General features: G+C 43.7%; 1 long non-coding RNA gene across 1 annotated transcript; it reads right to left on the bottom strand.

Moving 5' to 3' along the window:
* Positions 1-980: 980 nt before the first annotated feature.
* Positions 981-31,085, bottom strand: LOC135361857 (uncharacterized). Its single transcript, XR_010405994.1, has 3 exons — positions 31,025-31,085; positions 25,904-25,978; positions 981-4,345 (listed from the first exon to the last, which is right to left on the bottom strand). It is a non-coding gene; the product is annotated as an uncharacterized LOC135361857 (long non-coding RNA).
* Between the last annotated feature and the right edge of the window lie 28,508 nt (positions 31,086-59,593).

Raw genomic sequence — 59,593 nt, 5'->3', positions numbered from 1 at the left:
CAAAAATCAGAGAATGCAAGAGCATTTTTGAGGAAAAATAGTAAAAGCATGGCAAGACTAGTCGTGAAGAGTGAAGAGGAAAAAATGTACAGTGTTGGGAATGAGAAGTGGGATAGAACATATGCAGAAAAGATTTCTTAACTATAAGAATAGAGTATAACTCAATGAATTTGAAAAATCTCATTAAAATGATTCACTTTTCTAGGAAGTTATAAATGCCAAATTGGCTTAAGAAGTAGAAACTTGAAAAGACTAATAATCAGGGAAAAAAGGGAAAAGTTGTTAAATAATTACTCCATGAAAGTATATTTCGGGGCGCCTGGGTGGCTTAGTTGTTACGCGTCTGCCTTTGGCTCAGGTCATGGTCCCAGGGTCCTGGGATCGAGCCCTGCATCGGGCTCCCTGCTCCGCGGGAAGCCTGCTTCTCCCTCTCCCGCTCCCCCTGCTTGTGTTCCCTCTCTCGCTGTGTCCCTCTGTCATATAAATAAATAAAATCTTTAAAAAAAAAAAAAAAGAAAGAAAGTATATTTCTTTCAGCCCTCGAGGAATTTAATGCCCTTGCTTTTTAAAATGGTCTTCCTTCCTCCCTCCCTTCCTTCCAAGATTTTATTTATTTATTTGAGAGAGAGAGAGCAAGAGAGCACAAGCAGGGGGAGCAGCAGAGAGGGAGAAGCAGGCTCCTGGCTGAGCAGGGAGCCTGTTTCAGGGCTCAATCCCAGGACCTGGGATCATGACCTGAGCCAAAGGCAGACACTTAACCGATTGAGCCACCCAGGTGCCTCTTTCTTTCTTTCCTTCCTTCCCTTCCTCTTTCTTCCTTCCTTCCTTCCTCTCTTTCTTTCTTTTTCTTTTCTTTCTCTTTCTTTTCTTTCTTTCTTTCTCCTTCCTTCCTTCCTTCCTTCCTTCCATCCTTCCATCTTCCTTCCTTCCTTCCTTCCTTCCTTCCTTCCTTCCTTCCTTCCTTCCTTCCTTCCTTTCTTTCTTTCTTTCTTCTTTCTTTCTTTCGTCTTTCTTTTTCTTTCTTTCAGAAAGGGGGCCTGGAGCTGAGGGAGAGACAGTCTTATTAACCTGACTCCATGCTGAGCACAGAGCCTGAAGTGGGGCTTGATTTAAAGACCCTGATATCAGGACCTGAGCTGGAACTAAGAGTCGGGTGCTTAACCGACTGCAGCACCCAGGCAACCCCTTCAATCAGTCTTTCAAACTAAAGTAACCCTGGTATCTCAGACTAACAAAAGTAGTAAAAAAATAAACAAAAAGGTGGGGGGGACAAACTAAAGACCGATCTGACTTAAGAGCACAGATGAAAAAAGGTAAATACAATGCTAGCAAGTCAAATCCAAAACATTATTTAAAACAATTTGCTATGACCGGAGTGCCTGGGTGCCTCAGTCAGTTAAGCATCCTCCGACTCTTGATTTCAGCTCAGGTCTTGATCTCAGGGTTGTGAGCTCAAGCCCTGTGTTGGGCTCCAGGCTGGGCTTGGAGCCTACTTAAAAACAAAAACAATATACTATGACCAGGTAGCGTTTGTTCTGGTAATTCAGGTAATATTTTATCAATATAAATAACTACATTTTAAATTGAGATATAATGGACATATTAATTTTAGTTGTAATGATGCAATCATTGTAAATAGCACAAAATGATCACCACAATAAGTCTAGTTAACATACATCCCACTTATAATTACACATTTTTCCACATTTTAATCAAAGATAAAACGTAATTATAGTTGTGGGAAAAGGTCTTAGTTAACTAGAAATAGGCTACTTCATTAACATAAGGAATACCTGTATCAGATGGGCATGGATGAAATCCTTCATTTGAAAACATCAGAAGCATTCCTGTTAGCAGGCAGGAAGCAAACAAGGATGCTAATTAACATTCTCCATACAATCTGATTTGCACCATCCCACAGATCTGTTATATTCTTGGTCCCATCCACCCCAGGCTTCATATTCTGTATTGTCTATCTCTGTCCCCCAATTTACACCATTTTGCATTATTTTAGCTTCATAATATGTTCTTATGTGTATTTTCAACTGTGCGCGCATGTGCCCTACAGAAAAGTTTAACACATTAACGCTCCTATCCATTGTGTTGTAGGCAGTTTCCTATATTAGGTATTTTTCTTCAAGCCAAGTTAATATAAATCGTTGGTTTTGGGGTCACACATACACTGGAGAATCTGATGAAAACTATGAAGTATCTTCCCCATGCTCCCCATACAGCTCTCTCTATAACTATATCCATACCTGCATTTATCTACATTCATATACCAAATTGTGCATATTATTACATGCATTTACAGACTCTGAAGTTTGTGCATGGACGCTGGGTTAACAACAGCTGAAATAAATATTCATCTATATTTATTCCAGCACCTATTACATTTAATTCTTTTATCCAATTGACATGCTTTGGGGGATTCTTTACAATACATCCCTAACAAATGTCCGGTATGATCCAAATGTCGTCCCTTCCCCGTAAGTATGTTAATATACGTGCATAGAGAAACAGGTAGAGGCTATAGAGATACCAACATGTTTAACCCTTATGGCTGGGTGGTTAAATGGAGTGATTCTTTGTCTACTCTTCTCTGTATGGATTTAAACATTCCACAATGAACAGATTTCTTTCAGAGACAAAGGCAGTGAGGGCATTTTGGTGGGATTCAGGGTGGCTAAGAAAGAGCCACGAGAGGGTTTCTCTTTTCCTGTCGCGGTAGAGATGATCATGGGGTCGGGAGAGATGAGGTTTGAACACCAACTGTTTGCACCATTGCACCAGCAGCCGAAGGAATTGGGCCCCGTCCCTCCCTTGGGACACAGGGCTTCAGTGTGTGCTGGGTCTGTGATGGGCCCATACCATGCTCCCTGAACAAGGGCCCTGTGTCTGCCACCATCCGACACAAAGGACAGAGGTCCCCTGTTTACTTTAGATTAGAAACGTTCAAATGCAGGACAGCAAAAACATTTGAGTTTTCCCTCTTTTCAGTTTCTTACAAAAAAACAAATTGTAGTGAATCGGGGACTTTTTGGCATCTTCCCTGAATAAAAATCAATCAGACTAGATTGCTGAGGGAGTCTTAAAGAGCTTCCCTTGTTTGTTTGTTTGTTTTAGATTTATGGCTTAAAAGCTAAGAAGTAGCAGTGACTGACTAGGCCCCTGAATCGTCCATTCATTTCCCAGGAAATGGGGCATTCCCAGTACCTTGGTCAGCTGGAACAAGTGCCCTTTGACCTTTTGCAACAAGCCCATTCTAGGCTGGAAGCACCCACAGATTCATGGCCACGCCTTGTCTTCCCTCCCTTCCGCCTAACCTCCCACACATTGCAACACTATTTTCCTTTCAGATACTCATTCAAATCCCCATCTCTTAGAAAATGAGACCCACAAAAGGATAGAAGTTTTATCAGGCAAAAGAGTCTTTCGATCATAAAAGTTAAGGTGGTCCTACCTCAAAAGACTGTCTGAGACTCCAGGGAATTCTTGAAGGCCACGGTGACATGGTCCGAATTTCATGGACTTTCGAAGGTTCTGGGTTCAGATCCCCGCTCCGGCACTAATGAGCCAGAGACAGCTTTCTGAACTTCTCTACTTGTCAATTTTCTTGCCTGGAGGATGGGGGTAATCATAACACTCAGCACAGAGAGCCCTCGGTGGAGATGACATGAGTGGTGTGTGTGATGGGTGTACTCAGAGCGTGAGGCCTGGAACCGCTCTGTGCACGGTGGGTGACTGAGGTGACCTGCAACTGTGGTCACCTCGTAGGGGATGGGCACTTGCCGCGTTCGCCTAGGTTGGGAAGATGGGGCTCAACCAGTGCACGCGGAGCCCCGGCAAAGCACAGCGTGAAGGGACAGTGGCGTTCTGCCTGATGCCGCCTTGTTCTGGGGTAGCTACCATCATATCCGGAACAGTCCGAGGGGCTGGACGGACAACCCTGGCGGAGGCGCTTTTGCACACACCACACCGGACCCTGCCCTCAGAGTCTGACGTCCTCTTCCAGCAGCGTGAGATGGAGAAGGGCCGCCTGCGATGAGAGGCGGCCCCACCAGGGGTGTGTGGTGTGCAAATGAATGGGATGGGAAGGGGGAAGGTGAGACACGAACTGATATCCTGATATCCGTGTGATCCTCCTCTGCCCGGTCACCAACATCAGAGGCAAATATCTGAAGTGATGTTTGCTTGTCACATTCCAGATCCAGAGAAATCCTCAATCAGCTCTTCTAGGGATGCTCTTCGGAGATCAGCCCCTGAGGATCTGACACAGAGCAAGGGAACAGCTAGCTGTCCAGGCAGGCGCACATTCCCACTTTCTTTAGCCACTGAGTTGTTACTGGCCCCCAGCAGGAACATCAAAAAAAAAAAAAAAAGTAAGCCAATTTTAAGATACAACTAAGATTTTAAGATATAACATAAGGATTTTAAGATATAACTAAGATCACACAAAGAAAACTCCTAAAACTTAAGCCATTCCATTACACTTGCAGAGTTCCAGTGGAAACAAACATTTCTTCTTAAAACAGGTAAATGAGCTATTTCTAGAACAGAAGTGACTGCTCTGAGAAATAACCAGAAAGCCAAGGTCAGTAATAAGTTATTTGGAGGTCCACGTGACAAGTGACAAGTTCAGTTTCTCTGGCTCCAGACTAACTCCAGAACCTTCTGCTGGTTCTCCTTCCCCTCCCCTCTGCTTCATTTCAGCTTGCTCTCCTGCTGCCCTGGCCTGCGCCTTACCCTGCCCGGCTCTCCACCCTCCTGCTGGTCTCTCCTTTCCCTCTTTCCCCTCACTCTGCCCCCTCGCCTTCTCCCTCTGTTCACCAACAACATGAGAAACTAAGCATTCCAATGATTTTTTATTTAATTCTAACAAGTAAGGTTTTAGATTTTGTCCTTAGTTTTAGGACAGTATGTTACATTTTATTTATTTGTTTAATCTACATTTAGTTGGCCTTTGTCCAGATGGGATTCACTTCATTTTTCCCTCTTTTAGTGTGTATGTCATTCTCCATTTACCACAATGACAACAACAATCATTTGACCTCTTTCCTGGTCTAAAAGATACTCTATGCTGTCATTTTATTTCTAACTCATATAACAGGATCTCTGGTTTTTAATATTTTTTTTCTTGTGAGCATTCATATAAACTTGATGGCACATGTTTGCAAATATAATAGTAAACAGCTCAGTGGAAGCGGGTTCCTGCCCATTACCCAGCCTTTACCTGTGTCTGAAAACCGCATCCCAGATCTAAGAGCAAGCATGCCTGCCTATGGTGTTTCTTGCCCGATCCTTGACTTAAGTATCACTAAGATCTGGCCTGCTGGCTATCACAGGCTTCTTGATGCCAGACAGGGATCTGCCAAGTGGCCTGCTTCTCCAGTTAGGTGAGACCTTGGAATTCCCCTGGACGGGACCTCCTAGGAGGGACAGGTTCTCTGGTATTGCTGTTGGATCACACTGAGGAAGATAATCAACACTTCTCTCTCATGGTGCTGCTTAAAAGAACTTCCGAATAATTATCTTATTTGATCCTTACCTCAAATATGTGTGGTGAAGCTACTGATGTAGCCCTGTTTTATAGATGTAAAAACTGAGACCCAGAGAGACTGAGTGATTTGTGTAGGGTCACACAGCCAGGAAGGGTCAAGGCAAGCATCTGAATTCTGGCCCCTGAACTCCAAGTCCAGGGCGTGGCACAGAGTGGGCTCAGTGAACATTTGCTCTCCTCTGACACCTCCCATCAGCTGAACGGAAGCCATTGCTTCTCTCTTAGAAAGCCATCTCTCCAGGAGAGGGCATTACCACCACCAGGACCCTCAGCAAAGAGGAATTAAAGACCCGGTCCTCTTGTGACATTTATTATTTAGATCTCAGAACTTTCTTGACCTCTTTGGGTTTTCCCTGCCAGCTCAGCTGATGAGACTGCCATTTTATGTAATACCTGCATGAAAAAGAAAGGAATTCCCCCATTTTTCGCAGAAATAACAGTCGGGCATCATTGTCAAAAATAATAGAAATGTTAGCAACCAGATTCACATGAGGACTATGTGGCCCTCCTGAACTGCATTTCACTCTCATATTCCACTTCATCCTCTCTATGGTTTTCTGGGTAACAGAAAGCTTTTTCTTTTTAAATAACAGCGGGATTGGCAAAATTGGGAATGAGGAGAAAACATGGAACCCAGTTAGAGAAGATGTGGAGTGTATGTAGAAGGGCTAATGGAACTGTAAAACTAGGAAAAAAAAAAAAAAAGAAAGAAAATGTGAGACTTGGCTGCATTATTTGTGGGGGTTCAAACTGGGAAAGGTTAAATACCACAATTTTTCCATTTGTTTTGCATTTTGACTCTGAAAAGAAAGCTGGCTTTGCCCATTTTTTATTTTTAAAAACTTGTAAAAAAAAAAGAGAGAGAGAGAGAAAGGAACAATTAAAAAAACAACAACTTTAAAACGTGACAGCCAAAAGAAGCTAGCTAGAGAAGTAAGTGACTAAGGGCGTGAGGAATGAGGAGCATGCCTCCCTTTGGGAGGGGTTCTACCTGTGTGAATCTTCACACACGGGAATCTTACTGCCAAACATGTTCTCACATGTATGGTGGTGGTGAATGATTTGAAAGAAATCGAAGTCAGAACAAAGAAGAGTCTGGAACATGTTTAATGATTTACCTCTGTAGAGCATTCTGAACAACCTAAAATCTGGGAGACATCTCTGAATTCCTTGCCTCTTGCACAATTCAGCCGGGCAGTAAGAACCAACACCTGTTTCCTTGGGAATGTCTCCAAAAGTCCCAGTAAGGTAAGAAATATCTAAACATGAAATTTAGTTAAAGTAGCCCTACTCACCAGGCTATGATCACAATGAAAAGGTCATCCTTCGAATTCATTAATAAACTTCTTACCCTTAACTACATTCTCAGAAAACACACACACACACACACACACACACTCTCTCTCTCTCTCTCTCTCCCTCACACCCACACACCCACACATACACGCTTCCATGCTACTGAGTCTAAAACTTTCCTAGTTCACTCCTACTCCCTTTCCTGGCTCAGCCTAAATGTCACTTCCTCCAGGCAACCTCCTCTGATTCCTCAGACACGGTCAGGGCCCCCCATGAACTCTGATAGTACCCTGCAGCCTTCTCAAGGGCACTCCTGGCATTTCCTTTTTCCCACCTCAGGGTGTTTTATCTGACTCCGCAGTGCAGTTATGGATGCTCTTCCATGCTACCCCACCCCTCACTAGGTTCTCTTGGGCTTATAAGTATCCTAGGGTGTGAAGTAGAAGGATCCCCAGAAGGATGTGGAGGCCATGGCCCTCTTGGATGTGAGTGGGAGCCAAAGTGGGCATTGGAACCATGAGGGATTGGGGCTGGAGGCACTAAGTCTGCCAACTTGGTCCCTTCAGTGGGCTTTCATGGTGAAGCTTAGGTAGAGAGAGTGGAACTTCCAGAAGAATGGGCTCCCACTGCAGGGACACGTGGATCAGGATAAGGGGCAGCTAAAGTGGGAGCCATCCAGCCCGAGCAACAGGGCCCTACCCCGTTTTCCTGGGTGGCATCCACTCCGGCGTAGCAGGACTTACCAGGGTGAACTTCATAAACCTGGGCAAGTGGATTCTTAAGCAATATATAATTTGACTTAGGAAAAGTAAAGGGGTCTTTTATCTAAATTCATAACTCTTATACTCATACCACAATTATAATTACATAAGGACTTCCCAAATTGTCAGTTTTATGTCTCCCTTCCCCTGTTAGAAGCTTACATACCTAGCACAGTCTGCAATGTGGTTGACTCTCAACAAATATTCACTCCACGAATAAGTGAATTAATCTTTGAAAAATTCCTCGATCTTCCAATAATAACAAACCCTCTCGCTGGAAACTTCTACCAAAGCAAAATCATAAAACTCCCACCACCCAACATGTTTTTAAGAAGTCTACATCAGCCCTGCAAGTCTAAAATCACAAATATTGAAAAAAGTTTTTTTGGTGTTTGTTTTTTTGTTTTTTTTTTTAAGTAGGAAGAATAAAGACATTTTTACCAAGAATGGGCCTCAGCCTTTCTGCACTAGGTATGTTTATCAAGGGCTCACCCTCTACTTCTGATGGGTCCTGCCAGACCACCCCTTTCTCTTGTGTTCTTCCAGCTTTCACCACCTGATCAAATGTCTCTAAAAGAATAAACCCAGGAAGGAGACTTGAGAAGCAAGCAGTGGACACTGGAGTTTTCACTTCTCAGAGAATGTACTGTGTGGAGGTCTCCATTCTACGAGGTTTCAACTGATGGGAAAGGCCGTGGTCCAATGGTTAGAAAAGTGTCTCCCGGGGGAGGGGAGGTGGGAAAGGGGGTCTCTTCATGCTGAGACCAGTGCAGCGACATCTGATGTGTAGAGACAAAATCAAGTCCTGTATACACAGCTCATGAAACGTGACAAGATAATAGCATTCTCTGAGGTTTGGACTCTATTTCTTCATGCCATTCATGCCCAACCCAAACCAAACAGTCCTATTTCACAGATTTCTGGCAACTTGCCTCTCTTTCTCCCTAATGACACATATATAAAAATAGGTATCCACAAAGAAATGACTTCTAGCTTTAAATGCTATTTAGCTAGCAGTGTATGAGACAGTCTCTCCCAACTTTTTTTTTAGTGATATTTATGAAAACAAAGAGGAAGACAAGAACTCAAAAAATACTAGAAACTTTGACCCAGTCAATGGCTTAACTAGATTTAGGAAGCATTTTCATTAACTCTAAAGTGGAACACATTAGATTGGTATAAACCTACCCAGGTAAAATCTCATGCAAGAGAGGTCAGTAGGAAGCCAGTTGCCCTACTTTTGATTAGAGACACAAAGATCCAAGGTCTATACCAAGTAGAACATGAGGAAGATCCTCACATGCCATGGAAGTGCTGCTTTTCGAGGGTGCTGATACTACATCTATTTGGAGGCAGCTCCTCCCAGGAAATAACTGGTCAGGAAGTGTGTGGGGAGGGATGGGAGGAAGGAGAACCAGCAATTTGCTATTCTATCCTGGGAGGTGCAATATTTACAAGTTAAGCGCTACGGGCAGGGGTGGGGACAGGAAGATCACTAATAGCAGTATATACTATCAGCGTCGGGTTTGCAGGTGACTCCTTGGGTCAGAGGAATAGAGAATTGGGTAGGTGAATGTGCTGGCTCAGGAGAATGGAACCATGGTAGGTGCTTGCCTGCTAGAAGCTGAAATTCGGTCTGGACACTGTGCAGATCAGCTTGTACTTCAGGTCTGAAAAGGAGAGGCTCATCCCAGAGTGGACTGAGAGTGTGGCCAAGACAATACGTGTATGCTCACTGATGACCAACATCAAGTCTGGAGATACCATCTTAGTTCAAGATGAGAAAAAAAACCCCAAATCCTACTGTTTATACCTGAAAACGGGGCATGTGTAAAGAGTCCTACAGATCAAGGGAAAGGAGATAGAGTTCTGAAGATTCTTGGAAACAATCTATGTGGTATAACCAGAAGAAAATTTCAGGAAGATTACAACTTCAGTAAAATGCAAGAAGATGTAGTATTTATTAGGGTGATTATTTAATTTTATCCTATTTAGACTGGAAGTGGGGGACTATTCATAATTACACCAGTTACAGGGCAGTAACTCTCATAAAAAGATAAAAACTTCTAAATAAAATTTTAGCACATAGAACCCAGAAAATGCATTTTTAAAAGATGCTACATTGTGACAAACTGGGATTTATTCCAGGAATGTTAAGTTTGATTTCGCATTGCAAAAATCAATGTAATTCATGTATTAACAGAAAAGAGAAAAAAAAAAGATTCTTTTGATAGATGAAGAAAAACAACTTGATAAAATTGAACATGGATTAATGATAAAATTCTCAGCAAACTAGGAATAGAACGGAACGTCTTTAATCTGGTTAAAGGGCATCTCAGAAAATGTATAGCTTCTGTTATAATTAATGGTGAAATAATAAATGTTTTCCCTGTGAAATTGAAAACATGGCAGGGATGTCCACTGTCACCATTTCTATTCAACATAGTACCTGAAGTCTGGAGGGCAGGGGCGGAGTGTACAGCTTGGAAAGAAGCAAAACTTTATTTGTAGATGGCATGATTGCATATGTATAACATTCAATGTAATGTACAATTAGAATTAATAAGTGACTTTTAGCAAGGATGCAGAATAAAAGATCAATATAAAAATCAGTTAATTTCTAGGTATTAGCAATACATAATTTAAAATGAAATAAACTTGGATGCCTGGGTGGCTTAGTTGGTTAAGTGTCAGACTCTTGATTTTGGCTCAGGTCATGATCTCATTGTCCTGAGATCAAGCCCTGCGTTGGGCTCCAGCCTGAGTGTGGAGCCTGCTTAGATTCTCTCTCTCCCTCTCCCTCTGCCCCTTCCCACACCCCACCACACCACCCCTCACTTGCACTCTTTCTCTCTCTAAAAAAAAAAAAAAAATGAAGTAAAATTACTATGTACAATAGCATCATAATTATCAAACACTTAGATTGAAATAAATGTAACAGAAGATGTTCAAGATCTGTCCACTGAAAACTACAAAATACTGAAAAGTAAAAAAAAAATTAAAGATCAAAATTTATGGAGAAATATATGACGTTCATGGGTCAAAACACACAATACTGTTTAGATATCAATTCTCTTCAAATAGGATTGCAATCCCAATGCAAATCCTACACGCTCTTCTTCAATGTGACTTTGCTAATGCCCTATCAGTACATGGAATCTAATTTCCCTTTCTTTGACTCTAGATGCGCTTGTATGCTGCATGACTTTTTAGGCAGATCGTAAGTGGCAATGCAGCGTCGACCTGGATTATTGGAATACTCACTCTTTTAGACTTCAGTTGCCATGTAAGCATTCCAGCTGCATGGAGGTGCCAATCTGTGAGGACCGAACTAGCCTATGTCAAAAGATCACACAGAGAGGCCCTTAGATTATGTGAAGCGAAGACTCCATGAATACCTGGTCACTGACCCCATGGTTCTGGTTCCCTGGTGTCTGAGCTCTAGCCATCATCCAACTACAACTGCATGAGACCCCAGAAGCATAGAGCTAAGTCCTTACTGCATTCCTGACCCCCAGGAGCCAAAGGAGATAATAAAATAATTGTTGTTTTATATCACTACATTGTTTTTCCTAAAACATTTTATTGAGGTATGATTGACATGTAAAAAGCTGTGCATATTTAATGTATACAACTTGAGTTTGGTCATAAGTATACACCACCAAACCATCATCATCATCAGGGCCATAGACATGTCTACCATCTCCCAAGGTTTTCTCCCACATCTATTATTATTATTATCATTATTATTATTATTATGTGTGTATGTGGTAAGAACACTTAACAGAAGATCTACTTTCTTAGCAAATTTTAGGTATAAAATATGATATTGTTATTATAGGTACAATGCTGTGTAGTAAATCTCTTATTTATCTTGTATAACTGAAGATTTGGGCTCTTTGACCATCACCTCCCCATTGCATCCTCCCCCGGTCCTTGGAAATCACCATTCTACTCCCCATTTTTATGAGTTTGACTATTCCGCATGTAAGTGAAGTCATACCATATTTGTCTTTCTGTATCTGGCTCATTTCACTTAGTGTCTTCCAGGTCTATCCATGTTGTCACAAAAGGCAGACTTTCCTTCTTTTTTTTTTTTAAAGATTTTATTTATTTATTCATGAGAGACAGAGAGAGAGAGAGAGAGAAACAGAGGGAGAAGCAGGGCTCCCAAGGAGCAGGGAGCCCGATGCGGGACTCGATCCCAGGACTCTGGGATCATGACCTGAGCCGAAGGCAGACGCTTAACCGTCTGAGCCACCCAGGCGCCCAACTTTCCTTCTTTTTTAAGGTGGAATAGTATTCCACTGCATGTGTCTTGTCTGCTTAGGCTGCTATAACAAAATACCAGAGACTGGGTAGCTTAAATGACAGAAATTTATTTTCCACATTGTGGAGGCTGGGAAGTCTATGAGCAAGGTCCTGACAGATCCAGAGTCTGTTTAGGATCCATTTCCTGATTCATAGTTGGTATATTTTCACTGTGTCCTCACATGGCGGAAGGGAAAAGGGAGCTTTCTTGGGCCTCTTTACAAAGGGTACTAATCATCTATGAGAGCTCTACCTTCATGACCTAATCACGTCCGGAAGGCTCCACCTCCTGATGCCATCATCTTGTGGTGGGGTGGGCACAAACAGTCCATAGCAGTAAGTATCTACCATATTTTCTTTCCAGTTTACTATCACTAGACTTTAGGTTGTTTCCACACCCTAGCTATTTTGAATGCTGCTTCAGTGAACACGGGAGTGCAGATGTCTCTTCAAGATCCTGATTTCTTTTCCTGTGGATGAATACCTAGAAGTGAGATTGCTGGATCATATGGCAGCTCTATTTTTAATTCTTTGAGGGACCTCTATGTTGTATTCCAGAATGGCTGTGTACCAATTTACATTTCCACCTCTGTGTACCCTTGTTCCCTTTTCTCTACAACCTCACAAACACTTAGCTTTTTTTTTTTTTAAAGATTTTATTTATTTATTTATTTGACAGAGAGAGAGAGACACAGAGAGAGGGAATACAAGCAGGAGGAGTGGGAGAGGGAGAAGCAGGCTTCCCGCCGAGCAGGGAGCCCAATGCAGGGCTCGATCCCAGGACACTGGGATCATGACCTGAGCCGAAGGCAGACGCTTAACGACTGAGCCACCCAGGTGCCACCCCCCCTTTTTTTAATTAATAAAAGGCATCCTGGCAGGAGCAAGGTGATATGTCATTACAGTTTTGATTGGCATTTCTCTGATGATCAGTGATGCTAAGCGCTTTTTATATGCCTGTTGGCCATTTGTATGTCTTCTTCGGAAAAATGTCCATTCAGATCCATTGTCCATTTTTAAATCTGATTATTTGTTCTCTTTGTTATTGAGTTGAGGAGTTCATTATATGTTTTGGATATTAACCCCTTATCAGATATACAGTTGCAAATATTTTCTCCCATTCTTTAGGTTGCCTTTTCATTTTACTGATGATTTCCTTTGCTGTGCAGATTTCTTTTTTCATATTGTCCCACTTCTTTATTTTGCTTTTGTTGCCTATGATTTTGGTGTCATATCGAAAAAATCATTGCTAAGACACATGTCAAAGAGCTTTTTCCTGGAAGTTCCAGTCCAAGAGGGCAACTTAGGAGGCTCCTGAACTCACCTCCTTCCATGGACACAACAAATCTCTAGCATTCATTCATTTATTCATCAGTGTTGAGTACTTATATACCAGGCACTGTTCTAGTTGCTCACTACACAGCGGTAGAAAAAAACCTCCACAAAAGTTCTGGCCTCATGTAGCTCACATTCTAGTGGGCAAATAGATGATAAACTAATAAAATAGAAAATATGTGATGGTGATAAGTACTATGGAGTATAATACAGGGAAGAAGGAGAGAGAACAAGGGGGGTGAGTAGCTCTTTTAAAACATGTAGTCAGGGAAGATTTCACTAAGAGATGACTTCTGAGCAAAGGTCCAAAGGAGGTGAGGGAGTAAGCATTGCAGACATTTGGGATAGAGTGGTCTGGGGTAAGGGAAAATAAGTGCAAAGGCCCTGATGCAAGAGGTTGCTGCCCCTTATGGGAAACACAGGAGGGCAAAGGGAAGAGGTGGGAGTAGTAGAGATGTAATTGATTGTGGGGCAGGCTGTATAGGGCCCTGTGGGCCATTTTAAGGACTTGGCTCATTGTTTGAGTGAGTTGATGGGCCACTAGGGGTGTTAGGCAGAGGGGTGACATGACCTGATTGATATTTGAAAAAGATCACTTTATTATTATGATGATGATGATGATGATGATGATGATGTTCAGTTAGCCAGCATATAGTACATCATAAGTTTTTGGTGTAGTGTTCAACGATTCATCAGTTGCGTGTAACATCCAGTGCTCCTCCCAACACGTGCCCTCCTTAATGCCCATCACCTGGTTACTTTGGCTGTGATGTTGAGAACAGAAGGAAGGTGCAGGAGTACACACAGGAAGATCAGGCAGAAAGCTCTTGCAATAATGCAGGTGGAAGAAAAGGTTACTTGGAACAGGGTGATACCTGTGGAATTGGTGAGAAGGGCTTGAATTTTGGAAAAATATTGATGATAGGGAGGAATGACAAGATTAGCTGATGAATGTGTGAGAGAAAGATTTTTGGCCTGGGCAACTGGAAGCTTGGAAAAGCCATTTACTGACATGCGGAAGACAATGACAATTATGTACCAAGCATTGTTCTAGCTGCTCAGGAACTAGAACATGTTTTTTGGGGGGGAATGTCAATTTTGGACAAGCTAAGTTTAAGAGTCGCTATCTAAGAAAAGATGTCAAGTAAATGGCTGAATATACCAGTCTGGCCGAAAGTATGAATTTTAAACCTTCATGAAACAAGAGGTCTGCTTATTAGCTGAGATTTTGTCCTACTCACACTGAAAACAAGCAGGAAAAGGCAAATTATCATTTCCGTAATTAAAGCTTTTAGGATTAGGTGGTTTCATTTCAATCACACAGCTGTAAATAGCAGATTGCTTCCATCTGGGGCTCCACCCATGCTTCAGACCACAGTTGTGTTAACCTCAACATCCACAGGAATTGGTCTATTGCTCTGTAGCACATTGAAATGTGATCTAGAAAAACAACAGTATCCAGTTTTTAACTAACGTGATGTCAGTGAATTAAGTCAGAGCAATAGATCTGAAGTTGAAAAATATCCTCAAGATCAATGCATTCTGGGAAGTCACCTGTAGATGCTATAGGCCCTTGTTATAGGACCTGGGCTCATCAAATAAACAAATTGGGGAAAAAATAGTATTATTAGTCAATTTAAAAATTGTTTCTTTCCCTTTCTCAGACTTCTTCCCTTTTAAGAAAAAACATGATGGTCAAGGTCAAGGTCAGAGGACCTCCAGCAGCCTGTGGTGGTTATAATGGGTATGCCTGCGGGTGTCCTCCAGCCTCAGCCTTGCTGTCTCTGGCTTTGGAAGCCTGGTTTGGGCACCAAGGGCAATGCTAGGATTTCTTGAGTATGACTGTGGCTTGTAATTAAGGGTGACCTAAATATGATTTGGCCACCAGGGAGGTTGTGTTTCCACCTGAAACTAATGAATAATCACTTTCCATATCGTCATCAGCACTCTGCAAACAACTTTTTCACTATTTTTTTCACCTTTGCCAACATTTAATTTGGCATATTTCTTCATATACTAGTGAGGTTGATCACTTCTTAATATATTCATTGGCAGTTCCCTTTTTTTTTTTTTTGAGAGAGAAAGCGAGCAGAAGTGGGGCGGAGGTAGAGGGAGAGAATCCCAAGCAGACTCCCCTCTGAGTGCAGAACCTGATCCAGGTAGATCTCACAACCCTGAGATTATAACCCAAGCTGAAATCAAGAGTCGGAAGCCTAACCGACTAAGCCACCCAGATGCCCTCACTGGTGGTTCTTGTTTCTCGTTTATGTCCTGTCACTTTCCACCACAATTCTTGATATGCATAGCCCATTGGTTTTGTTGCTAGTAGACCATGGATTAAATTTGTCTACTCTGTAAGAGCTTCAATGTGTTCTTTCCTGTTATAAATGATCTCTGAATACACCGTTAGTACTTTATTTTGAATATTTTATTTCATTTCTGGTAGTAGCAGTCTTTAAGTGTGTCCTGATGTTTCAAACAAGCTCATTTGTCAACCCTATGAATGACCATCTGGAGGAGTTAAGAAGGCTTCATTTGTGGGGTTTGTATAACCCAAGCAAGATATCCACGGTCGTATCCTTCTCTGAATGGCCTCAAGACAAGATATACCTGTATAACACTGGTTAGCCTTCCCAGCTTTTGCATTTTGGATTCTGCACAGTCTTCAGAAGCGAATGCCTGAAACCAAAACACCTGACTCACTCTCTGCACACCTTCTTACACCTTCTACGTATACATTTGGACATGGTGGGTGCACGCAGGGCTGGATGACCAGGAAATAACTAGTAGAGCCCCTAGAGGTTATAAATGCTACCAAACTCAGGATTTCTGGGGGAAATAAAAAGCTATTTTAAGCAAACCAATGACACCTTTGCCGTCACCCAGTGTAGGTATTTCCCAAATAGCTAATAGCAAGCTATCAAAACCCTACACGCGCATTTGGAGTTGTGGCTGTCTTTGTCCAATTGGGATAGCTGTAAAAATAATCCAGCCTTCACCACACACAGGGTCCACTCAGCACGGCACTGCTTCCTAGTAGCCCCACCGTCTTGCTGAGGTTGGAGATACTGTCAACCTGGTGGTCGCTAAAACAAAACTGTTCCCCTTGCAGGCCCCTTGATGCTACAATTTAGGCAATGCCATAAAAGAATTAATAGATAAATCCAGCATTCTCTGTAAGCTCTCTAAGATGTTGTCAACGGTTTGCTGATAGCTTAAAAGGGGGCAACTGAACATCAACAAGATCCGCTTTTGATCCACAGGAGAAAGGATGTAGTGTTGGAATCTCTAATAGAATAGTTCTGCATTAAACTGTTAATTTGACCACCTGGTGCTAAGAGAGAGAAAAAAAATGGTTGACACTTTTGAATCATGAAGTCACTTTTCGGTTTGGGAGCTGATGCTTAGAGACGCCCTGATAGGAAATCAGCAGGGCCCAGGGAACACCCATCCAGTGAGTCCCATGATGAGGTCTCTCCCAAGGTCCCCCCATTCTGCTGCTTAAAGCATCTACTTCAACTGCATAAAGTTGATCTTTATCCTAATGTCACACTTGAAAAGAATTCTCCCGCTATCCATCTCTGTTTCTATGCCAACAAAAGAAAGTATATGTATAGTATACATATATTTGTAAATATATATATAATATATATATGCATGCTGTATAGATGCTTGTATTTACATATATTTCATATATATATATATATTTCCCCTTCTCAACCAGCCTAATAATATGTTTTCTGCCAAACTTTAAGCAAACGTTTAAAACCTGGGGAGAGTTTTATCTCTAAACCCAAGCATAACAGTCCAAGGGGAAGCCTAAACCTCACAATTTCTCTTCCTGTGATCAAAGTTGATTCGGCAATGCTGCATGTAGAGTTCTTGGTGAAGAGAAGAATCTGAAAACTCCAAATCAGAAGAAAGAGCTGGAGCTTCTTAAAAACTTCCTGAGTTTATGTGCATCTTTAGATTTGTCTTTGGAAAGCATAGCCACAAGCGAGGCATTGGAAACCCTGGGAAGTCATAAATAGTTTGATTTTTTTGGTAAAGATTTATTTATTTACTTGAGAGAGAGAGAGAGAGAGAGAGAACACAAGTGGGAGGGGCAGAGAGAATCTCAAGCAGATTCTGTGCTGAGACTGACATGGGGCTTGATCTCATGACATTGAGATCAGGACCTTGAGATCACGACCCGAGCCGAAACCAATAAACCGACTGCACCACACAGGCTCCCCAGTAGTTTGATTTTTTAAAAGTGGGCTATACTCAAGATGTCCATCGACAGACGAATGGATAAAGAAGATGTGGTATATATACACAATGGAATATTATGCAGCCATCAAAAGGAATGAGATCTTGCCATTTGCAACAACGTGGATGGAACTGGAGGGTATTATGTTGAGTGAAATAAGTCAAACAGAGAAAGACATGTATCATATAATCTCACTGATATGAGGAATTCTTAATTGCAGGAAACAAACTGAGTGTTGTTGGAGTGGGGGGTGGGGCGGGAGGGATGGGGTGACTGGGTGATAGACACTGGGGAGGGTATGTGCTCTGGTAAGCGCTGTGAATTGTGCAAGACTGTTGAATCTCAGATCTGTACCTCTGAAACAAATAATGCAATATATGTTAAGAAAAAAAAAGAAGAAGAAGGTAGCAGGAGGGGAAGAATGAAGCGGGGGAAATCGGAGGGGTAGACGAACCATGAGAGACGATGGACTCTGAAAAACAAACAGGGTTCTAGAGGGGAGGGGGGTGAGAGGATGGGTTAGCCTGGTGGTGGGTATTGAGGAGGGCACATTCTGCATGGAGCACTGGGTTTTATGCACAAACAATGAATCATGGAACACTTCATCTAAAACTAATGATGTAATGTATGGGGATTAACATAAGAATAAAAAAAATACAAAAAAACCCCCAAAAAACAGAGTGCTGGATCTTATCTCCAGAAATTCTAATTCAGTAGGACTAAGTGGAGCCCCCCAAAATCAGCATATCTAACAAGTTCCCAGGTAATGTTGACGCTACAGGGTAGAATGGAAATTTGAAGGACTCTCACTTTTGACTCTGTAATTTCAGCATTGTTTGCAGCTTTTATAAAAAGCACATGTTTCCATGTAACCAAAAAACAATTTCAAAGAATTGAAAAAATAAATCTTTATGGTCTTCTTAAGAACAAACAACAACAACAACAACAAAAAAGTGGGCTATACTGTCCTGTAGAGAATGTGGCAAGACTATAAATTATAATAAGTGGTTACATGGGGCACCTAAGGGGCTTTTCTAACTGCTTTTATCAAGCAGGGATCCTTGATTTCCTCTGTCTCTTCTTTTCCCCTTTCCCTGCTCCTCCTGCTCACTGTTCACATTTTCTAAACACCATACTCTGCAGCTAATTGCTTTCCCACCAGTTGACTTCTCTTAGAAAGCAGAAACACACTCGATGTATCTTCTGCAAATCATAGATGGCAGACCAACCTACTTGTCTTCCTCAAACCCTTTTTTATGTTTTATTCTTTTTACCTTCACTTAATTCTTCTTTGAAGCTCTTCCTTTCTTTATGGAGGTCTGAGATTCTGACTTAGTCTTTTCCTTCTCTCTAAAGAACTTCTTTTAATATTTATTGCCAAAGCAGGTCTACTGACAACAAATTCCCTCAAATTTTGTTTGTCTGAGAAAGTCTTTATTTCTCCTTCATGTTTGAGGGATAATTTCATGGGGTACAGAATTCTGCAACACTTTAAATATTTCACTCCGCTCTTTTCGCTTGCATGGTTTCTGAAGAGAAGTCAGCTGCAACTCTCTGTCCCTCTATCGAGAAGGAGGTTCTGGTTTTTGTTTACCTCTAGCTTCTTTCATGATTTTTTCTTTATCTTCAATTTTTCTGTAATTTGAAAATGATATGCCCAAGTATATTCTTTTTGGCATTTATTTTACTTGGTGTTCTCTAAGCTTTCTGAATCTGTTATTAATTTGGGGGAAAATCTGTCATTATTGTTATAAATATTTCTTCTCTTCCTTTCTCTCTGTCTTCTCCTTCTGGTATTCTCATTACATGTATGTTACACCTTCTGTGGTTGAGCCACGACCTCGGATATTTTGTTCTGTTTCTTCAGCCTTTCTTCCCTTTGCTTTTCAGTTTTGAAGGATTCTATTAAGATATCCCCAAGCTCAGAGGTTCTCTCCTTAGCTGTATCCAGTGTTCACTAGTAAGCTTATCAAAGGCAGTCTTCATTTCTGTACAGTGTTTTATTTCTAGCTTTTTTTGTGTTTTGGTTCTTTCGGAAGATTTCCACCTCCCTGCTTACATTATTCTTATGTTCTTGGATGCTGTCTACTTTAGCCACTAGAGTTCTTAGCATATTAATCTTATTTGTTTTAAATTGTTGGCCTGATAATTCCAACATCCCTCCCAGCCTGGTTCTGATGTTTGCTCTATCACTTCAAATTGTGTTTTTGTGCTTTTTGCTGTGCCTTGTAATTTTTTCTTGATAGCAGGACACAATGTACCAGGTAAAAAGAACTGTCTTGAATAATGTGGTCATAAGGTGTCGGGGGAGGGGAAATGTTCTATAATCCTGGGATTAGGTCTCAGGCTTTTAGTGAGCCCATGCCTCTGGACTATGAACTTCACAAATGTTTAAAATAAATTTTTTCTCTCTCCTTAGGTGGAAGAGGGTGGCTAGAGTGGGCTGGAGAGGCTGGTGAAACTTTAGATTCAGATGTAAACCCCAGGAAAATTTAACCCTTTTTCTGGGCTTTATTTCCACTTTTTAGAGGTTTTCCTCACCACTCACCTTCACTACACCCCCAGAAATAGTGATTTGAGACTTCGGGGAGTGAAAGCATTTTCTGAGAAATCAGTTGGGTAATGGTAGTTTGGGTGAAATCTTTCACCAAGCTGGGAGGGAAAGAGACCTTGGACATCTCAGTTTAGTTTAAACATAATGGCTACAGGCTCCCTTGAAGAATGAGGATTAGGAAACATAACCCAAAACCATTTGCGGGGGCGGGCTGGAGTGGGGAGCTGATTAAGGGATTAGCTTGATGATATTAACATGAAAGTGGGGGGGGGCACGACAGAATTAATTGGGAACATATGGCCAGACTAGTACACTACAGATGTATTTTCTCAGTTTAAGACTTCTGTTCCTGGTGAGAGTCAACGTGGAAAGAACTCCTTGGGTCATTCCTTCCGTGGCTCCTTGCTTTGCCCTATGCATTCAGCAACAGGATACACCTCTCCATTTCAAGACCCACACCAACAGTTGCATCTTCACAAAATTCTCCATGCCTCCACGGCATCCACAAACACTGTGGACCCGGAGGTGGGGAGGCTTTTCTTGGCCTCCAGTTGCTGTACAAAAGGTGTTTGAGAGACCCAGCACCCTCCCAGTTCAGTGCCATGTAGGACTGACATCACTTGAATCATCGGCGCTGGCCACAGCAAGGTCAGTGTGAAGCAAGGGCTCTGCGAACCATCTGTCTGCAGGGTTCAAAGGTGGACTGTGGGTCCTGCCCTCTCCTAGGCATTGATGACCCGTGGTAAGCTGAACTACATCATACCCAGTGCTCTATTCAGGAGCACGCTCCTGAATCTCACTCAAAAGATGCTTGCAAAGCGTCTTGGTGGAGACGGCCTAGCACAGTAGCATCTAGGCATAGTGAGGGCATGTTATTTTTTTTACCTTTAGCCCTCTGCATTTTCTAAACCTGGGTTAGCCAGGATTCCTTAGAATGGGGCCTGAAAAAAACAGGGAACACTGTGGTAAATAGTTAAAAAAAAAAGAGTATGGAGGCAAATGCTAGTCTCAAATATAATCAAGAGATGCCCTAGCTGTAGGCCCCTGTATAAAATAGAAACCTAGGGGACAGGTAGGTAGGGGAGAGTGCAGGACAGTGACTGCCAAGGGGTATAGGATTTCTTTTTGGGGTGATGGGAATGTTCTAAAATTAGAGTATGGTAATAGTTGTAAAACTTTGTAAATTTACCAAAAATCACTGAATTGCACACTTACGGCATGTGAATTTTTACCAAAAAAGCTGTTAAATTAAAAAAAAAAAAAGGCAGAGCATGGAGAGCCATTATAGATGCAAAGAGTTATTTCTCCTGCAGGATGGACAACTCCGCTGGGAAGCCCGGCAAAACCCAGAGCCTCATGGAACAACTTGAGAAATCCTGTTTTCTCTGACCAAGACCAGTGGGTGAAAATTCCAGGGATGCAAAAAAAGAAAAAAAGAAAATTCCAGGGATGCAGATTTTGTCTTGATATCAGGAAAGGCCTTCTGACTGTTAGCAAGGCTCAGTAAGAGAAAGAATGTTTTTTGTGAGGTGGTGCGCTCCCGGACCCTGGGTTCAAGCACAGTGCTCTACCGAGGAAGGGGACCAGGGACTCTGCAGTGCATTGGGGTGACAGAGGCCTCCTAGGGGGATTTCTAGCTCTGAGGCTCAGGGATTCCACTGTTGCAATAGGAAAACCCCCTGTCCCCTCCAGGGCTCCGTTTGTCCATCCAGAAGCCAGGATGGTCTTTGCCACATTTCTAATTCAACCGGAAGGGGATGTTTGTGTACCGCTCTGAGATTTGCTGATGAAAGAGACCAGAGGGGCAAAGAGACTCCCTGAAGACTTAGACTCAGGTAATAACAGGAACTCGGCAACTGACAGACTGCAATTGTGCCTCCATAATAATAGTAATTAATGCAAGAATAATAACTCCATTTTCGATTTCCTATTGCCACTTTTGTCCTGGGCAGCTAACAAGCCATTTCTGGGGTATGACCTTATAGTCGTTCTTATGTTTGTTTGTTACAGCATTTATGGTTTTCTAAAAAATTATAAAAGTGCTATGTTGCCTATTAGAAAAGGCAGAAAGTCATGAAAGATGATATAAATGGGAATCCCACAAGCCAGTGTTAACCACTACTGACCTATATCTTGTTATATTTTATTTTATAAAAATATAAATGTGGTACACATGCTTAGTAAACTGACTTCTGATTTAACAATGTATTATAGTCTTTCAAAGTCACCAAGGATACCTGTAAAACATTATTTTTAATGCTTGCATAAAATTGTAAACAACAATAAATACTAATATATTTAATCTATTCCCTATTGTTGTAGATTTAGATTGCTTCTATTGCTTTTGCTATTGGCAATGAGATTTTTGAGGTCAAAGATTTTTTTTAAGTCAAAGTGCATTTTTTTTTTAAGATTTATTTATTTATTTATTTGAGAGAGAGAGAGCACATGAGAGGGGGGAGGGTCAGAGGGAGAAGCAGACTCCCTGCCGAGCAGGGAGCCCGAGGCGGGACTCGATCCAGGGACTCCAGGATCATGACCTGAGCCGAAGGCAGTCGCTTAACCAACTGAGCCACCCAGGCGCCCTTGAAGTGCATATTTTTAATATAAATGCCCTGGAATGGACACCAGATGTTGAATTTCTGGTTCAAAAATATATAAACATTATTCAGGTTCTTCAAACTCTTCAAAGTGTTTGTTCCATATTATACTCAAACTAGCAGGAGACTCATTTCCTATGTCTTCTGTAATTCTAGCTATTATTTTCATTATAAAATATTTATCAAATTGGTAGGTATACAATGGTATCTCATTTTTTAAAATTTGTACTTCCTGGCCATTTTTTAAAAGATAGATATTTGCAAATGACACTACAGATAAAGGGTTGGTATCCAAGATCTATAAGGAACTTCTCAAACTCAACACCCAAAAAACAAATAATCAAGTCAAAAAATGGGCAGAAGAAATGAACAGACACTTTTCAAAAGAAGACATACAAATGGCTAACAGACACATGAAAAAATGTTCATCATCATTAGCCATCAGGGAAATTCAAATCAAAACCACATTGAGATACCACCTTACACCAGTTAGAATGGCAAATTGACAAGGCAAGAAACAACAAATGTTGGAGAGGTTGTGGAGAAAGGGGAACCCTCTTACACTGTTGGTGGGAATGCAAGTTGGTACAGCCACTTTGGAAAACAGTGTGGAGATTCCTCAAAAAGTTAAAAATAGAGCTACCCTATGACCCAGGAATTACACTACTGGGTATTTACCCCGAAGACACAGATGTAGTGAAAAGAAGGGCCATATGCACCCCAATGTTCATAGCAGCAATGTCCACAATAGCCAAACTGTGGAAAGAGCCAAGATGCCCTTCAACAGATGAATGGATAAAGAAGATATGGTCCATATATACAATGGAATATTACTTAGCCGCCAGAAAGGATGAATACCTAACTTTTGCATCAACACGGATGGGACTAGAGGAGATTATGCTAAGTGAAATAAGTCAAGCAGAGAAAATTAATTATCATATGGTTTCACTTATTTGTGGAACATAAGGAATAGCATGGAGGACATTAGGAGAAGGAAAGGGAAAATGAAGGGGGGGAATCAGAGAGGGAGATGAACCATAAGAGACTACTGACTCTGGGAATCAAACTGAGAGTGTTAGAGGGGAGGGGGGCGGGAGATGGGCGAGCCCAGTGATGGGTATTAAGGAGGGCACGTACTGCATGGAGCACAGGGTGTTATACGCAAACAATGAATCATTGGAACACTACATCAAAAACTAATGATGTACTGTATGGTGACTAACATAACATAATAAAAAATTATTAAAAAAAGATTTATTTATGTGAGAGAGAGAGAGAGAGAGAGCGTGTACACGTGCACACAAGCAGGGGGAGGGGCAGGAGAAGGAGAGAATCTCAAGCAGACTGCACGCTGAGTGCAGAGCCTACTGTGGGACTCGATCTCACGACCCCGAGATCATGACCTGAGCTAAAATCAAGAGTCAGCTGCTTAACCAACTGAGCCACCCAGGCGCCCCACACTTCCTGGTCATTATTGACCTTGACCATTTTTTTTCATGTATCATTTGTTTGTCCTCTTTTGTGAATTTCATACTCATGTTTTTTGTTCATTTTTCTCTCCCACCATTCATCTTTTTCCTATTAATTTATAAGAGCATTACATATATTATGGATATTGAATCTTTGCTTCCTTTACAGATTGCAAATATTTTCCCCCAAAATTGTTATTTCCCTGTTAATCTTAAGAATTTTTTTGATATATTTTTTATGTTGTCAAAATTTAGTGATCTAGTTCTTTTACAATTTCTGTCAGAAAATACTTCCTCACTCCCAAAATATATATAACTATTTCTTTATTTTCCTTAAGTGTTTTTATAATGTCACTTTTTACATTTACATCTTTAATCTACTGGTTGTGATGCTGATTTATTGTGTGAGGTAGGAACTTCATATTTTTATAAATGGTGAGCCATTTTACCAATTATTGAAAATTTTATCCTTTATTTAATTGGTTTGAAGGATCACCTTTATCATGCACTAGAGTGTTATATATATTTTGATCTGTTTCTGGACTTTCTAATGTTTTCCCTCAGTCTTTTTTTTCCATCAAGCTTTTGTTGCTCCAAGACTATCTCAACTAATTTTATTTATTGTAATATATTGTTTAGTTGTATATTGTATTGTCTAAGTGGGCAAATTGCTGCTTATTTCATATGAAGTATATTTTTAGGTATTTTACAGTTTCTGTAACTGTGGTCATTGGGAACCTTTCTTTCCAATGGATATTTTGAGCTAGTTATTACTGATATATAGTAAAACCTTTGACTTTTTAATATATGTTTTAGAACATAACTAAGCACTCTCCTATTAGTTCAAATATTCTTTCATAGAAAGCAGAACAATAATTTATTCCAAAAGATGACAGATGAGTCCTGCAGACAGAGTTTGGTACAGTACCATCACGTAAGAACACATGTTCCCTCTGAACGTATTCTCTTTCTGATTGTCCCACTGGAGTCTGGAATAAACACTTATCTGGATGCTGTGTGGTATATTTTCAAAAATATACTGTTCAAAAAGATTTGCTAATATTTTATTTAGGAATTTCCCCCCTTGTACTGATAATAGAAATTGATCTGTAATTTTTATTGTCATTTTTGCCTTCAAGGCTATGTTAGCTTTATTTTATAAGTTGAGTTTATTTTATAAATCAGAAAGCCTTTATAGTTTTGTATTCTCTGGGGCAATTAAAAATTGCTTTATTTTTTAAGATTTTATTTATTGATTTGAGAGAGAGAGAGAATGAGTGGGGCAAGAGGGCCAGAGGGAGAGGGAGAAGCAGACTCCCTGCTGAACAGGGAGTGCTACATGGGACTCAATCCCTGAATCAAGGCAGATGCTTAACCGATTGAGCCACCCAGGTGTCCCTCTCTGGAGCAATTAAAAAAAAAAACTTTTTCTTTCATTATTTTTTTCTTAAAGGCTTGACATAACTCTCTACCAAATTGTTTGAATCTGTCCTTTCAGAATATTACATCCCAAGTCACTGGTGAGTGTCCCTCCTTAATGTATTCTCCCTATCCAGCCTTATATTTTTGCATCCCCACATCTCATATCCTCAAAGTCCACCCCAGATGTGCTCCCTGGTTCCTGCCAATACCTATGAGTTAGGTCCTACAATTCCTCCCAGGGCAAGTACCGTATTTATAACCTCAAGCTGGTCTGAGACATGGTCATGGTTGTCAGCCTGTGGATAATTAGGAGTGATGAGGGTCGACATTGCAAGGTACCTACCTCAGCTGAAGTCTTTGCAGAGTCCCCAGGCAAGAGGAGATTACTCTTCTTGATAAGGAGGAAGCAGCCATTATCCTGGTGCAGACAATTCAGGGGAATTTAGGGGTTTAAAATCATTAGAGTCATACATCTAAATGTCCTTGTCCCATGTCTCACAAATTCATTCTTCTTTATATCAGGGCCCTGACTCTAACATGTGATACCTATTATGGATACATATTGTTTCCTTTTCTATTCTGATAGCTTTACAATTAGATCCTGGGCCAGATTTTTGACATGGTGTGTCCTAGAGCTGCTGGAAGTGAGTTGGGGGGCGGTGGGGGGTGGGTGAGGGGGTGGTGTCTCACTAAAGACTTCTATAGAAGCAATCTGGCTTACACAGCATGCTTTGTGTGCTGAGAATTGGCTGTCTGATTCCATTTATTTTCTTTTTTCAAGACTTTCAATGAAATTAACAAAAACTAAACAACTTCAAAATCCTTATAATTGCAATTGCCTCCAATAATTCAAGCACCTCCAAACCCAATACTTCACTTTTAATCTGTAACTTATCCCAGTCAACCATAGGTGAGTTTGTAGACAGTTTGGTGCAGGTGAGAGACTTAGTAATTTTGAAGCCAATATGTGTTAGGAGTTATGACCATCCACTTAACCACAAGCTATGGGGACTTGATGGCCAGATGACCATTAAGTGAATGACTCATCTATAAAGTCCCATCCTGAGGGTCCACTTTCTAGGACCACTCCTGGTGCCAACTGTCTTTGTTTGGGTTCCCCTAAAAGCAGAGCCTGGAATTGCAAGGAAAAATAGATGAATCCACTATCATAATTGGAGACTTTAACACCCCTCTGTTAGAAACAGACCCAGAAAGCAGAAAATCAGTAAAAACATAGCTGAATTCACCACCACCACCAATCAACTGGATGTAATTGACATCTATAGATGATTTCATCCAACAACAGCAGAATACACATTCTTGTCAAGCTCATATGGAACATTTACCAAGATAGACCACATTATGGGCCCTAAAGCATACCTTAATGAATCTAAAAGAATAAAAATTATACAATGTCTGCTCTCAGACTAAATGGGATTAAACTAGAAATCAGCAACAGAAAGATAACTAGAAAATCCTAACATATGTGAAGAGTAAACAACACACTTCTAAATAACACATGGGTCAAGGAAGAAATCTCAAGAGAAATTTGAAAATTATTTTGAATTAAATGAAAATGAAAACACAGCATGTGAAAATTTGTAGGATACAGCAGAAGTGCTTAAAAGGACATTTATATAATTGAAAGCATATATTAGAAAAGAAGAAAGATTTAAAATCAATAATCTAAGTTTCCACCTAAGGAAACTAGAAAAAGAAGAGCAAATTGAACCCAGAGTAAGCAAAAGAAAAGAAATAAGAATTAGAGAAGTCAATGGAATTGAAAACAGGAAATAATAAAGAAAATCAACAAAACCCAAAGCTGGTTCTTTGAAAAGATAAATAATAAATAAATAAAAATAAATAAATAAATAAATAATAAATAAATAAATAAATAAAAATAAATAAATAAAAAATAAAAACAATAAGCCCCTAGCCAGGCTAACTAAGAAAAATAATTTGACAGGACACAAATTACTAATATCAGAAATGAAAGAGGGGACATCACTACAGATCCCATTAATTTAAGAAGACAATAAAGGAATACTATAAACAATTCTATGCTCACAAATTTCATAACCTAGATGAAACGGACCAATTTCTTGAAAGATACAATCTGCTGAACTCACACAATAGGAAACTGACAATCTGAATAGGCCTATATCTAATAAAGAAATTGAGTCAATAATTACTGACCTCCCAAAACAGAAAGCATGAAGCCCAAATGGGTCCACTGGTGAATTCCACCAAATATTTAAGGAAGAGATTATACTAATTCTTCACAATCTCTTTCAGAGGATAGAAACAGAGGGAATTCTTCCTAGCTCATTCTATAAGGCCAGTATTATATTTTTTAGATGGGGGAGGGGCAGTGGGAGAGGGAGATAGAGAATCTTATGCGGGGCTTGATCTCACAACCCTAAGATCATGACCTGAGCTGAAATCAAGAGTCAGATGCTTAATCAACTGAGCCACCCAGGCACCCATGGTCAGTATTATCTTAATACTAAAACCAGAAAAAGACATTACAAGAAAACTACAGAGCAATCTCTCTCATGGACATAGATGCAAAAATCTTCAACAAAATTTAACAAAATTTGAGTTTAACCATACACAGAAGAACTCTATACCATGACCAAGTAGGATTTATTCCAGGTATGCAATATGCAAGGATGGTTCAATATCCAAAAATCAATTAATGTAATCCATCACATCAAAATACTAAAAGAGAAAAATTACATGGTCATATCAATAGATGTAGAAAAAGCATTTGACAAGATCTGACATGCATTCATGATAAAAACTCCTAGTAAACTAGGACTAGAGGGAAATGTTTCAACTTGATAAAAAATGTCTACAAAATCCCTACAGCTAGTGTCATACTTAATGGTGAGAAACTCAAAGCTTTCCTATGAAGATTGGATACAAGAACAAGGATGTCCCCTCTTACTTCTCCTTTTCAACATCATCTTGAAGTCCTTGCTAATGCAACAGGCAAAATAAGATAAAAGGTATACATATTAGGAAGAAAGAAGTAAAATTATCTTTGTCCACAGATGACATGATTCTGTATGTAGAAAATCCAAAAAGAATTGACAAAAAACCCCTCCTGGAACTAAGTGATTATAGCAAGGTTGCAGGATACAAGTATATGTAACACAAAAATAATATAATAAAAAAGTCAATTACTTTCCTAGATATTAGCAATGAATATGTGGAATTTGAAATTTAAAACACAATGCCATTTACACTGGCACCCCCCCCCCATTAAATAGTTTGGTATAAATCTAACAAAATACATACATGATCTATATGAGGAAAACTACAAAACTCTGATGAATGAAATCAAAGAATAACTAGATAAATGAAGAGATATTCCACATTTATAGATATGAAGATTCAATATTGTTAAGAGGTTAGTTCTTCCAAAATTCATCTAAAGATTCAAGGCAATTCCAATCAAAATTCCAGCAAGTTATTTTGTGGATATTGAAAAACTGATTCTAAAGTTTTTATGGAGAGGCAAAAGACCCAGAATAGCCAATACAATAATGAAGAAGAACAAAGTTGGAGGACTGACACTATCCGACATTCAGCTACAGCAAACAAGACAGTGTGGTATTGGCAAAAGAAAAGGCAAATAGATAAGTAGAATAGAATAAAGAGCCCAGAAATAGATCCCCATAAATATAGTCGACTGATCTTTAACAAAAAAGAAAAAGCAATACAATGGAGCAAAGATAGTGTCTTCAACAAATGGTGCTGGAACAACTGAACATCTATATGCAAAACAACAACAACAACAACAAAAAACCCTAGACACAGACCTTATACCTGTCACAAAAATTAACTCAAAATGGATCATAGGCCTAAACATAAAATGCAAAACTATAAAACTCTTAGAAGATGATGGAAGAAAACCTGGTTAACCTTGGGTATGGTGAGGACCTTCTGGATACAACACCAAAGGCCTGGTCCCTGAAATAAACAGTTGATAAGCAGGATTTTATTAAAATTAAAAACTTCTGTGCTGCTAAAGACAATGTCAAGAGAATGAGAAGATAAACCACAGACTTGGAGAAAGTATTTGCAAAAGATACATCTGATAAGGGAATGTTATCCAAAATATACAAAGAACTCTTAATACTTAACCATAAGAAAACAAACAACCCAATTGTAAAAAATGGGACAAAGACCTTAACAGACACCTCAAAGAAGATATACTGATGGCAGATAAGCATATGACAAGATGCCCCACATCCTGTGTCATCAGGGAAATGCAAATTAAAACAACAATGAGATACTAGTATACATCTTAGAATGACCAAAATCTGGAACATGGACAACCCCAAATGCTGACAATGATGTGGAGCAACAAGAACTCTCATATATTGCTGGTGAGAATGCAAAGAAGAACAGCCATTTTGAAAGACAGTTTGGCGGTGTCTTATAAAACTAAACATACTCTTACCATATGATCCAGCAATCACACTCCTTGGTATTTACCCAGGGGTGTTGAAAACCTACATCCACACAAAAACCTGCCCACAGATGTTTATAGCAGCTTTATTCCTAATTGCCAAAACTTGGAAGCAACCAAGAAGCCCTTCAGTAGGTAAATGAACAAACAGACAATGGAATATTCAGTGCTAAAAAATAATGAGCTATCAAGCCATGAAAAGACATAGAGAAAACTTAAATGCATATTACTAAATGAAAGAAACCAACTGGAAGAGGCTACATACTACATGATTCCAACTATACGAAATTCTAGAGAAGGCAAAACTATGGAGACAGTAAAAAGGTAAGTTGTCAGAAGCGGGGGAGGGGAGATGAGGGAGGGAAGAATAGATGGAGCACAGAAGATTTTCAAGGTAGTGAAAATCCTCTGTATGATGTTATAATGATGGGGTCACGTTATTATATATATTTGTCCAAACCCATAGAATGTACAACACCAAGAGTGAACCCCAAGGTGAACAATGGGCTTTAGGTGATCACAATGTGTCAATGTAGGGTCATCACTTGTAATGAATGTACACTATAGTGAGTGATGCTAATAATAGAGGGATGCTAAGCATGTATGGGGGTAGGATTATACAGGGAATCTCTGTGCCTTCCTCTCAATTTTACCGCAAACCTAAAACTTCTCTAAAAAATATAAAAAATCTTTAAAAAAAGAACAAATAGGTGCATATAAAGTTGATGTAAACTCAAATGTATTAATAATTATACTAAACATAAATGAATCAAATATGCTATGTAAAAACTAAGATTTTTAAACTGAAAATGAAATCAAAAGCCAATTGGGAAAAAAAAAGCAGAGCCTGAGACCAAGGCTCATGTATGATTGTTCATCTGGGAGTGTAGACCTGGGATTGGGATAGGAGCGAGGGAAGGATAAGGAAATGAAACAGGGAAAGAAGGAGAGTCAAAACAAGGATGTGTTATCAAATTGACTTACTGCTCCAGGATGCTCCGTCCCCATGGACAGTCTGAACTTTATGACATGCAGCTCAGTGTCTTGCTCCTAGGAAAAGAAATGGGGAAGTATTTAACCACTTGCTCCCCTCAGCCTTGGTCGAGGATTGACCCAAAGGATATTAACTACTTCTTACTCTGGCTGATCAGGCAGGGTCCCAGTGGCATCCTATACTGAGAGAAGAACTAAGGTCTAGAGGATTCCAAGTAGTGCCCAAGAGTTGTCCAAGAGATCGTCCAAACATGGCGACTAGATGTTTTCTTCTATGATTTTAAAATTTCTTTAAGGATTAGTAGTGTAATCAGGCTTTCTACCTCCTATTTAGTCCGCTTTGGTAACTTACATATTCCTTTGAAAATCAGCCCATTTCATTAAGATCCTCAAGCCAGCTAGCATAGTTTTTTCTCTTTCTCTCTCCCTCTCTCTCTCTCTCTCTTTTTTTTTTTTACTAACCTTTTAGGTGTTGTCTAATTTGTTTTTGTTTTAAAGAAACCAGATTAGATTGAATTACCAATGATACTTTACTGTTTTTCAATGAATTAATTTCTGCTTTCATTGTATTAATACTTTTTAATAGCTTTACATTTATTTATTAAAAAACACTTTCCTTCTTAGTCTAAAATAGTCAAACACATAGAAGCAGAGAGTAGAATGGGGGCTAGGAGGAGAGGGAATTGGGGAGGTGATGATCAAAGGGTACAAAGCTTCAGTTATGCAAGATATTAGCAGAGCTATTGTTAATAGTGATAGATATGTTAATTAGCTTGATTGTGGTGATCATTTCACAACAGATACGTAAATCAAAGCATCAAGTTGCATATTCTGAATATATACAATTTTTATTTGTTAATTATACTTCAATAAAGTTGGGAAAAAAAGAATATACAGTGAAGGTTGTCAGATAGAGGTGGGTGAATAAAGAGATGAAATCACCCTCTCCAATTACACAGGAAACAAACAACAACAACAAAACTTTCCTTCTTGAGATGAATACTTAATTCATTATTTTCATTATTCCTTTTGAAAAATAATAACATTCTAGAATATGATTTTTTTTTTTTTTAGTATGGCTTTGTCGCAAGCCAGAAGTTTTGAAACCTGATGTTATTATTATGGTTATTTTCAAAACACTATTTAATTACATGTTTTATTTCCTTTATTACCCAAGGGCTATTTAGAAGAATATTGCTTAATTTCCTGGTATTTGGATTCTATTATTTAATATTTTTCTTAGTAATTCTTTGTTTTGCTGGATTATGGTCAAAGAGAGTTTACATCTAAGAATTTATTGGAATTTCTTTTATGACCTAATATATTACTTTACTTTATAAATGTCCAATGGCTATTTTATAGTAATATGAGTTAGGTTTTTGTAGACTATAAATGTTGAAAAGCTTGTTGATTATATTATTTAATTCCTTCATTTGTGGGTCCACTTGATTAATCAAAGTGCATAAAAGAAATGATAAATGTTACCATTTGGATTACAGTCCTATTAATTTCTTCTTGATTTCTAAGATTTTTACTTTTAATATTTAGATGCTATTTTATGCAGAACATAAATATTCATGAACCTTATATCTTCTTTGTGACTTGCACCTTGTATTGATAAAATATTCTATATTATTCTTTGATATCAATATTGCCATCCTTACTTTACTTTTTGCTTTGCTTTGCTTTGTTTTCATATCTTTGTCATCCTTTTAGAGCAGAGCTTTATGGGTCACTTTATTTTAGGCCTGCCTTTTGTAAACAATATACATTACTCCGATTTCTGTGGAGGAAATAGAAACCATCTTCTGTCTTTCATGTGGAGAGGGAGTTAAGGCAGAAAGTTGGGTGCTTATTGCTGCTTTAGGGGAACCTGGAGGAGTGAAGGTTGGTGGCCTCCACTGGGTTATGGAGTCCAACTTCCTACAAAGGGGTCAGGAAGCTGCCACCACAGCCCCAGGGCACCGGCCTCCCCGTCCTGACAGTCTTTCCTGGGGGTTAAATCCTGGTGGGACTTCCTATTAGCTGAATGTAGGCCACCCACCTGGGCTCTAGTCACCAGGTGTCTAGGGGGACAGTATTTGGCTTTTTAGCTCAGTTGAGAAAGACTGGCCTCACTTCCCTCTCCCTGAACCTAGGAAGATGTCAGAGGCTGGCATTTCCCACACTGAAGTGTCTATTGTACATGCCCCTCATGGTGAAAGATGAGAGACTTGGTCCATCTCCCTCTTTCTTCTCCTTAGTCTGATCACCAAGCATGCATTGACTGTCTTCTATGAATCAGAAGCTGTGGGCACAACATACAGCACAACATGCAGATATCAAAGAGCCAATTTCTGCCTTTAAGAAATGTAGTCTAATGTGGAGAGTTAGGTCCTTAGGGGCCCTGTTTTAATACCATGAGACACATGCTAGAAACATGTGTCCAGGGTCACCTGGGTGGCTCAGTTGGTTACGCACCTGCCTTCAGCTCAGGTCCTGATCCTGGGATCCTGGGATCAAGCCCCACATTGGACTCTCTGCTCTGCGGGAAGCCTGCTTCTCCTTCTCCCACTCCCCCCGCTTGTGTTCCCTCTCTCGCTCTCTCTCTCTGTCAAATAAATAAATAAAATCTTAAAAAAAAAAGAAAGAAAGAAACATGTATGTCCACAGGGATCAGAGCAGTGGGAAGGAATGCTTAGCCCAGTCTGCATGGGAGAGGACTAAAGACTGACCTGATTTCAAGGGAGGAGTATTTTCTGGGGGGTGGGAGGCACAAGACCCTGAAATGTGGAACCCCACAGTGCAGGTGAAACAGAAACACTTTGCCGTAACCAGGACATGAAATGCAAGCTGGGGCCAGCACAGCTGAGGCTGGAAATGTCAACAGAGCACCTCATGCTAAAGAGGGGTGACCCAAGAGAACATGGATCATCCCCACCTCAACAACTTGGGGCCTAGTGACGCTCTCTTTCTGGGATTTGTTGAGTCTTTGGACCCACAGACCTTCTCACTCTGCTGGAGCCTGGAGACAGGGGTGGCGGGGAGATGGCAGAGCTGCTATAAGGGTGGCCACAGGGCAGTTGCACCCCTGTCGTTGGGCTCAGCAAAAAAGGAGGGTTCCCCACAGTTCAGTAGACACCAGAGGAGGTGGCTAGGCTTGAGCAATCTTTTAGGTGAGAAAATCCCAGTGGCATTTTCTGAGGAACAACCACCCCAGTCAGGGAAATGCATGAGGGAGGTCTTATTGGCCCAAGAGAGGACAGCATTTGGGTGTCTGACCCTCAGAGGCCACCAGGGGCTTGTCAGTGTTACCTAGAAAAAGTAACACCATCCACAGAGGGACCACTAGAGGGACCTCTTCCTTGTCTCCCCTCAGAGCTGAGGCTTGGGACCAGACGGGAGGCACCTGAGAGTTGACCCCCCCTCCCCACCCCCCAACTCCAAGCTGCTGGGGCCACAGCTCTAGCCTGGAGTTTTCAGTATTGGAGTGAGACTGTTTCAATAATTAAAAGCGGTAAAAAAAAAAAAAAAAAAAAAAAAAAAGAGAAAGAAAGAAAAGAAAAAGAAAGAAAGAAAGAAAGAAAAGAAAGTTCTGGAGTCTTGACGAGCTGTCCATAGGGGAGCTGCTACCGAGTGGGAAAGGGCAGTGGGGCATAGTACACAGTTGGAGGCTAATTGAGGACGCGGAGGAGGGAGATGGTGGCTACACAGCGCGGAACACGGCAATAATTCCTGAAGTTCTCCCTGGAATCTGTTTCTCCTCCTCCTCCTCCTCCTCCGCCACCCCCGAAATCTTTTTCCGCTCCGTGTTTTCTCACCCAAAGCAAATCTACCCCGGCCGTCGGCTCCTCCCCACCCACCCAACCTGTCCCGTCAGGGCCTGACCTCAGCAGCTGAATCATCCCCGCCGCACCGCCCGGCCCAGGCCCGCGTCCCTCTTCCGGCCCCAACCCACCCGCAGCGCCGTCACCTTCCCTGAGGCGAGCTGCTTTCTCTTCCGCCTCCTGAGTTGGACTCCCCCCCAGCAAGAAATCAGGCTTCCTGAGGAAATCTCAGTTCACCCAGGAGCCTGGCCATGAAGTGTTCCTCAGTTATCTGAGCCAGCTGGTCCTGCCTTTCCCCAGGGCGCTCAGCCGCGCCCTGGGAGGAACTGCGGCCTTCGGCCCTGGGCCCCCGACCACACGCCCCATTCCCAGCTTTCCTTCCCCGGACGCGGCCGCCAGGAGCTCGTCTGAATTCTGGCACATCGCCGCTCTGCCGTAGAGCCTTCTAGGGCTGGCAGGCGGTCTGCCACCGAGCTGGTCTCTGTGGCTTGCTGCCCACGGGTAATTATTAAGGCAGGGCCTCGCACACCCTCGCAACCTCCGGTGCTGCCTGCCTCCGGGAGCAGCGTCCGGCCACGGGCCGGCCGCATGTGGTACAGCAGGTGGTCTGCTTGATCCCTCGTCCCTCCGTGACCTCCTGCCCTGCCGGGGCCAGACAGGGCCTCTGAACATGTCCAGGCATGTCTGCCACTGACCTCCTCATCCAGGAAAGATCCCAGGATCCGCAGAAATTGTGTATTTATACACTAATTCCCAGCCTGTGCCTTCTGACAGACTTTCTTAGGCCCTCTCAGCCTTGCTTACATAAAGCCACACTTCTCCACTTCACCCATGGGGGCCCTAAAAGTCCATGCCCTCCCCTCATGGTTCTAATTCTGATTTCAGAATTTCCCTCTTCTTGAAGGACTTAACCAAGGTTTGCACAACCCCCGTCGGGCCAACCTCCGCTCTGCACCATGAGCATAACAACTGGATGGTCATTGTGAAAGCTCATTCTGGTCAGAGTTCTAGGGGGGTAAAAAACCCACACAAACCACCAAATATGACCTGAACTTTCTAGGCTGCCTTGCAGACCATTGCTATGGTGTCATATCCAAATAAACACAAATCCCACCAAAAAAAAGGTAAGTAACGCAGGCATTTACTAAAGTTTTCTTCTAGATCCGGAAGAGAGGATTATTTAGCATACCATACAAAATATCCTCTGAAATCTTTCTAAAAATTCTTCTCCTGCCCAAACTTTGAGTTCTCTTCAGTTTCTTATGGCAAGTGCTCCAGATCTAAATCTCTCTGGTTTTTCCTCCGTTTCTCTGTCCCTTCATCCCTGTCTGTCTTTCTGCCTTGCTCCCTCTTTTCCAATCTCCCTCTGTCCTGTGTTTCATCACATCCACTTGCATGGCCAACAAGATGAAACCGTCCTCCCTGACGTGGCAAACCCTAGTGCGATTTTACAACCATGATATCATCATTGATTCGGTCAAGATACATTTCCAGCACCGCCAGGATCCTTCCCGTTCACCTTTCAGAGCCACGCCCATTCCCTCCCAGGCCCCTCTTAAGCTCCCAGCCACCACTGATTTGTCCTCCATTTTTGTGTCACTTCCAGACCGTTAAAAAATGGAATTATACAGTATGTAACTTTTGGGGATTGGTTTCTTTCACTTCGCATAATTCTCTGGAGATTCAACCAGGTTGGTGCATGTACGTGTGATGAAGTTTTAGAATATAAGTGAGGTCCGGAGCCGACAACCAAGGAAGAATTCTTGAGACGTCTTTGGTGCAAAATGGTGGTTTATTAAAGCACGGGGACAGGACCTGTGGGCAGAAAGAGCTGCTCTCCCAGGGTTGTGAGGGGTGGCTGATTATATACCACGGGCTTGGGGGCGGTAAGGAAAAAGAGAGGTTTGCAAAAGAACTTTCATATGCTAAAGAAGACTCACAGGTTATCGGAGGCCTTGCCATTGTCAAGTTAAGGGTGTTTATCCCCCTAGTAAGGCATTAACATTAAGATAGTTGGGAACTGGGCGCCTGGGTGGCGCAGTTGGTTAAGCGACTCCCTTCGGCTCAGGTCATGATCCTGGAGTCCCGGGATCGAGTCCCGCATCGGGCTCCCTGCTCGGCGGGGGGTCTGCTTCGTCCTCTGACCCTCCCCCCTCTCATGTGTTCTCTCTCTCTCATTCTCTCTCTCTCAAATAAATAAATAAAATCTTAAAAAAAAAAAAAAGATAGTTGGGAACTTCCTGGAAGAAAGTCACACGTGTCCCACCCAGGAGTGGGGTGTCGGGGGAGGTTGCAGGGTGTCAGCTTATGCATTGTCTTCAGCCAGCCTTCTGTTCCCTCATCATCTGTATTAATAATTCCTTTTCATTGTTGAGTAGTTGTCTCAGTCTGTTTGGGCCGCTATCATAAAATACCACAGACTGTTCAGCTTAGAGACAACAGAAATTTACTTCTCCACAGTTCTGGGGGCTGGAAGTCCAGGACCGAGTGCCAGCAATGGTTTTGTTCCCATGAGGGTCCACTTCGTGGTTATAGCCACAGTGCTTTCGGGCTGTGTTCTCACACGGTGGAAGGGGCTAAGCATCTCTCTGGAGCCTCTTTTATGAAACTAATCACCCTCCTGACTTGAGCACCCCCCCCCAAAGACCCCACCTACTTACTAATCCTTATCTCTTTGGGAGTTAGGACTTCATGAACCTGGGGGGGACACCACCATTCATACCAGAGTGGTAATATCCCATGGTAAGGACATGCTGCAACCTACCTGTTCAACACTTGAAACACATCTGGGTTGTTTCCAGTTTGGGGCTATTACAAATAAAGCAGCTATAAATATTTGTGTGTCAGTTTTTGTATGAACAGAAGTCATTGTTTCTCTGGGATACATACCCCGGAGTGCAATTGTTGGGTCATATGGTAGTTGCATGTTTAGTTTTTAAAGAAACTGCCAAACATTTTCCCAGAGTGTGGCCACATCATTTTCCATTCCCATCAGCAATGTGTCCAGTTTCTCAGCATCCTCGCCAGCATTTGGTGGTGTTACCATTTTTAAAAAGATTTTCACCATTGTGATAGGTATGTAGTGATATCTCATTGTGGTTTGAATTTGCATTTCCGGGATGGCTAACGATACCGAGCATCTTTTTGTGTGCTTATTTACCTTTTGTACATCCTCTTCAGTGAAATGTTTCTCCATGTCTTTTGACCATTTTCTAACTGCATTTTTGCTTTTTTTTACTGTTCGGTTTTGAGAGTTCTTTATTTTAGATACTTGTCTTTTGTCAGATATGTGGTTTAAAAATATTTTCTCCCACCCTGTAGCTTGTCTTTTCATCCATTTGACAGAGTGTTTCATAGAGGAAGCATTTTTAATTTTGGTAAAGTCAAATTTATCAACTTTTCCTTTTAAGGGTTGTGTTTTTGGGGTCAAATCTAAGAATTTGCCTTGGCCTAGATCTCAAAGATTTTCTCCTGTGTTTTTTTTTTTTCCTAAAAGCTTTACAGTTTTAGATTTTAGATTTAAGCTCATGATCCAGTTTTGAGTTAATTTTTATGCAAGAGGTGAGATTTAGATAAAGGTTCTTTTTGTTTTTCTTATATCCAATTATTCCAGCATCATTTGTTAAAAAGGCAATTCTTGGGGTGCCTGGGTGGCTCAGTCGTTAAGCGTCTGCCTTCAGCTCAGGTCATGATCCCAGGGTCCTGGGATTGAGCCCCGCATCGGGCTCCCTGCTCGGCAGGAAGCCTGCTTCTCCCTCTCCCACTCCCCCTGCTTGTGTTCCTGCTCTCGCTCTCTCTCTGTCAAATAAATAAATAAAATCTTAAAAAAAAAAAAAGGCAATTCTTGAATTGCTTTTTTCTCTTTGTCAGAAATGAACTGGGCAAATTCATGTGGATCTATTTCTGTGTCCTCTGTTCTGTTTCATTGATCTATGTGTCTAGCCCTTCATCAGTACCAATACTGTCTTGGTTACTGTAACTACGGAAGTCTCAAAATTGGGTAGACAAATTCCTCCTACTTTCTCCTTTTGTTTTCCCCAAAATTGCTTGAGCTATTCTAGTTCCTTTGACTTTCCATACAAATTTTAGAGTAATCTTGTCTCTATTTTTTAAACTCCTGCTGAGATTTTGATAGGAATCATGTTAAGCTAGTATATCAATTTGGAAAGAATCGACATCTTTACTATGTTGAGTGTTTTAATCCATAAACACATTATGTCCCTCCTACTATTTTAGATCTTCTTTCATTTCTTTCATCAGTATGGTGTACTGTTCAGCACAGAAGTCTTGCGCAGGTTTTGTTTGATTTATATCTAAGTATTTCTTTTCTTTTCAGTGATTCTCAATGGTAGTGCATTTTTAATTTCAGTGTCCATGTGTTCATTGCTGGTATATAGAAATACAATCTTTATATGTTTTTCTTATCCTATGATCTTGCTGGATTCACTTATTAGTTCCAGGAAGGTTTAACAATTTTTTTTTTTTTAATATTCCTTGGGATTTTCTATGTGGACAATCATGTCATCTGCAAACAGGGTCACATTTATTTTCTCTTTTCCAATTTGTATGCTTTTATTATTCCTTTTTTAATTCTGTTGCACCAGCTAGAACTTTGAGAACATGTTAACCAATAGTGTAACAGACAGACATCCTTGCCCTGTTCCCAATCTTTGTGGGAAGACATTTGGTCTTTAGTTAGGATGTGTGTTGGTCTGGATTTCTTTGGGCTTATCCTGTTTGGGATTCACTTAGTTTCTCGAATCTATAGGTTTATGTGTCACCAAATTTGGGGACTTTTCAGCCTTTATTTCTTCAACTGCTTTTTCAGTCCTGCCATCTTCCTTCTCTGCTTCCAAGATTCTAATAATATGGATGTTACACCTTTTGTTATAGTTCCACAGGTCCCTGAGGTTCTGCTCATTTTTTTTCAATTCATTTTCTCTCTTTTATTCACATTTGCCGATTTCTATTGTTTTATGTTCCAGATCACTGATTCTTTCCTCTGTCCTTCCATTCTGCTATTAGGACCATCCACTGGGGATTTTATTTCAGTTATTGTATTTTCAGTTCTACAATTTCCACCTGACTCTTTGTATCTTCTATTTCTTTGCTATGTCTTTGTCTTTTTTCATATGTTTGAAGCATATTCATAATTGCTTATTGGGACTTTTTTTTTTTATCGTGGGGGCTTTAAAATCTTTGTCAAATAATCCCACCATCTCTGAAGTCTTGATGTTGACATAGGTTGATTTTTAAAAAAAATCAATTTGAGATCTTCTTCTTGGTTCTTAAAAAATCAGATGAGTGATTCTCAATTAAAACCTTTTTTATACTGTGTTTTTTATATTTTTATATATATTTTATATTTTTATATTGTGTTTTGAAACTCTGGGTCTTTTTTAGATCTTCTGCTTTAGCTGATTTTCCCTGACATCACTATGGAGGTTCCTTGGGTTCAAGGTTCCCAGCTTGTCTACCTTCTTCTCTATACCTTTCAGAGTCTTTTTTTACATTGGTTTTCCATATAATATTCAGGGTTTCTAGTTGTACTTAGCAGGAGGAATATGGAAAAGTGCATCTACTCTATCTTCCCAGAAGCAGAAGTCAGGCAGGAATTTTAAAACTTTAAATGTAATTTATTTGTTCCTGTCATACATGGAAGCAAAATAGTAAGATATTTCTTTTATGCAAACTGTTCTAGAGGCTATGTGGCAGGGGGATTTGAACATGACCCCAAATGGAATCTAATAAATTGAAAAGTTATTGAAAAGAGATAATAGTTGGATGGGTGGAGAGAAAGAACAAATTCTAGGAATATTTAGGAGATAACATTGACATAGGTGATTATTGGAAAGTGGGGAATGAAAGAAAGGAAGGAGTTTAGACTGTTGGGTTTAGAGCTTGGGATTTTTTTTTTTTTTTTTTGAGAGCGAGAGAGAGAGCATGTGCACAAGGTGGGGAAAGGCAGAGAGAGATGGAAAGAGAGAATCTTAAGCAGACCCCATTCCCAACAGGGAGCCTGAAATGGGGCTGGATGCAGGACTCCATCTCATGACCCTGCGATCATGACCTAGGCTGAAATTAAGAGTCGGATGCTTAACAGACTGAGTCTGTTAAGGCATCCTTATAGCTTGGGATTTTAAAAAGTGAATATATTATAAGATTGGCAACACAGGAGGAGGGGCAGGTCTGGGGAAGGGGAAAAGGAAGATGGATTTTAGATGTATTGGGTTTGAGAGGCTTACAGATCCTCGAAGTGGAGATACCTATCAATCCGTTATACCCACCAGTGTGAGGAAGTCCACAGAGAAGCCAAGCCTGGTGCTATTTGTTTGAGGGGCCTCAGCACAACACGGTAGTAAAATGATGGGAGAGGGAGATCATGTGGTGAGAAAGGAGAGGGAAGTGCAACATGCCAAGAAGGGGACTCTGAAGAGGAGCAATTAGAGGCAGGAGGATAGAGGAGCGTTGTCTTGGAAACAACAAGAAGGAAACTTTGAAGACAGAAGTGATCAGTGCATCAAATTCTGCAGAAAAGGGCACAACGGGAGAAGGACAGAGCTTCTTGATTTAGCCTTCCAGAAGGCTAGTCACCTTTTCCAGAGCAGCTGCAGCAAGGTGCGTGGCAGGAGCCTGAATACAGAGGAGTAAGTGGAGAAAGCGAGGGAGGAGGGACAGCAAGTGTAGACTCCCTTCTCAAAGGGAAGGAGAAGCTAGGAAAGGAGCTAGCTGGTGGCGTCTTGTACTCATTTTTTAAGGTAGTAAAGACTTCAGCATTTTTGTAGGATGAAGGGAAAGAGCCAGTAGAGAGGAGGGCCTGAAGATGTGGGAAAGGGAGGAGCAGGCTAGTGGACCAAGGTCCCAAAGGCAAGGAGCAAATAACAAATCAGGAATGTAGCGGAAAGGTTGGCTTTGGGCCCAAGTCAAGACACCTGGTGCTCTGAGTCTGGAGGGATGGAGGTAGAGGTGGTGGGTGGGTTGGGGGGGGTGGTATTTGAATAAATTTGTAGGTAGGAAAAAATAAAAGGAAGTTGTTTACTGGTGCCCCCCCCCCCAATTATCCTGATAAAGTGGGTGGTAGGTCCTCTGCCGGCATAATAGTTAGGGGGTGTATGGAACAGGGAGCTGGGAGACAGTTCTGAGGACTTGGAAAGAGAGAAGATGCTGACCGTGGACACGATGAAGGGTCATCAGCTAGGTCTGAAGACTCAGCTCAGGATGGACACATGGAAAAAGAAAGAAATGAGTAAGACATTTTAGTGATGGTCTCTCAATGCAGGAAAAAAATGTGAATGTGAAAGTTGGTCTGTAGGACATCTATTTGCAAATACCACTGGTGGCAGGCTTGTATAGCTTGTGCTGTGTAATTATTGCAAAAGAAAGAAAGGAATTCCATGAATTGCATGTATTTCGCTGTTTGGGCATAGAACCAACTGAGGTCAGGTAATAATAAGCAGTCCTGCTACCGCCTTATTCATCTCACCATCTCTTCTGCCGCCCAGACAATGCTCCTCTTTATGCTACATGGAGACCCAGCCGCTGTGACTGTAGGAACCCCCGCCAACTCAGCACTTGGCTTGGTGACCCGAGGGTTTGCAGGCCACAGCATCAGAGACCGCTGGTGCCACGGACACATCCGCTGTCTTGCTCCCCACACGATAGCCATTGAAAACCCCAGGGTGGGGACACAGTGCAGAACCCCTATTCAGTCTGTGCAGAGCCCCCAGGAGAACGGGACTGACGTCAGCTCAGGAGGTGAAAGGCCCAGAGAAGGCAGGCTGTGTTCCGGGACATGACCACTTCTGGGCAGAGAAGATGTATGGCCCTCTTTCTGCTGCAGCATGGCTAAGGCTGGTGGGGCCATGAAGATAAGCTTTCTGAGGAGGTCATGCATTATTCAGGAGGTTGCCAGGAAAGCCTGAGATGACAGAAGGAGAGGGAAACAAATGGTATATTTTCAAGCTGGAGGCTCTGCTGTGTGACCAAATCCTATATAGATGAAGCCCTGAGACTGGCCATCCAAATAAACCCAGGAATGAAAGGAGCCCAGGGTGGTCTGCCTTTCCCCAGGGAGCGTGCAGTGTCCTCTATTGATCCTAAATTGGCTTGTCTCATTGCTTCCTTCCACTAACGAAGGAACAAGAACAGGCATTTATTTAACACCTGCTGTGGACACGTTCTTGAACAGGCCTTCCTTAATCTGCACGACACCCGTGAAGCAGATGCAAGCTTCCCTTCCACCGGGGGGCGAGTGGGGAGTCTGGCGGGCTAGGGAGATTACCTGTAGCCACACACATCTGAGGGGTGAGGCTGTGATTCCAACAGGCTTTGTGACACGGAATCCCGGGAACACTCTTCCCATTATACACAAAGAAATCCATAAAGTAATGTGTTTGGTGTTTCCTTCTGCTCCGAGTGCCTATTTAGACATCATAAAGATTTGCAGCTCAAGACTGAATGACCTCAGAGAACAAGCCGGTGTTTGCCCAGTGGCCTGGGGAGTGGGAGAGATGTTTTCCATTTTGGCAGGTTTGGGACTGGGCACAGCTCATTGTCTTTGAACTTATGGTGGTGCTCACCGCCTATAGCACCCCCTTTTACACTTGTTCCTGCCCTGAGTCCGGTCGGACCTAGCAGAAGGGGCCTCAGTCACTACTCAGTCATGTATACAGGCGGGAGGGGAAGGGGTGGTCTTTCCTGAATCAGAAGTCAGGACGCATGGACTGACCGGGCCTGTTTCTAACTTACACATATGCACGAATCAAAGGAATAACGACTAAGGACAACCTGCTCATGTGCACATTTAATCGATGACTTTTATGGAAGGATTCACAATTCTGGGACATCTGACTGGATGCACAGCACTGAGAATAAGGGTGCACTCGAGACATGTGGGCCGGGAGGAAGCAGTTTTCTCTGAGCCGTGTAATGAAAACCCCGGCACATGTGGAGGCCTCCGCCGGCTTTTCATATGGACTTCCTGCGCCCACCGCAGTTGGGAGATGGAAGTCTAAAATCACTTTCTATTAATGACCATGAGTGGATGGCGCATTGGAAGTTTCTCTTCAGAAATGGTGCTCATTTTCTCAAAGAGTGAGTCTCTGTGAAGCCCCTGGATCTCCTTCCCTCACCTCCAGGGCCGCGTGCTGGTCCCTCGGGCACCTGGTCTCCAGAAGCCACTGTGGGGCCCCGGAGTCACCGTGCCCTGCAGCCTGTGTGTGACCCCCACCAAGGCTCCGGGCTGCTGGATGCTGCTTGGGGCCCCCCACGGCCTGGATGTTCCTCAACCAGCCTCCTCCCTGCCAGCGAAGACTTTCACACCTGCACCTGTCATGGTGCTTTGCTTTCTTCCCTGCTTCTTTCCTCCTTGGGTAAAGTCCTTCCCAACCCTTTCCAGTGATGGGAATAATCCCTTAGCCTAGTCATCCATTGTAAATCGCTGCTCCGAATGCCCATGTCTTCAGGCTCTGCACAGAGCCTTTTTTCCACTTCCTACCTTGAATAGCTCACTCTCTGGGAAAGCTGGGGCCTGGTGTCTCGCCCCCCACCCCCACCCCGTGTAGCCTGGGAGGTTGAAAATCCCATCTCCAACATGACACCTGAGAAGTGCTAGGTTCATGGCTCATGCGGCATCTTGGTGGGTGGACCTGAGAACAGTTTCCCAGGGGCATGTGCCCCCAATGTGGTCCAGGGAGGTGGGCAGGAGCGTTCGCTGACCCAAAGAGGCCCAGGCCTTGGGACAAGGAGGGTAAAGGTCGTATGACCCTGACAATCGATAGCCTCACTTCAGTAGCAGGTACAGCTGGGGAGCAGGGGCATGTCAAGGCCTCATGGACAAGCTGCCCTGCAGCAGAAGCCAGTGAGGCTAGAGGACGGCCAAGGACCATTCCCACACTTCCCCTTCAAGGTCACAACCATGTCATCTGCAAATAGAGTCTTACTTCTTCCTGTCCAAGCTGGATGCATTTTATTGATTTTTTTTTTTCTCGTCTTATTGCCCTTGCTAGAGCTTCCAGGACACTCTCGAATAGAAATGGGGATAACAGACATCCTTGCCTTCTTCCTGATCTCAGTGGGAAAGCTTTCAGTCTTTCTTCATTAAGTATGTTGTTAGCTGTGGAATTTTCGAAGATGCTCTTTACCAGATTGAGGAAGTTCCTGTCTGTTCCTAGATTGTTGAATGTTTTTATCATGAAGAGTGTTGGATTTTGTCAAATGCTTTGTCTGCATCTATTGAGACAATCATGTGGGTTCCCCCCTTTATTCTATTAATCTGGTGTATTACATTGATTGGTTTGTTGAACTTACCTTTCATTCCTGGAATAAATCCACTTTATATGCTGCCTGGCTCCCGTGCAGCTGAAATCCCTTATCCCAGTTAGGCCGCCCTTGCTGAGCATCAGCTGGAGGTCAAGATGCCCACGAAACTCCCCCTTCCTTAGTTAACTAAAAGGAGAGGATCCTCCTGCGGGAGGAGCCAGGTGTGAGCTATACACGGCTGGCCACATTCTGAGTTCATCCTCCTCCTCTGGCATGAAACTTCTTTGGGGACTATTCTAGTAACTCAGGCTGACATCACTTCCGGGAGCCAGGCGGTAAAGCTCGGGCTGTGCTGCAGCCTCCAGGTTTGCCACTGAAGCACATGTCCGGGGAGACAGAACGGAGTGCTGAGCCCGATATTCTGCAGGGCTGACTCCCAACAGCCAGCCTGGCCTCTGGGCATGGGACGGGGTTCCACCGTCTTCTCTCTGAAACTGGCCAGCCTGCCTGTGAGCCACTGCCCCCCTCCAGACAGGGCAGAGCATAAATAGTTTGCCTTGGGCTCACCAACATGGAATGCCTGGGGGGGGGGTCCTTGCTTTGGGCCCCCCTGTGCTACTTGTTCTCAGAGAATAGAAGGCCCAGGGAAGGAGCCCTTCCCTCCTCACAGAGCTTGAGCGTTTCCCAGGTTTGAGTCTACCAAATCCTGTGGTCCCAAACCTGGGTCCCGAACCACCATGATAAAAAGACAACCCCCCCCCCTTTTCAGACATTGGCTGTGGGGAATGGACTTACAGCTCAGGAGTTACCATGAAACGTCCATTTTGCCCATCCATCAAATGGTGTGAACCACTCCCTTGAATATCACATTTTCTAGAACAGAAGTTAGAAGACAGGGAGGAGACAGGTTTGTCTGCTGAGAAGTGATAACTTGCCAGAGAGTTCCAGGGAAATGGGTACAGAGAGTCCTGGAACCGTTTACAGAATTCTAAATCCAGCTCCAGTGTGGTGCTTACCTTAGGTAAGTCATAGATTGGCTTAGGGCATCTGTTTTTTACATTTTGGAAAAGGGCTTGATGATACCTACTCCTTGGATGTGCACCGAAGTATTTAATTAATGTTTGCAAATCACTTTGAGATGCAGTTGTAGGGCCCAGAGCCAAAGACAAAGCCGGCTTGTTTAGATTGGCAGTAAAAAAAGTTAAGCACTCTTTACTAATTAACACCCTATTAGTATAACAGCAATATCCATGTAGAGTTACTCAAGATTATGTTTATTTTCATCACTTCGCTTAGGTTGGTTTCCAAGCTAAGTAAACTGGAACTTACCTGATGGTGTGAAGTAATGAATTTACTGAAACCTCCCTTCAAGCCAAACTCAACCGACCAAGAAATATGCTAAGATGGGCTGGTGCCAGGAAATGCCAGTCAAACAGGTGCCTGTTGGGGAACTGTGATAACCAGAAACCCTGGGCAAATGTTTCCCAAACCAAAGCTCCCCTGGACTCCCGCGTACACTTCCTGGAAAGTGTGGGCACTGTGAGAGCGCCCTCTGCTGGCATCAAGAAGTATTTTCAGCGATTTGCATGCCAACTTGCAGGAGTCTCCGGGAGGAGGACTGGAGAAACTTTGAAAAGTTCAAGGAACCTTATCAGGCCCGCCTCCATTTTTATAATGGCAATAAAATCCCACATAACCATTTTGAGAAAGTCAAACACACAAATGCAGGCCCTGTTATAGAGTATACCTGGAGAAGTTTAGAAGGGCTGTTGGAGGCCGAGGGGAAGTTGATGAGGAGGGAGGGAGGGGGCCGTGCAGGGGTGATACCTGCAGCAGATGAGAGAGGATGGGACCTGGTCCACAGGTGAGGGGGTGGTTCTCTGCTGGGATCATGGGCTGTTCACCCTGTAACAGGAGGGGGGCAGAGTGTAGAGCTGGGTAGGTGGCGGGTGTCACAGCAGGAGTCGGTGGAAGGTTTCTTTTGAATTTATCAGGGAAATGGGAAGCAAATTCACCAGCTGAGAGTGAGTTTTCAGGAGGAAGAGTATGAAACAGTCATCTAGGGGAAGGACAAAATGATCACACCGGGGGTGGGGGGGCCACAGTAGGACTGTCCAGCTGCAGTAAAGGAAATGCTATCATGAATTTCAAGTGCAATCCGTGGAGAGGCCACTTCTGCTTAGGATGTAGAAAGCGACAGTTGTCACCCATCCTAACCTACTGCACAATCACAGTTTTTCTAGAAACCATCAGAGAGCTGAGATCACAAGGCAGCAAACTTCTCAGCCCTTTTGCCAAGAGGTCAATTGTAGGAAGCCTAGCATTCTCCTTCAGGCGCCAAACTATAGGCCTCTTCTCTAAATATATTGAACTTACTTCCAGGGGCCAAATAGGACTCCAGGCGGGATCCCAGTGCCAGTGAGTAAAGCCCAACAAATAAATAATGAAAGTGAATCTAGGGGCGCCTGGGTGGCTCAGTTGGTTGAGCATCTGACTCTTGATTTTGGTTCAGGTCATGATCTTAGGGTTGTGGGATCAGGCTCTATGTCGGGCTCTGCACTGAGCGTGAGGCCTGCTTATGATTCTCTCTCTGCCCCGCCCCACCCTCTCCCTCTCTCTAAAACAAATAAAATAAAATAAAATAAAAGAGGAATCTGAGGAAATGGAATGAATGCAAGTTAGAAGAAAACTTCTTTTTTAAAGCTATCATTAATACTCCTGGAGAACAGGGGAGATGACATCAATGAAGCAAGAATTATCTGTCAAAAACCCCTGAATAATAGCAACCAAAAAAGCTCTTGAAAATTAAAATAGGAGGGGGTCGCCTGGGTGGCTCAGTCGTTAAGCATCTGCCTTCAGCTCAGGTCATGATCCCCGAGTCCTGGGATCGAGCCCCGCGTCGGGCTCTCTGCTCGGCGGGAGGCCTGCTTCTCCCTCTCCCACTCCCCCGCTTGTGTTCCCTCTCTCGCTGTGTCTCTCTCTGTCAAATAAATAAATAAAATCTTAAAAAAAAAAAAGAAAATTAAAATAGGAGGGCAAAAACGATACACTCAGTAGAAGAACCAGAAGCTAAGTGGGAAGAAACTTCCTGGAAAATGGAGCAAAAGGAACAAAGAAATAGAAATTAAGAGAAGTGACATAAGAAATTAGAGGTTAAGTATAAAAGATCCAAAATCTGACCAAGAAGAATGTCAAAAGAGAACAGAGGAGGCTAAGGGGACTAGGTCATCAAAAATAGTTTAAGAATATTCCCCAGAACTGAAGAACATGACTTTCCAGATTCAAAGGGCCCAGTGAGAGCCTGCAAATGGATTAAATCTACGTGAAGGGGCATCATTGTGAAATTTCAGAACAAAGACAAGATCCTATATGCTTCCAGACAGGAAAACTAGATCACATACAAAAGAATTCAAATGGCTTTGTACTTCTCAGTAGCAACACTGGCAATTAGAGGCCAGTGGAGAAATGCCCCCCGACTTATAAAAAAAATTCCAGCCTAAAAAATCATCTCCGACTTAGAATTCTAGAGTCACTTAACTGTTATGGAACTGGGATTGGATCACCCGACGGAAGAACCGAGTGGCACTCGGAGATCTTGGAGGATGGGAGGTTTATTTAACACTGGCGGGCTCAGAGTATGATCTCCAAAGGTCTGAGCCCCAAGCACAAGCAAAGGGGGGTAATTTATACACTTCTACTTCCACATACGTGGCACTTCTGGCACGCGTGGGAAACGTTTTGGCATGCGCGGGAAGCGGAGCAGGGAGAAGAACCTGGAAGAGCCTCCAGGGCAGGGACTAGGACTCCCTTGCTGGCTCGGTTGGCCATCTTAGGACACAGATTTTTCCTCTTCAAACAATCAAGGAAATGTGGGGACAGACATAATAAAGACATCTTTGGGTTCAAAAACTCTACCTCCCGTGTACCCCCTTCTCAGGAGGCCATTGGAAGTAAAGCAAGAAAGAGAAGAACGTGGGATAAAGAGGATTAATTTCAACGCAGAGAAGAAATCACTAGAAATAGGTGAAGGGGGATGCCAAAGTGACAGCTGTAGATCAGGTGATAGGGCAGGTTTATTGTCCAGACTGGAGCAGGCTCACTCAAAAAAGGGCAGGCGTGATGAGCATGGCCATACCCTCGACCGTCTTTTTAACCTGATCAGGCTTCTGGAGCATGTATTCCATTCCAACAAGTTATTAAACTAAAAAGAGGAAGACATGAAGGAAACAGAAAATTCAACCCAAAAAGAAAGGCAAAAATAAGTTCAGGGACGACAGCAAAAAGAAGTCAGTCCCAGGAAGACAGCTATGCAGCAGCCTACAGACCAAAAACCGGCCCTGATGGGAGAAAACAGGTCTTCATGAGGGGTGGTTCCAACAGCAAAAGAAAAAATAAAAAAAAAAAGAAGAAAGAAAGAAACAATTGAATTGCTTGATGTTTGTTGACCTTGTAGAAAAATGTTCTGAGAGACTTTTGGGAGTTGTAGGGTGAATTGACAATCAAGTACGAAAAATTCAGTAAATTAAAAAAGCAAGGCAATTATGAACTACAGATAAAACAAGAATTAAGAAAGGAAATGTAATCGGAGTGCACTACAATGCTCTGAGGTGAATAATATTTGTCCTAGGCAGACAATGTAAACAGTGACTATTGATCTAAAAACTGTAATCTACACGGGGAGGAGGAGGAACAGGAAACAGAGGGATGCGGATGGACGTGTCAGAGAACGAGATCCTCATCTACCATAAGAGGAAGTCAGTGGACTGCATCTAGAATTGATAAAGTAAAAGACAACACTGTATACTTGTTATTTAGAAACATGGGGATGAGTAAACCCGGGGAAGCAGCAGTTGATAGCAGTGGCCTCCAGGAGTGGACCGTGTGCGGAGTGCGGAGAGCTGGAACAGGGAATCCTATTTTGTTCTAAATATGTTAGTTCTGGAGCGCCTGGGGGGCTCAGTCAGTTAAGCGTCTGCCTTCAGCTCAGGTTATGATTTCAGGGTCCTGGGATCGCGTCCCCACGTTGGGCTTCCTGCTCAGCAGGGAGTCTGCTTCTCCCTCTGCCTCTGTGCTTACACTCTCTCTCTCTCTCTCTCTCAAACAGAATCTTGAAAAAAAAAAATGTTAGTTCAGTTTGACATTTGAAACTGTGCACTGCTAAATAATTAGTTTTTAAATGGATTAATTTCTCCAAGCACCTTTGCTTGCCAGTCTCACGGCGGCCTCCGAACAGTTCTTTCTAACAGGCTCACCTTCCCTTTGAAAGACAAGGACACCCCCTCCCTTAGAGCAGTGTCCTGCTCCCCACCCTGAGCCTGGCACGGAATCTATTCAGAGATAATTAACGGAATGAATGAACTGCTCTCCTAACCTCAGAACAATCCTTAAAGCGCCGTGGGAGCTGAAGGGGTCCTCGTGTGTCCGGCCCCACCACCTCCCGGTGCAGAATCCCTGACAGGAGCCCGCATTTGCTCTCCCGTCACGTGGTCAGTTCGCTACTCAGGGAGGAGCGTATAGTCAGTTCCAAGGGCTGCAGTCACAAAGGACCCCCAGCTGGGTGGCATTGAACAACAGAAATGTATTCTCTCACGGTTCTGGAGGCCAGAAGTACGACATCGAGGTGTGGGCAGGGCCATGCTCCTTCCAAGGGCCTGAGGGGAGGGTCCTTCCCCAGCTCTTCCGGCTTCCGGCTTCCGGCTTCCGGTCGCCCCAGGGTTCCCTGGCTTGTGAGAGCCTGGCTCCCATCTCTGCCTGTGCTCACGTGGCCGGCTGCCGTCTGTGCTGGGGGTCTTCACGTGGCTTCCCCCCTCATAGCTTCACATCTGTTTTATAAAAACACAGCTATATTGCATAAAAGGCCCAACCCTACTCCAATACGACTTCATCTTAACTAACTGCATCCGCAACAACCCTATTTCCAAATGAGGTCGGACTCTGAGGCGGTTAAGACTTGAACATACCTTTGGGGAGGAGACACAGTGCAACTCAGAACAGCGTGGAAAAGAGAATTTCTATTTTCTAAAGCTGGCGGGGCACGCTTACCGCCAGGCTGCCTGGTTGCGCCTCTGCCTGAGCTGACGGTCCGGCTCCACCCAGCTGCCACCCCAGAAAGACAGTTCTTCCCCCTTGCTGAGGGGAAATCTTTTAATATTATTTCAGTGTGAGTTTGCATTTTAAGAGAGGCTCTTAAAAACCAAAGATTCCTTTGAGAGCTAAATAAATGGAATAACTGATTAAATGAGAGACAGATTTTCAAACTTGGTGAAAGGCAGTGGGGCAGATATTTGAGAAAGTGTCCTTCCGGGAACCCCGCCATCACACTTTGTGAGTTTCTACCCTCCACTCATGAGCTCAGACGTGAGGGCAGGCATTTGGGGACAGAAAGGTTCGCCCTCATCTGAGAGGGTAGAACTTCCCTTCTGCTTCCCCACACCCTGGGGCTCCAATAGTGCCTGGGTGGGGGGGGTGGGGGGTCGGGGAGAGCAGGTGGCAACAGAACGCTCCCCTGAGGTTCACCTTTTCCTGTCGTTTGTGGCCTGTTCCTCTCCAGCTGCTGCATTGACCCAACCAGGCCCCTAACAACATGAAGATGAAGACAGGGGCCCAGGGTCACAGGTCTCTTTCTCGCCATGGAAGAGCAAGAGTGCTGGTCACAGCCTTCAGGATGACACAATCTTTTGGGCTGGAACGTGCTGTCTCTTCTTTTTTAAACTGAGACCAAAGCCTCTGTGGGGAGGGACAGGCTGTCAGGTCATGCTAGCCCTGTGGTGTTTATTTTAAAAGCCACAAGAATAAATCTGATTCATGTCTTTAATGATTCAGCCTTCCTCGTAATTGTGAGGGAGTTTTTCTCCACTTCCCCCTCCTCGCTCCCCTTCTTGCCTTGAGCTGTCCTAAGTCGTGCCAGTCCTCCTAAAAGCAACAGCCCACGCCTGTGTGTTAACCGTGTCACCCTAGTTTGCACTATTAGAGAGCAAAGCAGAAAGAGGGACACAGAAGCACCAAGCCTTTTGTACAAAGAAGGCGATTCTGGGGGGTGGGAGGGCTTCCAGTTAGCCCTCCACTCACTCTGCTCAGAACTGATGTGGACAGTGGGCTTTCGTGTCAGGAGCCCCATCTGCTAGCTGGGAGGAGGATCTAGAGGTGGAGGCCCAGGAACTGTGGTGAGCCCAGGGCCCGGGGGCTGGCCACATGGACCAGACGGAGGGAAACCATTATGTTCTTCCACCAAAACAAATTTCAAAGGCAGTGATAAGACAAAAATGCTGGGTAATGACATGCCTGAGCTTTCTTTCATCTAAGCATCTGGAATCTCTTGAAAGCATTAATTACATCTTCCTCCTTTCGGATAGAGGAGGAACCATGGGGTTGTCACCGTGGTAGGACATCTCAGCTCACTGGGAAAGCTGAGAGCCCTGGATGGAAGCCTCCAGGAGATGGGGTTCCAGCCTCGGCCCTTTCTACATGTGATTCTCAGGCAAATTCCTTGACTGGAGTCTTGGTTTCATTATGTGACAAATGGGAGAAACAGTAATGATCATAATAATCATAATAACCTCTGGTGTGAAACACTTTTGTGAAGCACTTGCTGGTGCCCGATACTGCGTGAGAGCTACACCTGCTTATCTCAGGAGGCTGGTACCACCATGGAGCCCATTTTGTGGATGAGAACATCAAGGCCTGAAGAGAATGACTGGCTTTGGAAGTCAGTAGAGATGTGGGTGCGGGAATGCAGGTCAGCTGACTCCAAAGCCAGGGCTGATAGGAGAATAAGAAAGTCTAATGAGACAGTATGTGGCAGAGTGTTCAGGCAAGTTCCACTCTGCACGGAAGTGAAAGGAGTCTCGGGACCAGAGTTCCAGGCCGGGCCTGCCATCCCGCCTCCCACCTCAGGCCACGGGCTATTGTATCACTGGGTTCTTTCTTGGGGTTGGTACTTGTGCAAGACTTAGTCAGATCTCCAGTGGCTTGATTATGTAGGAGGAACAGCATAGAATGTCCTAGATTAAAATGTTATTTTGTTCCTTTCAAAACCCCACAGGGCTTCTGAATCCTTTGGTCCAGAAAAGCCAAAGCGTTCTAGCCTTAATTAGTTCTGCAAAAGCAATCGTCAAAGAGAAGATAATTGAAAATAGCATTCTGGGTGTTGCTTTGTACCCCTTCCCAAAGCTTGAGAAACATTGTTGGATGGAGGGAAAAAAAATTGGGGTGGGATGTGAAGTGTCTCTTCTCCTTTCCGTAATGAAAAGATGGGCTGATTTTGTAGTTAATGACGGTGCACTCCAGATCAGTGACATCAGATTCCACAGCACCACGGCTCCGATTCGATTCTCGCCTGAGTGCCTGTGAATAACCAGGCCGGAGAAAACTCCCCAGGACCTGCCACGCCCCCCAGAGGCCTGTTCTGCATCGTTCCTCCCCTGACACAAGCTCGCTGGGCAGGGTGCCGGGCGCTGCAGTTCCGCGGGGCGCAGGATGGGGAGACCCCCGTGCAGGTGGCGAGCCCCAGGGGTCCGCACTTGGCGCCAGTAGGCAGACAGCCCGGGTGGAGAGTAGGTGAGGCAGGCAGAGGAGCGAACACGGGACGGCTGGGACACAGGATGGTGTCCGAGAGGCCAGCAGGCGAGGCTGGCGGCGCGCTTAGGGCCAGATCCAAAAGGTCTCCTGCTAAGTCGCGTGAAGTAAGTGGTGTGGCCCACGGGGACCCGGCGGCCCTTGAAGATCTGAAGCAAGGATGGGAACAAGGGATGGATTCGTGTGTGGGCGGGTGCCCCCTGGAGGCCGCGAGGCAGTGCAGCGAGCCGGAGGAGTGGGGGGGCCCGTCCCCCAACGCCGGGGGACAGACCGCAACCAACTCCCTGGAGACAAGACACATGTGTTATTTTTAACCTTGGTCCAACTTTCTGCAAAAGAAACTGCTGCGTGTTGAATCAAGCGTGTCGTTACTGAGAATTTAAGGCACGAAGCAAGATTTCCTCAAAAGCAAGTCGTTTCATGATTGCTGTTAAGGGTCCCAGCACACACCTGAATAGATGAAATCAAACATTCATCAAAGAATTGTTCAAGCCTTTTAAAAAATATTGTTGCTGCTGCCGTACTTCACTTAGGGGTTCACTTGCTGACAGTCATGACCACAGCGAACACTTCCAGAACATTTGCTCCATGTCTTGCTGTGCTCATGTTTGCAAGGACCCAGTATCTCCAGCTTACTGGTCAGGACGCTCAGTAACCACGCAGCTAGTAGGTGGCGGAGCTGGGACCTGACCCGCAGCAGCCTGGCTCCGGAGCCCTCTCTCGGCCACTGATCTGTCATCTCATCACTCGACATGCCCAACAGAGGCCAGCATTCAGTGGCACGGCCCACGGAGCTGCAGGGGCTCCTTCGGCTGGGGGATGCATGCAAGGTTTTGTGTTTATGGGTCCTTTTCTGGAGAGAGGGTCTTTGCTTTTGGCACTTGCTGGGTCTCAGTCACGGAGCAGCAGTGTGGCTTGGGGCAAGCCGCCTCACCTCTGTCTCCGTTCCCTCATCTGTAGGGTGACAAGCCGGCCGGAAACCCCGGGACCTCCATGACTTCCTCCAGCTCTGATATCTGCTGCTCTGACTTAGTTTGAGAAATATCTGAGCCCCTACCGTAATGCATGATCCGGCTGCTTTGCTGGGCCTGGGGCTCCGGGGAAAGGTAAGACCAGCCCATGCCTCCAAGAAGCTTGTGTCCCCCCACGGGCAAACAGCCATTAGATCCAGTCTCCCGCGCTGACAGGTGGAGGCCGGGGGAGGAAAATCAGAGGGGCTAGCACCCTGGTCGAACATGAAGGCAGAGCCCCCTTTTGGAACGCTGGTGGCCATGGAGCCCGAGAGTGCTGGAGATCTCTGCCCCAGGCTGCTGTGAGTGGAGTCCCGCGTGTGAGGCCAGTGGGCTCCCGACTGGGCCCTCGGGACAAAGATCCTGCCATCCCTGCCTGACTCCCAGTGATCTGCCACTGAGCACTGGCTCACTTCCTCTTGTCAGCTTTTCAGTCTTAGTTCTTTCTCCAAAATCTCATTTTGGGATCCTCTCATCCATCAGCCTGAGCCATGCACCCCTCAGGGTCACACCCGGGCTCATCAGGACCCCTGGTCCAGACTCTGCCCTTTGGTGCTCATCCATCAGCCTCTACCAGCCCTTCCTCACCCTCGCAGAGGCCCTCCGCTTCCCTCCCTGTCCTGTCCCTCTGCCCTTCACCTCCCTGGGCTCTCCTGACAACAAACGAGATGCCTCTGACCCCCTGGTCGGTTCAGTTCCCCGCCAGGCCAACCACCACGGCAGCTCCCCTGACCGTATGGGTCCCAGCAACTGCGAGCCAGGAGCAAGGGCGCCGCCCAGGACGGGTCTGCAGGGCGGTCACTCAATGCCCACAGCCGCCTGCCGGGCGGGGGTGGGGTCTGCCTAGGGAGCACGCTCCCCCACTTACCCTCAATGGTCTCTGCTCTCCACACACCTCTAGCCTCCCCTCCGGCTCCCTCCTGACTCCCAGTAGATCACCTTGCCTCCTGCTTCAGAAGGAACGAGGAGTAACTGTCACCCCAAAGAAACTCACTCACCCATCTGCACTCACCCTGCATGTGTCCCTCCTCGGCAGGGGCTCCTGTGGTAGTTTTTCTCAATACGTTTATTTTACATATCTATAACTTGATTAAAAAGTTGGCACGCTGTAGGTGTTCTCCTGGAGCTTACTTTTTTCACTTAATAGGCATTGCTAAGACGCATCCATGTTGTTGCACGGACCTGCAGTTCATTCGTTTTAACTGCTCTGAAATGTTCCATGTGTGAAAATGCCACAAAGGCATGATAAAACAGGATTCAGGATGGTGCTTACTTTCAGTGGGGCGAGGCCAAGGGCAGGATGGGGAAGGACTACGTTGTAAGCTATTGTCATAGGCTAGTTCTTACGTTGGGTGATAGTTTCACAACTGTTTCTTATAATATTAATTTTAATAAATAAATATCTCCAATATATATGTACCTAAGATGAGAATGTGCTATGAACTAAGACATACAATTAATAATATTACATTATTACTGTGACATAATCTTTTATAAGTATATTAACTATAATCCTTGTATATGCTATTATGTATGCGTACGTATACATAATATGGAATATATAATATGTAACATGTATTGTATGCTATATGCTTATAAATAAAACATGTTCTATATACCATTGTTATGTATTATACAATAAATAACATACTATATTATTTTATAGGACATAGTTAATCTTTAGTAACAAAAACTATATTATCATAAATAATGATAATAAATTAAAGCACCCCCCACCCCTGTCATGCTGCCCCAGCTGTCACCGTTCTTCCTTTCCTTTTCAGAATCAAAGGTCTGCACAGCGTTGCCATCCTCCCTATCTGCATTTCCCTATCTGGAACCTTCCTCCTCATTCCATCCCGTTCTGGCTTCTGATCATCCCTCTGAAGCAGGTCTTGCCAAGGTCACCAATGGCCTCCATGTCACTGAATTCAATGGCACATTCAGGCCTGCCTGTCACCAGCTTCTGTCACTGCTAACGACTCCCACTTTCTCGGCACGTTCTTCCCCTGGCGCCCACGGGCCACACTCTTTTGCTTCCCTCCTACCACGCCAGCTGCTCCTTCTCAGCCTCCTTTACCAGGTCACCCTTCTCCGCCATGGCTTGAGGGCTCCTCAAAACCTCATCTAAGGCTCTTTTCTTACTCTCTCTCTTCATCCATTTCCTTGTCCTCATCTGTCCCCCAAGCTGGGTCATTGGTCATTGGCGATATCTCCAGCCAGACGTCTCCTTTGAGCTCTAGATTCAAACATCTGGCAGCTCTACTTGGATATCTTAGCATTCTGCAACACAGCATGCCAACACGAAGCTCATGCCCTCCTCCAGCCTGATCCTTCTCCAGTTCTCCCTGTCTCAACATGGGCAAATGACCCAGCTGGGCCAGTGATGGCCACCCCCAGCTCTAGAAAATGGCCCCAGACTGGGCACCTCAGCATGGGCTGAGTGGGACCAGGCCAATCAGAGCCCTTCCCCAGGATTTTTCTGTGCATCTCAAGGAGCATACTCCCTTGCCTCTTGGATTATGAAACTGATGGGATATGAGATGGTGGGTCCTGGCGAAAACCTGTCTGCAGCAGAGATAATGATGAGTCTAGGCAAAAGTTGAGTCCCAGGGTTTTAAGGGTTGGGTCCAGTCCCCATGGCTCCTGCCCCTATTCCTGCGCTACTTCCTTTGGTTTGTTGAGCACCTCTATATCTACCCAGTAAACCAAACTTTTTGTTTATGCTAGTTTCTGTTAAGATCGAGGGGGCACTTACAGAATGAAGAGGCCAAGACCTTATAAGTTCTCCCTGCGTCTTGATCATTAAGGTAGACTAACCCTTTTAACCTAGGTCTATTGGCTGGCAAGAATGAGCAGGCTTCTAAGGGAGTGTGGCTGGTGTCCTGGACCCAGCAGAGCCCTAGGAGCTGGTGGGGGCTGAGGCTGGATGCTCCACTGGACCCAGTTCCCCCAGCCTCTGTTCCCTTTTGGGAACAAGTGGCTGCCTCAAAGCTTGATCCCTGCGGGGATTGGGCCAATGTTGGAGAACCACTCATCTGTAGACAAGCATCCCTCAGACCATGCGGGATCCATTTCCATAGCCATGCAAGCCTTGGTGACAGTCACAATGGCAGAAATGGGTTCACGTTACTCTCTGGTTATCTTCCTAGTATTTGAATGCCACACTTCAGACCCAACCCCCCAAGCCTGGGTGTTAGGACAATTCTAGAGGCAGCTGGGGGAGGCCTCAAGAGGGGAATGCTGGTCTCTCTGTCAAAATGGTCCCATGGAGACTGAACGATGAATGGGAAGAAATTAGGCATGTCTCCTAGGCTGAGCTGTGGGTGTCATGGGTGATGTTTATAGACGACACAGGGAGGCTGCAGGCCCAAGCTGGTGGCCAGGTCAGCAGATGCCACTCCTGCTGGGGGCACCAGTGAGCATGGAGAGGCAGAGGCCGGGGTTGGCGGCCGCCAGTGTTCTCCCAGAAGGAGCCTGTGTTTGCGAGATGCCTGAAGGATAAGATGAAGGTGCCTCCCTACGCGTCACCAGGAAGTAATCACCCGAAAATGCAATCTGTGGAAAATAAGCTATAATCCTGAGCCGGATCACCTCTGGGTGATCTGATAAAGTCAGGTTTCTGGCCCTACAAAGGGGAGAGGCAGATGGGTAGTGAACTCATCAACAATCCAGTGCTGTTTCCTGTCTGTATTCACCACGTTTCAGTAGCCGAGAGTGAGAGGGAGGCAATGGGAGTGCTTTCGACGCCGGGAGAGGGTTCCTGTCTCACTGCATTTGGGAGTCACCGGAAGGAGCTCATGCAGTGTTTAGATCCAGGCAAGGCTAAAGACAGCTTGGTTTCTTTCAGCCCTCATTAGCCTGGTAAACCAAGCAGCCACCTTAGGCCAGATCTTGTCAAGTATTCTTTGTCTTCCCTTGTTAAAACACTTCTCACCCAAGCCCGTGGTGAGTATTCATTTTACGGTTAATGGGAATATGGATATTGTATTGCCTTCCTGGTCCTTCCCTAGGACTCTGGGCAGCGATACTGGCCTTAGATCTGAGCAAGAGGGGCCCGGGCCCCGAGTCCGGCACTACAGAGGGTCCTGCCCTGACACTTTTGTCTAGCTGCACCCTCCGTGGGGGTGGAGCCAGCAAGGCCAAGGCGACGAGCCCGCCTGGTGCTACCCCATGCTCTTGCTATCCAGGACCCCAGAATGCCCTGCCCTAGTGTCTGCACACGTTCTTTACAGAGTTCATATCCCCCAAGGACTCACAGTGTGGCCAGAGGGCATCTGTTTGCTTGGGGGGTTATGGACAGAGCCTGGACATGAGGTCCAGGTGTCCACACGTGTGTCTACAAGGCCACCTTGTGGCAAGGGATGGATCCAGCGTTTGGAAAAGAAGGGTAACAGGCCTCAGGCTAATAGAGACTGGGGGAGTAGCTCTTCCCACACTACCGTTTTCCTCTGCAGAATTCCAATTCTGAGAATTCTAAATTTGAACATGGCCTTCGACCTCATTCTGAGTGTATATTTGTAAAGGTAGGAGAATAGAACATATTTAACTTAAAATGTTTAGCTTGATTTAAAACTTTTCAGTGTTTATAGTAGGAGAGCTTCCACGTATACTCTGGGCCTGCACTTCCCAAAGGCCAGAGTGCTTATGTTGGTCAGGGGTGACCTTTGTGACGGGCTGAGGTGGTAGAGGCAAAGATCCACCTCGAGAGAGGAGAGACTCCTGCTGGCTAAGGCAGGATCTTTTGAGCAGATAAAACAATGGAAGCTGAGATAATCAATTTTAAATTCATTTAAAATGAAGCCAAGGGTGAGTAAGAGAGAGAGAGGGAGAGTCTGTGCATGTGTTTGTGTGCAGGTGCATGCATTAATTATAAGAATAGTAGAAGCTGACCTTTAGAATCCCGAAGG

The sequence above is a fragment of the Mirounga angustirostris genome, unplaced genomic scaffold, assembly GCF_029215605.1.
Source record: "Mirounga angustirostris isolate CCGP_5_RB_7025 unplaced genomic scaffold, mMirAng1.0.hap1 SCAF_10, whole genome shotgun sequence".
Taxonomy (NCBI): Eukaryota; Metazoa; Chordata; class Mammalia; order Carnivora; family Phocidae; genus Mirounga; species Mirounga angustirostris.
Note: the sequence above shows the minus strand (reverse complement) of the source record. Positions and strands in the feature narration are given on the sequence as shown.